At 34.9% G+C, this 72,089-nt stretch overlaps 6 protein-coding genes, 1 non-coding gene and 1 pseudogene across 7 annotated transcripts; 5 read left to right on the forward strand and 3 right to left on the reverse strand.

Moving 5' to 3' along the window:
- Window positions 1–7,230: 7,230 nt before the first annotated feature.
- On the reverse strand, window positions 7,231–9,390 carry LOC112766742 (universal stress protein A-like protein; annotated as a pseudogene).
- A 7,611-nt stretch (window positions 9,391–17,001) lies between these two features.
- LOC140180503 (uncharacterized) lies at window positions 17,002–18,335 on the forward strand. Its single transcript, XM_072221717.1, has 2 exons — window positions 17,002–17,769; window positions 17,934–18,335. Exons 1-2 carry the CDS (start codon window positions 17,002–17,004, stop codon window positions 18,333–18,335), a joined length of 1,170 nt encoding a protein of 389 aa, XP_072077818.1.
- Window positions 18,336–18,863: 528 nt separating this feature from the next.
- On the forward strand, window positions 18,864–19,394 carry LOC140180504 (uncharacterized). Its single transcript, XM_072221718.1, has one exon. It carries the CDS (start codon window positions 18,864–18,866, stop codon window positions 19,392–19,394), a length of 531 nt encoding a protein of 176 aa, XP_072077819.1.
- An 812-nt stretch (window positions 19,395–20,206) lies between these two features.
- Window positions 20,207–20,578, forward strand: LOC140180505 (uncharacterized). Its single transcript, XM_072221719.1, has one exon. It carries the CDS (start codon window positions 20,207–20,209, stop codon window positions 20,576–20,578), a length of 372 nt encoding a protein of 123 aa, XP_072077820.1.
- Window positions 20,579–26,254: 5,676 nt separating this feature from the next.
- Window positions 26,255–29,239, forward strand: LOC112766185 (protein SET DOMAIN GROUP 40). Its single transcript, XM_025812071.2, has 6 exons — window positions 26,255–26,539; window positions 26,613–26,760; window positions 27,180–27,311; window positions 27,443–27,583; window positions 28,002–28,295; window positions 28,555–29,239. Exons 1-6 carry the CDS (start codon window positions 26,394–26,396, stop codon window positions 29,176–29,178), a joined length of 1,485 nt encoding a protein of 494 aa, XP_025667856.1. The 5' UTR covers window positions 26,255–26,393; the 3' UTR covers window positions 29,179–29,239.
- Window positions 29,240–30,376: 1,137 nt separating this feature from the next.
- On the reverse strand, window positions 30,377–30,471 carry LOC112768422 (small nucleolar RNA Z103). Its single transcript, XR_003185854.1, has one exon. It is a non-coding gene; the product is annotated as a small nucleolar RNA Z103 (small nucleolar RNA).
- A 3,810-nt stretch (window positions 30,472–34,281) lies between these two features.
- LOC112762907 (uncharacterized) lies at window positions 34,282–35,709 on the reverse strand. The gene is made up of 2 exons (XM_025808717.1): window positions 35,245–35,709; window positions 34,282–35,151 (listed from the first exon to the last, which is right to left on the reverse strand). Exons 1-2 carry the CDS (start codon window positions 35,707–35,709, stop codon window positions 34,282–34,284), a joined length of 1,335 nt encoding a protein of 444 aa, XP_025664502.1.
- A 2,452-nt stretch (window positions 35,710–38,161) lies between these two features.
- LOC112762908 (uncharacterized) lies at window positions 38,162–40,594 on the forward strand. The gene is made up of 5 exons (XM_025808718.1): window positions 38,162–38,285; window positions 38,369–39,408; window positions 39,621–39,966; window positions 40,150–40,424; window positions 40,529–40,594. The coding sequence occupies exons 1-5, from the start codon at window positions 38,162–38,164 to the stop codon at window positions 40,592–40,594; spliced, it is 1,851 nt and encodes a 616-aa protein (XP_025664503.1).
- The last annotated feature ends 31,495 nt before the right edge of the window (window positions 40,595–72,089 follow it).

The raw sequence follows: 72,089 nt of genomic DNA on the forward strand, positions 1-72,089 counted from the left end.
GTGATTGAAAAAAAAAATTGGATTAATGAGGATTTGTACAACCTATTTGTGATTTATGAAAGTTGAATAGAATAAATTGTGCAAAATCCTACAAAATTCTGAAAAATGAGAACATTACCAATTGATTGAGTAGATGGATATTCCATTACCAATCGATTGAAATTGGCAAAACATTCAACTTCATCACCTTCCAATCGATTGGATTACATTACCAATCGATTGAATTTGGCTAAAACTTCAATGTCATCACTTTCCAATCGATTGTATTTGGCAAATCCATGTTGTTTTCGTGAATTCAATCAATTGAGTAACAACAACAATCGATTGTTTTAAGGCATTCATTCGATTGGAAAGTATAAACAATCGATTGGTTTAAGCTTTTTACCATTCTACCTTACAACTTTCAATCGATTGTTTTGTGATATAGTGTAAACCAATCGATCGAATTTCAAGGAAACACGATTTGGAAGCCATGGACGAACGTAACGAGATCAAAGTTAATTTTTTAATCAATTGGAATTATTAGGATGAATGGAGGATATAATTGGTTGTTATTTTTGTATTTGATTGTTAATAAATATAATAGATAATTGATAAAATAATAATTTATAAATAAAAAACTATTTTTATAATTAAATAAAATATATGGAATTGATTTGTAATTAAAATTAGTTCAAGGACTACGTAGCAATTGATAAAAAAACTCCAAAAACATGTTTTCTACTTGCACCACTAAGTGGTCCAAAGGTTCTTCGACCACCGAATCCTGAGCCAGTTTTCATAAGCTACTCTTAAAAAGTAAAAGTTTTATCAAACCAAGCCTTATTCAAATTATACGGTGAGCAATTCGAATTTTATACAATACTCTTCTGCCCATTCTTGATAGCTCATGAATATTTTTTAATAAATTTATTTAAATTATACCACAAAAAAATATTTTATTATATGCAAAATAATTTAAAAAATATTTTTAAGCCATTTTTTAAAAATTATTTTGCATAGAATAAAATATTTTTTGTAGTATAATTTAAATAAATTCATTAAAAAATATTTATTAGAATTTGTTACGAAAAGGAAGTAATTCGAATCAATACTTCCCCTTGTCACGTGATGCATGTGATTCGAATTGACTAAATTTGAATTATGATTGTCTAATTCGACCCTACTTGATTCGAACTACTTGTACACTTGGGTTGGTCATAATTCGATCTAGGTTGATTCGAATTATGAAGAAATATAATTCGAATTTAGTTGATTCGAATTACATTATAGTGTATTCTGGTTGATTGATGAATGAGATTTTTGTTTATCATCATCAACATTAACATGTATTTGAAAATCATTTAGAATTCAATTTTTATGAGAAATAAATTTAATTCTATTATTTGAAACAAAGATAATTAAATTAGTTTAGATGGAATTCAATTTAATTTTATTTTTTTAAATTAATTTCAATCCAAATAGGTTCGATTTGGAATTTCATTCTATTAGAATTTCACTTAAAATATAAAATATCTAAAATGTCCTTATAATCTAATTACTTTTTCTTTAACTTTTCTCATCCGCTTTTTCTGACGTCTCTCATCTTTCAACACACACTCTCTTCTCTCTCACCACCTCTATTCTCTTTCCTTCCCATTCTTCAAGTCCCTTACTATAATATATACTAATTTTTTTTAAAGGTCTACTATATAAATCTAAAAAAAGGGCAAGTTACTTAAATAAATAGAATAGAGAAAATGTTTACCCAAATGTGCAAAACTGGTTCTTGTTACCTACATGTGCAAAAAGTCATTTCTATGTAATCCGTGGCAACCCACCACGGTTTCAAAACGTGCATAAACCGTGGCAGGTCCCACCGGATTATGGCCAAAAGATATAGAGTGTAAACCGTGGTAGGTCACCACGGTTTACTAAGAAGAGATGGCGTGCATAAACCGTGGAGAGTCACCACGGTTTATGAAGAAACTTGTTTGCACATAAAACCTTGTGGGTCACCACTGTTTATGTGTGGTAAATAATGGCCAGAAAACCTTGTTAATTTTATGTCCAATAGAAAATGAATTTATTAGCACAATAAATTTATGAGTAGAATCTTAAATTATGTCTTATCAACAACAGCTTTTTATAATAGAAAGAATACAATAGAAAAAAAATCAGATAATACTAAGAAAATGATTTTTATAGTGCTTAAAAAATTGATGTCTATTTACTAAAAAATAAAAAATTAATATTTAATTTAAAATGATGAAATTTAATAAATTTAAAATATTTAAAATTTGTTATGTAAAATAAATTAGAAAAAAATTAGACTCCAATAATAAACACCATAAAATTTTTGGATTTTTTTCTATTATAAAATAAAAAATATTTTTAAAAATAAATTACACTAACATTAATGTTTGGAATCTGTGTTTTTATTTTTTATTTTGAGTTTTTATGAAGTTTTCAAAATCTTAGGCGAACTTATAAAAACTACTCAAAAGTTCGTTTAAGCTTAAGGTGACCTCTCTCATTATATTCATCTTTATTTTTTCATTTATAAAATAAAGATTCATTACACTATAACATATTAATGAGTACAATAAAATAATTACTTGTTAATAAATCTTTTATATAGATTTAATAAATTCACATATAAGTGTATATTAATACATTAGTATTTGTTAAATTTAAAATAAAAAATATTTATTATATTATAAGAATATTAATGAGTATTCTAAAAAATATTAATAAGTAATTATTTTATTATGTTCATTAATATTTTTTATAGTATAATAAATATTTAAATATAGTGTAAAATGAAAAATAGTGATAAACATAATGAAAAAATAATTGATAATACATGTAAAAATTTTATAGTATATATTAGTCAATAATACATAAAGAGAACATAAAAATTTTATAGTATATATTAGTCAATAATACATAAAATTAACAAGGTTTTTTGGCCATTATTTACCACACATAAACCGTGGTGACCCACAAGGTTTTATGTGCAAACAAGTTTCTTCATAAACCGTGGTGACTCTCCACGGTTTATGCACGCCATCTCTCCTTAGTAAACCGTGGTGACCTACCACGGTTTACACTCTATATCTTTTGGCCATAATCCGCTGGGACCTGCCACGGTTTATGCACGTTTTGAAACCGTGGTGGGTTGCCATGGATTACATAGAAATGACTTTTTGCACATGCAGGTAACAAAAACCAGTTTTGCACATTTAGGTAAACGTTTTCTCTATTCTATTTATTTAAGTAAATTGCCCCTAAAAAAATATCCACACGTATATATTTTATATGTTTAACTTAAATTAATAATGTCAAACGTTTGTCAATACCTCTGAACATTTTAAATAAAGTTGTGTCAATCATCACACTAATAAAAAGTGACATAATTTTATTCTATTTTAATAACATGAATTAATTGTTATAATTTATGGTTAATAACTAATATTTTTTTTACTGATTATATCATTATACCATTCAACAAGTTGATTATTAATAATTTATGTTTGTATTTGTGATTGGTTTGTTGTTAGAATCAACCATAAAAAACTATTTAATTTTTTAATTAATAATAATATTTTTTAAATTTAATATTTTTAGATTAACCTAATTTTTATTTTTTTAAAAGAGGTGAATAAATTTTAATTCAAAAAAATTTAGCTAAAAAATATAATTTTTTAATTATTTCATGTAATTTAATAAATATATATTTATTATTTAAATATAATATTATATTAATAAAAAATAAAATTATCTATTATAAAATTTTAATTTATTTTATAAATATTTTAAACAACAACAACAAAGTCTTGTCCCACTAAGTGGGGTCGGCTACATGAATCAAACGACGTCATTGTGCTCTGTCATGTATCATGTCTACAGAGAGACCGTTTACATGTAGATCTCGTTTGACCACCTCATGGATGGTCTTCTTAGGTCTTCCTCTGTCTTTCGCCATTTGTCCATCTTTCATCTCATCCACCCTCCTGACTGGATGTTCTATCGGTCTTCTTTTCACATGTCCAAACCACCTGAGACGCGATTCAACAATCTTTTCTACAATGGGTGCTACTCCAACTCTCTCTCTTATATCTTCATTCCTTATTTTATCCAATCGCGTACCACTCATCCATCTCAACATCTTCATCTCTGCCACACTCAGCTTATGTTCGTGCTCCCCTTTAGCCGCCCAACACTCCGTACCATACAACATAGCCGGTCTTATAGCGGTGCGATAGAATTTACCTTTAAGTTTTAAAGGCACTTTTTTGTCGCATATAAAACCAGATGCACTCCGCCATTTTGACCAACCTGCTTGGATCCTATGATTTACATCCTATTCAATCTCCCCATTATCCTGTATGATGCACTCAAGATACTTAAAACTTTTAACTTTTCGTAGGATGTTTTCTCCAATCTTCACCTCTATATTGGGGTTTTTCCTTCTTAGACTGAACTTACATTCCATATATTCCGTCTTGTTACGGCTTATGCGCAGACCATACACTTCTAGAGTTTCTCTCCATAACTCCAACTTCTTATTTAGGTCTTCCTTTAACTCTCCCATAAGGACGATATCATCGGCAAAAAGCATGCACCATGGCACAGGCTTTTGGATGTGTTCTGTGAGTACTTCTAAGACTAATGTGAAAAGATATGGACTTAAGGATGATCCCTGGTGTAATCCTATACCAATAGAAAATTCCTCTATCGCACCGCCTTAAATCTTCACACTAGTTATGGCCCCATCATACATGTCTTTAATTTTATAATTTTATTAATTTATTTTAAACATTAAAATTTAATTTAATTTAGACTAAAATTTAATTTTTAATAAAATTTAATTCAATTCTACACCATTAAAAATTTTTAATCAGGGTGTAAAATGTTATTAATTAGCTTGTGAAATACAATCGCTTCTTCAGGGGTTCGTAAGCAGTGTTTGATATTTTATATTTGACTAACAAGTTGTGATTAAATGATAAATTATTAAAGATCATCAGACTCATAGACACCGAGTCTCATGCATGTCCACACATACTAAGTTACTAATCCTAATAATTAATATCCACCAACAATAATCGCTCCAACCACTTTTGGTTAATTAATCTAAAAAAAAAAGTGTTATCAAGATGACGAGATCTCACCCAACCATAAATGAAATAATAAAGCCAAATTAGCTATCCTCATAAAAGTTATATAATATTGCTTTCACTTTTCTTTCTTTGGTTCTCAGCTGAACTTGAACTAGTTGCGTTTGTTGTATGTTCCGGTCAATGTACACCAAACACATTAAAAATGAACCAGGTAGTCCATAATGAATGACCAAAAACATTGATAATAATACTTTTTTTCAAAATCATTTTCATCATAAGATCTTAAACAAATTATATAGTATTTGAATATAATAAGGGTAGGCCCAATGAGATATTGATTTATTAATGAATATAAATTAATTTTATATTACTAATCTCTACTTTTTATAAATAATTGTTATTAATTCTATATTTGGATTTGAACTAATCCACTTTTACCAACATCTGAAGTGCTGATTAGATTATAAATTATATAGAAAGGCTGTTCTAAACGGAGAGGAAAGAGACAGTTTAATATTACTAATTCTATTCTTGATTAAATAATAACCATCATATTAAATCAATGTTAGTAATTTCATGGACTGCACTGTGAATTTAATTAAATTTAACTATACAACCAAGCATTGGGAGAGTTTGCAAATCTGCTCAAAAATGAATCTAGGTAGTCAGGATCATGCAATTGGAAGAGAATTGTAAGTTAGAGGTAGATAATTTTTTTGGTATAGTTAGAGATTGTGACCAATTGTTCATATAGAATGCATGTTAGAATACAAAATATATAATTACTGATTTTTGGTATGCCAATAATATTTGTATTGTGTTTTAAATAATTTCTTTCAATACCAAAATCTTTAAACTCAAAAAGGTATCTCCTAAAAATAAATATCCAAACACACATATAAAAAGAAACATAATTATCCTTTGAAATATGAACAACTTCACCCTAAAATCCTAATTTTTATCTCTCTAATTTTCTGATTTAGGTATTAGAGTGTTATTGCAGATACTATTCTGTCATTTCAAAAGTTTGCACGATCCAATCGCTAGTCCAAGCGGTTTCCCAATCCTCTCCTTCGTTAGGTACAGATAACACCTTGTACATGTTGTTGATATTACTCTTACCTTTTTTTTTTTTACATGATTGGTGTTACTCTTGTGCACCTTTTTATTCATGAAATTCAACTCTTTCAAGTTTTTGTAAAAAAAGAAAATGGCGGAACTAAACTTAGGAGGAGCTGCTTAGTGACAAACCCTCAATGAAGATGAAGACTCTGCCTCTTGGCCGCATAAGTTGATAGCCAACTAGTAACTAGATATTTATTTTGGACATGAGTAATTTGGGCATTTGTTATTTTTTTTGTCGGGTTTATTTGTTAATTATTTATATTTTTTTATGTTCTTTTGGGCCTGGGCCCTTTATTTCAACAAGGAAAAGCTTGTCTATCAAGAATTGAGCTTGCTTTCAAATTTCGGCCAGACATATTTAATTTCTGCCTTCCAAAGAGTCTGTAGATCAGCATGCACCAAACCATCAAAATAGTGGAACAAAAAATCAATTTTGGTTGATCAAATAGTTAATTTATTCGTCCGCTTAAATAAATATTAGTGATTTAAATCTTATTTTATATATGCAGCAATTTATTCGCTTGCAGCATATTTTAAATAGAACTAAGACCTGCAGCAAATTAGTCTTTGACTTATTGAATTGGATATCCATAAAAAAAATATAGTGAAACAACATAGGTATTTACTCTAACAATAATTTTGTGTCTATGACTTACGAAAAAAGATTACATGATTGATTGAAAATAGATTGTACCGAATTCTCAATGGCAATAACAAAAAGGAGAGATGATGATTACTGATTATGTGTGAAATATCAATGATAAAACAAGAAATAAGTTCGGAAAAAATTAGAATTGAGGAATTATATATACTTCTGATGAAAACATAATAAATTATTAGAATTTATCATTTTAATATTTTATATTTTTCTATAATTCTCATACCCTGGTAGTTGTGACATTGCAATACAAGCTTATGATTCTACCTTTCTTTGATTGCAAATTTTTGTGAACTTTTATATTATATAAAGAAAATGATTGATTAAAATGACAAATGAATCTACCTCTTATGAATCTAGTTTATTTGAATGTAAAATGACACACAACTGATAACTACGTACTTAAAATTACAAGAGAGGCGTATAAGGATACAGTAATGAAAGCTAAAGTACAGAAAATTCTACTTTAAGTACAAAAAACCAAAATAGCAATGATTATTCAAAGGGTGCATCACACTTAATTATGATTCAATTATGAGGCTGAACACGTGCACCTTTTATTAATCAAACTTGTGGATTTTCTTCAGAAACACGCAAACTATGTTAATCACAGTTTGATTAATGCCTAGAATTTGAAGATTGGTTGCCCTTAACCACCGTGACAGGGCAAGAAGCATTTGTCACCACATACTTGCTTACACTGCCCATCAACACCCTGAAACATAACAATTTAGCACTTTAATTGAATCTCCAATTGATTGTATAGTAATTCAATTTCTAGATATATGGTATTTAACAACAAAAATAGGATTAGATGCACAACGGACACAATTCAATAAGAAAATACAAGAGCTTAAGTTATATTTCAGAATATTAAAAATAGTGGAAAAAAGCAAAAATATAAAAGACAGATTTAGTGAAAAATATATTTTCTAAAATTCTTTTTTAATCTTTAAAAATAAAAAATTTAATAAACTAATGATAAAGTAAAATATGAATTATTATTAATTTTTTTATATTTAAATTTTATTATTTTAATTTAAGAGTGATTAGACAATTTTTTTTTATCAAAACTTGATTTATTTGTAAGTTTCAAAATTTAGTATTAGAATATAAAAATACTATTCGTATACCAAAATTAGCTACTAATATATTTGTGTATAAATATATATGTGGTTTAATTTATTTTTAATATATATTTATATTCTAGTATATATTTTATATTGATAGCTGACTTTGGTAGCTAATTTTGATATACACAGATCATAGTCGATTAGAATATATATCTCACAAAAATTTAAGAATGATATAGTCCAAGTATTGATATAAAGTACCAAAAAATAATGATCCAATTTTTCTTCTTTTGAGAAAAGACAAAGTTTGGGGAGAATTTAGGGATGCTTATGTTACTATACCTCTTAATGGGACCTAAACCCCTGCTTCCAATAACCAAAGAATTGAGCTGAAGATCTTCCACAGCATTGCACAACTTCTCCCTTGGATCTCCCCAGTACACCTTAAACATTGCCTTTGCCTGTTTCAGCAAAACCAAAATTAATAAACTAGTGATTTAATTACCATACTATATAAAGTGTTGCTAGATAAATATATATACCCCTTTGGTCCTTGAGAGAGTGTCAAGGATATCTATGACTTCAGGATCCCTAGCAATCCCATACTGCTTTGTGAAATTCATCTCCCTGAATTCCTCCAGAGGCACCAAAGCTAAAAGTAAAAAACAACAAAATCACACAAAAATGTGACCCTAAATTATGTAATATATTATATATAGAGTAAAATAACAAATAAACTCTTAAAAATTTATCTTTCGAATATATTAGTCTCTAAAAAAAATATTAATAAAATTTTTTAAAATAATAAATATAGATAAATTAGTTCAAATTAAGATTTTTTATCTTAATTATAAGGAATTAATTTGAAAATAATATACCCATATCTATTATTTTAAAAAATTTTATTGATATTTTTTTTAAAGACTAATTTATCTAAACTCTGAAGAGTAAATTTTTAAGAATGTATTTATCACTTTACTCTTATATATATTATCAAATATTCAAATATGGACAATTATAACCACGAAAATTATAAACTAATTTGATATTTATAAAAGATTGGATTAATTCGACATAACTATCTAACGAACTATCTATTTTAGATAGTTTGGTCGAATTAACTTAATCTTTTGGAAGCGAAAAAGGAGAAGTAATTAGTGATTACTACTTACGCGAACCAGTGTCCTGAAAGAGATCCTTTCTGGTGTGATCAGCTTGTGGAGGCTGAACATTGATCAAAATGATAGTGCTAACTTGCTTGTTGGAGAGAAATCCATAGCTATTCCAACGGTTCTTGATGATGCCTTTGCCATTATTATATACTCTCTAACTCAATTTACTTGCTGCTTCAAAGGTTGTGATCCTTCTTATGAATATATAGAGAGAGCAGGGTTGTGTTGTGTGTTAATTTGGCGGCTCAGCTAATGGTTTTGGAACAGAGAAGTTTTACATGCAAATTAAGATAAGAATCTTCTTGAAGGCGCTAGAGAAAGTATAGATTCTTCAAAATGAAATACAGGGTGGTGTGCTTTTCTTATTCCCATATCAAGATAATTCTACAGTTTGAGAAAACAAAATGTTATTTATATTCTTTTCTAGTTTTTTTTGGTGAAAATGTTAAAACTCTATTCAATAACAAATAAACTAATTTTATCAACTCAAAATATTAAACCTAATACAAATAACAAAAATACTATTTAACTATTTAGGTACTAAAATCAGCCACTGATATAAAATATATATTAAATTATAAAATATATATTTATACACAAATATATAATAATTGATTTTCATTTTTAATATATAACTAGTATGATTACAAAAATAAATAATAATTATTAAAATATTATTAGTGTTGTTAGTAATTGAGAGTTAAGTTAGTAATGACTAATAGTTAGTAGATGAAATATTTATGAGATTAGTTGGTAATATCCCTATAAATAGTGACTCTTGTATCGGTGAGAACAACCTCAACACATCAACTTCACATATAATATATCTTCATATTCTGCTCTTCTCCTAGAAATTTAACATGGTATCAGAGTCATAGTATCCTCCTTAGTTTTTCGGTAAAAAATCACAATGAACCTAAATAATCAATCCTCATTGTCTTCTTCCTTTCTAATGGCAAAATCATCTTCTAACGTAGCACAAGATCCCAATAGCCCTTTCTATATTCATCTTAGTGAAAATCCAACTCCTCTATCCTTATCACTTCTGTTTTTACTGGCAGTAACTATCACTTTTGGTGTCGATCTTTTTCTATGGCCATCATCTCCAAAAATAAATATGGCTTTTTTACTAACTCTATTCCTCTATCAAAAACTACCTCCACCTTTTCTCCCTCTTTTTATCTATCTATTCAATCCACAGCCGGTCGTCGCGGCGTCTCCGACATAAAGTTTGTTGTAACCATCTCCTCTTCTTCTTTTTCTCTTCTTCTTTTTCTCTTCTTCTTTATCCCTTTCTCCTTCTTCCTCTATTAAGAACCACCTCCTCTCTATACATTTTCTTCCTCTCTTTATCTATTTGTTCAATCCACTGCCGGTGTCGTCGCAGCGTCCCGACGTCTCCTTTCTTCTCTCTTCTTTTTCTTCCTGCTCCTCCCTGGTTGTTTCACTTTCAAACACAGAACTAGAGAAGTAGCCTTATTTCTCCTTTTCGTCATGACCAGAATGCCGGTTTGCCACACACGCGTCTTCCTTCTTTCTCTGCGCACTGCACAAAATTATTTTTTAGTTATTATTTTTATATGAAAAAGTCTATTTTTTATTAATAATTAATTTTAACATTTGTTATCTAAAATTTAAAACAATTAATATGTATACTTTTACATTTAATTAGGTGTTAAGTTTGTTGCACAAATAGAATAATTAATTTTTATACTTGCTATTTAAAAATAATATTTTTTCTCTATGTATATAAAAATATAATTAGATATTTGCATAAAAAAATTATATTGATAGTTATAAAATTAACTCAAAATTAATTTTTTTAAAACAATTGAATCTTGATTCTAACTTTTAATTATAACATTAGTATTCTCTCCAAATTATATGTAATAAATATTTAAAAGAAAAGAAATAAAAATATAGATTAGAAAAATAAGCGGTAAAAATTTAAAACTAATAAAAGAATTAAAAAATTTATGTATATAGTAATAATATTTTTTATTTGAATTATATTATTTTGTGAATTTTATTTTTTTGTAGAATAGAAAGATAGAAAAATAGAGAATGAGAGAAAAGAGAGAGAAAGATAAAGGTGAAGAATGAGAGTAAGAGTGAGAGTTTGTTAATTTTGGAAGAAAAATTTTTTTTTAATTGTAAAAAAATATCGAATGACATATTTTGATTTGTCAAATTGTTAATATAAAATATAAATTATATATAGAATAAAAATAGTAGAGAAATAGAAAAATGGAGAAAGGTAGATGAGAGAATTTATGAGGAAGTTTATTAATTTTGAAAAATAATATTTTCTCTTAATTTTAATAAGAGAGTTTCATGTGACACATTTGATTATTAAATTAGATAGTAATATATGATACATAATATAGGTATATTTCAATTTCAATTTAATATTTCAATTTTAATTTTAATGCAATTAAAGAATGTCATGTTGCACATTTTGATTGTCAAATTAGTAATTAGTCATTGATATTGATAATGATATATAAAATAGATAGAGTGGTTAAAGGAATGAGAGAAATAGAAAAAAAAAAGAGGGAAGAAATGAGAACTCTTTAATTTTGGAAAGAAATATTTTATTTCAAATTTTCAATTGCAACGAGGGAGTGATATGTGACACATTTTGATTGTAAAATTAATAAGAAAGGGAAATAATTCTTTAATTTTGAACGAAAATATTTAATTTCAATTGTAATAAAAAAATGACATATAATATATTTTAATTATAAAATTAAAGATATATAATAAATAATAGATATAATAAAATTTACAAGTGTATGTATGAGCGCGACCAAACATGGCGCACACCCTTTTTTGTAAGAAGTTTTTTATTTATAATGATTATCTACACAAATTAATTTTAAAATGGGATTGAATTTATTGTAATTTACCAAAATGAAATTTAAAAGTGAAAAAGTGGATATGGAATCTCTGTTTTTTGCAAATTTATATATTATTAATTTTTATTTCTATGTATGTTGCCATTGGAATTTTTAAAGTGCCTATGTGAGTCTAGAAGCTTTCTTAATTAATTGAAATTTGAAATTAATCTTGTTTATATAACCAAAAAAAAATCTAAGTTATTTTGTATAATTTTAAACCTCAATTAAAGTTGAACCTCAAGTAATTTTACATTTTAAATAAGATTGAACCTCAAGTAATTTTAAATAGATAATTATTTGGAGTTCAATTTTATTTAAAATTCAAAATAATTTAAGATTCAAAATTATTTATTTAAAATTATTTTTTAAATAGATAATTATTAAAAAATATATATTTAATATAATATTATTTTTTTTAAATATATTTAATTTTTTTGATATTTTTTTAGTATATTTTTATATAGTATTTTTTTTGTAGTACTTTATAGTACTCTTTTTAAATATGCTATAATTTATTATTATTATTATTATTAGTAATTTTTAGTATTCTTTTTCTAAGTTCACTTGGACCTTTGATTCAATGTTTTCGCCCAAATATCTATTGCCTGTAACCAATAACATTACCATGAGTATGGTTTGAATGGTGAAAATTCATCATCAATCCTACTACAAATTCACAAGAAGTCTTTTTGAATCCTACGTAATCTCTTTTCTCATTTTTATGTAAAGTGTGAATGTTCTTATCATAATTCTTGTAATAAAATATGCAAAATTATTTATCTAAAATTATTTTTTAGATAGATAATTACTATAAAAATATAACATTTCCTTATAATATTATCTTTTTAAATATGTTTAATTTTTTTGATATTTTTTAAGTATATTTTTATATAGTATTTTTTTTATAGTATTTTTTGGTATTTCATGGTACTCTTTTTAAATACGCTATAATTTTTTACCATTATTATTATTATTATTATTATTATTATTATTATTATTATTATTATTATTATTATTATTATTATTAGTACTCTTTAGTACTCTTTTTCTGAGTTCACTGGACCTTTGATGCAGTTACTTGTTACTGAATTGTAACTAGTAACATTACCATGAATATGGTTTGAATGATAAAGATTCACCAATCCTACTACAAATCCGTGAGAAGTCCTTTTGAGTCCTATGTAATCTCTTGTCTCATTCTCATATAAAGTGTGAATGCTCTTGCATTGTCATAATCTTTGTAACAGAAGTATGTCGAGTTTTCTTCTTTAAAGTGTTTGATAGTAGGAAGAATCCCTTCGTCCAATCTTTTCGACGACAATTTAAAATAATTTAAGGAATATTCAAAATTATTTATCTAAAATTATTTTTTAAATAGATAATTAATAAAAAAATATAACATTTACTTATAATATTATCTTTTTAAATATGTTTAATTTTTTTAATTTTTTTAGTATATTTTTATACAATATTTTATATAGTACTCTTTAGTACTCCATAGTACTCTTTTTAAATATGCTATCATTTTTTACCATCATCATTATTTATAGTTAATTTTTTATTTAATTTATTTTATATAACGGGATTAAATAATTGTGGAAATTATATTATTCAAAAACTCATTATGGACATGTTATTTGGTACAATTTACTAACAAAGGACGGCAATCGTTCTCGAGGTAAGATCGATTCTTTGATCCAAGAAACTAGGAACTATAGTCTCCGGTCGTTCAGAACCAAAGACCCTAGACTAAAGGGAACGTGCCGTCCTCAAATTGCGTCCAAAAAGATAGAACACTGTTTCTAAAGATATTGAAGTCGGTGTAACAGGATAAACAAATTCAGTCACTGTATTCTATCACTGTACGCCTCTTTCTCAACCATTTCATCAAAATTTATTTAAATTGGAGATTATCCAAAATTTTAATAAGAGTCTCTTACTAAAATATTACTAGTGTTGTTAGTAGTTGAGAGTTAAGTTAGTAATGACTAGTAGTTAATAGATAAAATATTTATGAGGTTAGTTAGTAATATCCCTGTAAACAGCCAATGAATTATAGCTCAAATGGCATAGTCTCCCCATACTCATTTAAGAGGTTGCGGGTTCGAGTCTCCTATCTTTGATTAAAAAAAAAATATCCCTGTAAACAGAGTAACTCTTGTATCTGTGACAACAACTTCAACACATCAACTTCACATATAATATATCTTCATATTCTACTATTCTCCTAGAAATTTAACAATAATTAATTTGATTATTGATATTGTTATCCTATAATCAATTTGTTTTAATTGACTCTTGTATTGATATAGGCTATTAAGTATTACATCACATGTTAATATAAGGAATAATATTTAATTTGATTGCTAAACTTACATATAAGTCACAATTTAATCTTAAATTTTTAATTATCTTTATTTAAATGTCAAACTTTATAAATGTGATTCATGTTAGACTTTAAAATAATTTTTGGTGCACAAATATTTAGTGACGAAGTGATATAATAGAAAAGGGAGCAATGACCTCTCTAGTTTTAATTTTTTATATATAAATTTATTATATATAAATTTTAATTTAGCCCCGACTAATACTTTTAGTCCCGCTAATATTTTATGTGCTATCCCTACAAACATTAATAGAGTACTGACATGAACAATTAAATATTATGATGGAACTTATAAAATAATACCGTTTTAGTTTTGACACTCAAATAGTCCAAAATCGATGCCATATTACTTGTTTTGGAAAAAAATTTTGTTACGGCCCAACCTAGCTGGTGTTCAGTATAACCCGACCCGGGCGGCCGGATCAATGGGCGTCGAACCTGGGCCGGGAAACCGACCCTGACACCTATCCCCCAGCTCACCACACAACAGTTGTGCAGGAAAACTTCGAGGAAGGTGGGTCTGTCCTTGCGGGGCCCACCTCTGACAGGGTATATATGGGAGGGTCCTACCCCTTCCCCCGAGGTACGTCATTACCACCTCACTCCCGCGGCCATCTATATCCTCTTCTGACTTGAGCATCGGAGTATCATTGTAGGTGGCGCCCCCTCCTCTCATCGCAGCAGCTCGGGAGATCGTGAAACCTCAACACCGCTTTTTTGGACCCGTACCAAGGCTGGTTCCTATCACTCCACTTTCAGAGCTCCATCGACCCGTTCGGAACCGAAAGAACCGAACATTGGCGCCATCTGTGGGGACCAGCCAAGATGGACTTTCTGTTGGGTCTTGTGGAGACAGACGACGAAGGCGAACCTCCAGGGGAGGAAATGGTTCCCCGAACCGGCAGGGTAGCCTCTGTGGCTTCCTCTCGCGAACGCACAAGATCCCCCCTGCGGAAACCCGAGCCCCCTTCGTGCTCCCACGAGAGGCATCCCTTTGGAGGAACAGGTAGCGACAGCGTCAGAATAATACAAGAGTTGCGCCACAGGGTGAAAAACCTGGAGCGGGAGGTAGCTAGCAGAGAGCGCGACCAACCAGCTCCGAGGCAAGAGCGTTCCCAGTCTCCTCAAAGGAGACGGAGAAGCCTCCGAAGGAGCCGCTCCAGACGCACCCCGAGCCCCCGATCGAAGTCAGAGAGCCAAGGAGAAAGCAGGGAAGTGCCGAGAAGACGGTGAGATCCCGTAATATACACCCGACCTCCGACGAGAAATACCGTGGTGGAAAACCGAGAAGACAGCAGAGAAAGACCCAGGAGAAGGCGACCACCCGTAATCATGGGGGCAACCCCTTTCCATCATTTGATCCTCGAGGTCTGGCTAACGAAGCATTTCGATAAGCCAACGGACATGAGGTACGATGGGACCCAAGACCCCCAAGAACATCTAACAGCTTTCGAGGCCAGGATGAACCTGGAAGGGGTAGGTGATGAAGTAAGGTGTTGCGCCTTCCCCGTGACCTTAGCAGGACCGGTAATTCGCTGGTTCAATGCTCTTCCGCAAGGCTCTGTAACCACCTTTGCGGACATCAGTCGCGCCTTCTTGGCACAGTTCACCATGTGCATTGCCAAAGTAAAGCACCTAATCAACTTGCTGGGGTGACACAGAGAAACAGGAAACCGACCAGAAAGTACCTGGATAGGTTCAATGATGAATGTTTGGAAATTGACGCCCTCACGGACTCGGTGGCCAGTTTATACTTGACGAACGGGTTGCTGAACGAGGATTTCAGGAAGCACCTCACCACCAAACCCGTGTGGACGATGCAAGAGATCCAAAATGTGGTCAGGGAGTATATCAATGACGAAGAGGTTAGCCAAGTCGTGCCAGCCAACAAGCGGTAGCCTGCGTATAACTCTGCTAGTCATCCTGGTAACGGTGACAGGGCTAAGGAGCACTCCAAGGACGGAGGGCCAGCTAAAGCTTTCAAGCCGTTTCCCCGGGTAGGAAAGTTTACAAACTACACCCCTCTGACAACCCCGATCGTCGAGGTCTACCAGCAAATAGCCGACAAGGGCATCCTGTCGAAGTCCCAACAACTCAAGGACAGAACTGAAGGGAACAAAAACCTCTATTGCGACTACCACAAGGGCTTCGGCCACAAGACCCAAGATTGTTTGATATAAAAGACGCTCTGGAGCAGGTGATCCGGGAAGGTAAGTTGGCTGAATTTTCCCACCTCATAAGGGAGCGATCGTGACCGCGCCGGGGATGACAAAAGCCGCGTTGTGAGGCAGAGACAGGAACCCGAGGAGGACAATGAGTGCGGTTTCACTATGGTAAATGTTGTAGTCGGAAGAGATGTTCCCCCCAGATCGAAGTCGGCAAGCAGAAAAGACGCCAAGGTGTTAGCCGTGTCATCATCTAACTCCGTGCCTCCTTCCAGGAGGGTACCGTCAATATCATTCAGGCACGAGGACCAATGGTTCAACGATTTTCTGGAGAACCCTCCCATGGTGATCATAGCTAGAGTTGGAACCGGCCTCGTAAAGTGAATTCTGGTAGACACTGGAGCTGATTCGAATATCATGTTCCGCAACGTGTTTGACGCTTTAGGCCTCCGAGACGCCGACCTGGGGACCCACCAGCACGGTGTGGTTGGCTTGGGTGACAACTTTATCAAGCCCGATGGGATAGTCTCCCTACCGATCTCAATAGGAGGAGGCCGAGAGAAAAGGTCGGTAATGGCAGAGTTCGTTGTTTTAAGGGATTCCACGGCCTACAACATCATCTTGGGTAGGAAAACCATTAATGAGTTTGGAGCAGTAATTTGTACCAAGCTACTGGTGATGAAGTTTGTTTCTGATAATGGTTCTATTGGTTCTGTCAGGGGAGATTTGGAAACGGCGGTCGCTTGCAACAACGCCAGTCTCTCCCTAAGGAAGAAGTCCAAAGAAGCATCCGGGGTCTTCTTGGCCGACCTAGATGCACGGGTCGACGACAAACCCAGGCCAGAACCTGAAGGAAACCTCGAGAAATTTAGGGTTGGAAACTCGGAAGAAAAGTTCACATCTGTGAATAGGAACCTTCCTCATTACCTAAAAGAACCATTGGTGGAGATGATCCGAGCAAACGGCGACCTGTTCGCCTGGACACCAGCTGACATGCTGGGGATTGACCCCCAGATCATGTCGCATCACCTGGCTGTGAAGGCAGAGGCTAAGCCAGTGGCACAAAGGAGGAGGAAAATGTCCCAGGAAAGAGCTGGCGAGGTGGCCATGCAAACGGCCAGCCTGCTAGAGGCGGGGTTCATCCGGGAACTGGACTACTCGGCTTGGCTGTCGAATGTAGTCCTAGTAAGAAGCCCAATGGGACATGGAGAATGTGCGTGGACTATTCCGACCTCAACAAGGCATGCCCCAAGGATTCTTTCCCCCTCCTCAATATTGATGCTCTTGTTGACGCGGCTGCGGGATACCGATATCTAAGTTTCATGGACGCATACTCTGGCTACAACTAGATCCCGATGCACCGGCCAGATGAAGAGAAGACAGCGTTCATAACGCCAGAAGGAACATACTTCTATAAGGTGATGCCGTTTGGATTGAAGAACGCCGGAGCTACGTACCAAAGGCTAATGAACAAGATATTCAACGATCTCATCAGCAAGACAGTGGAAGTGTACGTAGATGACATTCTCGTAAAGACCACCAAGGCCGAGGACCTCATTGGGGATCTAGAGGGCGTGTTTGTGTCTCTTCGGCGGCACGACATGAAGCTTGGCCCGCTAAAGTGCGCATTCGCCATGGAAGCAGGGAAATTCTTGGGGTTTATGATAACCCAAAGAGGAGTGGAGGCCAAACCAGAGAAATGCGAAGCGATCTTACAAATGAAGAGCCCGGGATGTGTAAAAGACGTCTAGAGATTGGCAGGAAGACTCACCGCACTATCCCGCTTCCTCGGCCCATCGGCCGCCAAAGCTCTGCCATTCTTCAACTTGATGAAAAAGGGGATAGTGTTCGAATGGACCCCAGCGTGTGAAGAAGCCTTCAAGTAATTCAAGGATATAATCTCGGCACCGCCTGTCCTAGGGAAACCTAAGAATGGAGAGGCATTGTACCTGGACTTAGCAATAACTAATGAGGCTTTGGCAACAGTCCTGGTACGAGAAGAAGGGAAGCTCCCACAACCGATCTATTTTGTAAGTAAAGAGTTGCAAGTGGCGGAGCTGAGGTACAGTAAGCTGGAGAAGCTAGCATATGCACTCTTAACCTCCTCCCGTAGACTACGACAGTACTTCCAAGGGCACTAGATAATCGTCAGGACGGACCAGGTAATCCGTCAAGTACTCCAAAAACCTGATCTGGCGAGCAGGATGATGACCTGGGCAGTCGAACTGTCTCAGTTTGACTTGCAATACGAACCCAAACATGCGATCAAGGCCCAAGCCATGGCTGATTTTCTGGTAGAAGTAACGGGAAGCCCTCCCGAGACACCGAGCACACGGTGGAAGCTCCATGTAGATGGAGCTTCCAACCAAACGTTCGGGGGAGCGGGGATCATCCTAGAAAGCCCAACCGGAGTCGTATATGAGCAATCGGTCAAGTTTGAATTCCCGCTGTCCAACAATCAAGCGGAATACGAGGCCCTTCTTGGCGGCCTAGTCCTAGCAAGAGAGGTTGGGGCCATGAGAATAGAAGGGTGTAGCGACTCTCAGGTCGTGACTTCCCAGATTAATGGAACGTACCAAGCCAGAGATTCCTTACTGCAGAAATATTTGGAGAGGGTCAAAAAGCTGAGCGAAGAGTTTGACGAGGTCACGGTGCAGCACGTCCCGAGAGAGAGGAACACCCGGGCGAACCTCCTATCAAAACTGGCGAGCACAAAGCCAGGAACAAGCAACCAGTCTCTGATTCAAGGTTTAGTGAAAGAACCAACGGTGACCTTACATGTAACACGGGCAACCGACTCTCCCTCTTAGGCAGACCCAATCATTGATTTCTTGGAAATGGGTAAGCTCTCGGATGACGACAAGGCGGCAAAGGCGCTAAGAAGAGAAGCGGCCAAGTATACGATAATACAATGCCAATTGTTTAAGAAAGGGCTCAGCCAACCCCTATTGAAGTGCCTACGGCCCGACCAAATGGACTACGTGCTAAGGGAGGTCCATGAAGGATGTTGTGGCCACCACATCAGTGGGAAGGCCTTAGCTCAGAAGCTCGTCAAAGTCGGGTATTACTGGCCCTCAATGATGGCGGATTCCAAAGAGTTCGTGAAGAAGTATAGAAGATGCTAGGAGAACGCCAACTTTCACAAAGCGCCAGCAGTCGACCTAAGCCTATTGATGGCCTCTCGACCATTCTCACAATGGGAGTCGATCTGTTAGGGCCTTTCCCAGTCAGACTAGGACAGGTCAAGTACCTAATCGTCGGTATCGACTATTACACCAAGTGGGTAGAGGCCGAACCGCTGGCCAGCATATCCTCGGCTAATTGCCGGAAGTTCATGTGGAGACAAGTAATAGCCAGATTTGGGATACCGGAGGTCGTCATTTTGGACAATGGGACACAGTTCGCCGATAAAAAATTCGGGGAGTTTCTCGTCGACCTGGGCATAAGGCAGAAATTCTCGTCTGTTGAGCACCCCCAAACCAACGGCCAAGTTAAAGCTCCGAATAAGGTCATCTTACAAGGCCTCAAGAAGCGACTTGACCAAAATAAGGGAGCATGGGTAGACGAGTTAGCCTCGGTTTTCTGGTCCTATCACACAACATAGCAGTCATCTACCGGGGAGATGCCCTTCCGGCTCACCTATGGGGTGGATGCGATAATACCCATGGAGATTGGGAAACCGAGTCCGCGACTACTTTTGGGTGGAGTAGAAGAGGCCGTAGAAAAGGACCTCGTGGATGAAGCCAGAAAGATGACCCACTTGTCGAAGACAGCATTGAAACAAAGGATAGCCCTGCGTTACAACACCAAAGTACTCAAGAGAGAGTTTGAGCAAAGCGACCTGGTCCTACGACGCAACGATGTCGGACTCCCAACTCCAGGGGAAGAAAAGTTGGCGGTAAATTGGGAAGGCCCGTACAGGATAAAGGAAGTGCTCGGCAGCGGTGCTTACAAACTGGAACGATTGGACGAGAGAGAAGTGCCGAGAACATGAAACGCGAGCAACCTAAGAAGATTCTATTCCTAATGCCGGCCTAAACGGTTTAGTAAGACCCATTTTACTTTATGTTTGGACTATTTGTCATTAATTGTTTAAGATGGAATTCATCGTCTCCTTTTTTATCGCTAAGTAATTATTTCATACTTATCAATCGAGCCACTTTGCCAAGTGAAAGTAACCGACGTCTTAACGACACGGTATCCCGGAACTGATCACCCCGAGAACCACTGGAGTTGCAAGTGCTACAATAGACGGCCACTAGAATGGTAAAAGCCACGAACTGGCTTCATTAATTACCAACGGAACATTAAACAAGTATAAACAAATAGTTAATTACAAGTAAAGCGGTAAGTAAACATCAAACAAGTTAATTACCGACAAAGCAGCGAATGAACAGTTTGTTGCATACCGACAAAACGGCGAACAAGTTTGCCAAAACTACTAAAGTATTCAAAGATGTACAGGTTACAAGGTCCAAACAAAAGTACAAGTGAGATCACATCATTTCTTCGGAATATCAACTAACTTGCCATCCTTAATGGTCTTGAAAACGCTAATGGCAGAGGTGTCGAAGTCGGGAGCTAATAGCTTAACCTGAGCCTTGATAGCCTCCTCGGTCATCAGGATGGCATTCTTACCTTGCTTCACGGTCTCTTTGTACTTCTTCTTTAGATCAGCTGCTTCGGTCTTGGCCGCGGTCGCCGAGGAAAGAGCCTCATCACGCTCCTTCTCAAGCTCCTTCACCCGACCTTGAGCGACGTTGAGTTGACCCTCCAAGGAAAGCTCTTGCTCGGTAAGACGCGGTACGGCAGCATCGGAGGTCTTAACCTTCTCCTTGGCTGTAGCTAGCTGCGTCTGGAGTGGCTTGACCTCGACCTTATACTTGTTATTTGCTTGGACAGATGACTCCAGCTTGTTCTCCAGCGATCGTACCCCAGCCAAAGTGGTTTCCGCTTTTCTCGCTATGGCGGCTCCCCGGAAGAAGAGATCTCCACCGTGGAAGAAGTCCTCCGTGCCAAGGAGCAGCTGGAAATCAATGAAGTTTTCGGCATCGAAGTTCTTCTCCATCACCATGAGGACTCCCTCGGGGCTAGAAGACGGTTTTTTCTTCTTCGGGTTGTGAATAATAATCAACTCTTCATCCTCCACCTCAACATCTGGTTGGAGACCCGGACCAGCACTGGTCCTGATCACCTCACCTTGGGTGGGTTGGGACTGAACCTCGGCCTCGACGGCGTCATTGGGAGGCACCTCGTGGTTAGGGGTAGCAGAGGCATAATCACTATCATCAGCAAGGAACGTATTAAACAAAGTGTCAAGTCCAACTTGCTCGCAAGCCATCGATACTGAAACAAAACATGGAAGCTAGTTAGTCGTTAAACCGGAAAAAAAAAAACGGGTGCACCACTAGACGACTACTCACATATATAACTCCTAGCCATATCCTGATCGCCCATGAGGAGATGGGGATTAACATGATTCTTCCCGAAAACGGCTAACAACACGTCGGCAACCCTCTTATTTTCGGGAGACACCCTTTATACGTCACCTTGGTAAAGGCGTTAGCTCCCGCCCCGAAACTCCAGTAGGTCGGGATGCGACGTTTTTCCTCCAATGTCAACCAAAAGGGATGCCGACCTTCAGCCGGATGAACCTTAAAATATTTATCCTTGAAACCATGGTACGAATCCTCAAAAACGCAAAAGGTCCTCCGACCTTGTGGTGACCGGAAGGAGATGAAGCCTTTCTTGGCCTTCCCCTCTTTAGAAGGGTTCGTCAGGGTAAAAAGGAATAAAAATACTTTGACAGAGACCGGCAGCTCTAAGTACTCGCAGACCATCTCGAAGATAGAAGCCCAGCTGTTCGGATGCAATTGGGACGGCGCCACATCACAGCGATTAAGCAACGCCATTTGAAAGGGGGAGAACAGGATGCGAACCCCCAAGTGGGTGAACATCGCCTTATACATCTAGATCCAATCGGGGACCCAGGGAGAGTGTAAGTTTAGTTGGAATATCCGTTCGTTAGCGGCAGGGACGAAAACCTGGTAATTGGCTTCCTCTTCACCCCCTCCGCAGAGATAGTCGGCTTGTCGGAACTCGTTAAGTTCCTCTACGGTCATTTGGTTGGGGGATTCCTTCACATCCGAAGTTACCCAGGCATACCGGTTGTACGGCTGCACTCTCGCGGCAGGAACCCTCATGACACTCAAAGTCAGTCTAGGAGGTCGGGAGACCGGCACTAATACCAGAAAACTACAGTTTGCCTACCAGAGGTTTACAGTTAAGCTAAGCCTAAATCTATGTTAAAAAACGAAGCCTAAGCAACAAAAGCCTAAGCCTAGAATGGTTACCCCCTAATGCCTATATTCAAGCACTCAGCAAAATGTATAACACACATGCAAAATCGAAACGGAAGAACAAGTGGCATAACAATAAGCTTAGGCTAGCCAAAGTAAGAGAAAGGAAAAAGGAACTTACCAGGATAACAATAATGATCGAAGGAGGCTGAATAACTGGGGAAGATCTGGACGAAGCAGGGATTCGCTGCGAGGAATTTGGAAGAGATGAGAAGAAATGAAAGGGATGTGATGATAGAGAAGAAGTGGAAGTGAAACTGAAAGAAAACTGACGCGTAAAGAAGCGCGAAATACAAGGGTATAATAGACCTTTCACGCGGGGTTTAAATCAATCATCAAGGGCATTAAATGCTCGGCGCAGAAATCGAGGCGGCGTGGGTTAACCCCCAAGGCGACGAGCCTCACTCGCGCGTAGGGGGCACACCCTCACCACAACTAACGTCAGCCCGACCAAGCGACGACATATGAAGGAGAGCATAAACACGCCAACAACGGCGCTCACGGCCGCAGTAAACGCATTGGGGGCACTGTTACGGCCCAGCCCAGCTGGTGTTCAGTCTAACCCGACCCGGGCGGCCGGATCAATGGGCGTCGAACCCGGGCCGGGAAATCGACCCTGACACCTATCCCCCAGCTCACCACACAACAGCTGTGCAGGAAAACTTCGAGGAAGGTGGGTCTGTCCTTGCGGGGCCCACCTCTGACAGGGTATATATGGGGAGGGCCCTACCCCTTCCCCTGAGGTATGTCATTACCACCCTCACTCCCGCGGCCATCTGTATCCTCTTCTGACTTGAGCGTCGAAGTATCATTGCAGGTGGCGCCCCCCTCCTCTCATCGCAGCAGCTCGGGAGATCGTGAAACCTCAACACCCCCTTTTTTGGACCCGTACCAAGGCTGGTTCCTATCACTTCACTTTCAGAGCTCCACCGACCCGTTTGGAACCCGAAGAACCGAACAAATTTCAATAAACATCACTCACGATATTATTTTTTGACCATTTAAGTGCCAAAACTAAAACAATGTTAGTTTACAAAATTTAGCATGCTGTTAATATTTAACATTAAAAATTATTTTAAAGACTAACATAAATCACATTAATAAGATTTAAAAACTAAATAAAAATAATTAAAATTTTAAAAAATAAACTAAAATTTATGTGCAAATCGAGAGATTAAATTGTATATTATCTCTAATATAATCTAATAATGTCACATATTATAACAAGTAACATTTTTGGCGTTTTATTAAAGACATAAAATCAAAACGACTTACGAATATAAAACTCGATAACAAAGTTAATTATCATCTCAAAACATTTATATAAGAAAGCCGTGTGATTGGGAATATGGCATAATGATGACAAAGATAGAGAGACAGTGTAACCTTCGAGCTACTATCAGAAAAACACACAAGTGTATGCCAAGTCATCACCTTTCTTTCAAATTTAATTTGTGATCATGGAACAGGTTCTAATCGCTTTCCCTTGTTAATGTAATTTATTAATTAGCTTACAAAGAAGTTGTTATTGTTCTATTTTAAGACGACAGATTCTGAGAAATGAGAATAAGGAGAGCAGTAGAAACTAGAAAGTTATAACAAAGCCAGAAAAGAATAAACACCTTTTGCAACTTGCCTTTCACTTATGCTTTTTATTAATTGGTTCAATATCTCCTTTACGTTTGATAATAACTCAAATTATATGGTAAAAAGAATAGTTTTGAGATGAACTGTAATTTTAATAATATATCATCATCTTTAATATAATTTCTTGAATAAAAAAATTTCTCTACAAGTGGAAGTGGATTACAGCTTGAGAGGAATTTTGCTTATAATGTACACATATCTCTGTACTTTCTAGAACCGAGGTGGCAATCCTGCTAAGGCCCGTACTGCTAATAAAATGGGTTCAAAATGAAAGTTTCGTCTTATTTTATAGTAGGTTGATGAATTAACCTGCTTAACTCTGTTTTAAAAAAATTAAATAAAATTAATAAAAATAATTAAAAAAGTAAATATAAATAAAAAATAATTAAAATTATAATCTTTTTTATTATTTTTAAAAATTTTTAATTTAAAAAATTATTTAAAATAATATTCGTCACTAAAATTATTTATTTTAAAAAATAAAATAAATTACATATTTTAAACATATATATTAAAATGTAAAATAAAATAAATAAAATTAATAATTAAAAAAATAAAAAATAAAAAATATTTTTAAAAATTATATAATTATTAATTTTTATAACTATTATTACTTTTTTTATTAATAATTAAAAATAATTAAAAAATTTGCGAATATTTGGGCCGTTTTCCCAATCCCAGGAACACGGTAAAATAAGCCAAGATACTTTTAATTAAAAAAAAAAAAAAGGAAAGAACACAGCTGAAAATAAGCGTGTTCACCGTACGGTTTGAATCAGTTTTGAATTAAAAATTCATTCTATTTGAATACTAATTTTATTTGGAGTACGATTAGATTAGATGATTTAAAAAAATTTTAATTCGATCCGATTCAATTTTAAGTGGTTTGGATTGAATTAGATTTACGGTTTTATAAATTAGAAAAATTAAATACATATAATAAGTCTTAACATCAAATTTTAAATAATCAATAATGATATAACAAGTCTTAACAATATTTTAAAAAGTCAATAATATTACAATAATAGAAATAAAATTATAGGTTAGTTAAAATAAATAAATAAATAATATTTAAAGATAAATAATAATAATAATAATAATAATAATAATAATAATAATATAAAAATATATAACAAATTAAAAATATTATAATAAGTATAATTGTAAATATAATAATAAAACAAGGATAAAGTATATTTTTTGTCTTTGAAATTTGACAAAAATTTTAAAAATACCCTAAGTTTTATTTTGTTTCAATTTTGTTCCAAATGTTTTCGATCTCGGCTAAATTTTCAAAAAATTTAAGACCAATATAATAATAATGCATAAAAATTATGTTTGATTTGCTTCTGTTAAAGATTGTTATTATAAAATTGTTCTTAAATCGATCTTAAATTTTTTAAAAAATTAGCCATCAAGAATATATTTGATGTAAATTAAAAATTTTTAGGACAAAATTCAAACAAAATAAAATTTAGATATATTTTTAAAACTTTGATCAAATTTTAAAAATAAAAAATATATTTTATTCATAAAATAATAATACTATAGTACATTGTACAGTTTAAATTGAATTAAATCTATTATAAAAAATATATCCAATCCCATTCAATAATTTGTAAAAAATAAAATCTAATTAGATTCTAATTAATGCTATTTTAATCAGTTTGGTTTGGATTGAATTAAATAAACAATTTAATTTGAATGGTTTGGTTTTGAGCACCCTGGCTGAGGGGGCGAGTTTTAAGTTTTTGAGTTGTAGCCTTGTAGGGTTGTGAAGGAAGCAGGTTTGAGATTTTTGTGATGGAGGAAGAGGATGAAGATGGAAGCATTGAAAGCTTATTAAGATGGGCATCACATATTGGAATCTCGGATGCATCAACAACCACCCACCATTCTCTCTCTCTGGGTTCTTCTCTCTTTGTCTCTCACTTTCCTCACTCTGGAGGGTACCACCTAATCTTCCCCCTTTTTCATTCTTCCTTTCATTCACAGCCTCTTCACATTCATTTAATACTGCAGTAGAGGTTTGGCTGCTGTAAGAGACCTTAGGATGGGGGAACTCATTCTCAGAGTTCCAAAATCTGCTTTGATGACAACTCATAGTGTTATGCAACATACAAATCTCTCTCAAGCTCTTAATAGGCACCCTTCTCTTTCTTCAACCCAGGTTTTCTTTCATAACTCTATTTCTACTCTATTTTGAATGTCTCCGGTGAGCTACGTTGGAATCTTTTTGTGCCCTCTAACTGTTTGTGAAAATGCGCTCAAGCCATTTGTTTTAAGTGCAGGGAAATGGTTATTGTCACTCCTAGTTTGATAATGCCACCTATGTTTTTATAAATTCATGCAAATATACAATGTAAAAAATCATGATTGACTGACATTATAAAAAATACGATTGACAACATCATTTCCCCCGAAGCAAATGTTTTTCGGTTTTACTTGAGCCAGGGTCTGATTCCGTGGAATATAATAGTATGGTGTGACTTCATCATTGTTGTATTATTACCTGTGCCGTTGCTTATAATTGAGTTTTTTATGCAAATGAATCATTTGGCCTTACTTCTCAGCTTGTGCACAATGCAGATACTGAATGTTTGCCTGTTGTATGAAGTTGGAAAAGGAAAGGCTTCGAGGTGGTATCCTTACCTCATGCATTTACCAAAGAGTTATGACATCCTAGCCATGTTTGGTGAATTCGAGAAAACTGCTCTGCAAGTTCAGTTTCTATTAGAAGTTTTAGTTTGTCTTGTTAGGTTAGACATAGCATCTGACCTAATACTATTTATCAGCATTTCATTTGCACTTCTCTTTTTGAAGTAATCTTTTATGTATGTTATGGTTTTTAGGTGGATGAGGCTATATGGGTAACTGAAAAAGCCGTGCTAAAAACCAAATCAGATTGGCAGCAAGCTCATGCTTTGATGGAAGATCTCAAATTTAAGCCCCGGCTTCTAACATTTAAGGCTTGGGTGTGGGCTTCTGCAACGGTTAGAAATTTAGCTTGTTATAAAGACTCATGCATGCTAATTTAGTTATTTACAAATATTCAATTTGGTTTTCGTATGACACATGGAATTCAAGCGCCTTTTGCATTTTCTTGGTTCTGATTTTGGTTATTAAGTGATAATATACTGAATAAACTTTTCCTCTGCTGAGCCTTCTCTTACATCCATGAAATCCTGACACACTTCTTGTGGTTAATTGTCTAAATTAAAATTATCTCAATGATTGAAAAAATAAACCTGTTTTTTATGGATTATTGACAAGTTACTGCTGGTTGATGCATCAAATGCATTTTTGCATTACAGGGCATATTTATATTTACTATTTAGTATTTCAGTTGTTAGAGTAAATGGCAGAATTCTACCTTTATGATTTTGTCTCATCTGATCTTTCAAAATCTAGATATCTTCCCGGACATTGCATATACCGTGGGATTCAGCTGGGTGTTTATGCCCTGTGGGTGACTTGTTTAATTATGATGCACCTGGAAAGGAGCCATCTGACATTGGGGATCTAGAGGATTTGCTATCTAGCTCTTCAATCCATGATGGTTCCTTATCAAATGAAGACAATACTACAGTCGCAGATGCAGAGCAGCTTGATTCCCAGTCTCAGAGATTAACAGATGGGGGGTTTGAAGAAGATGCTAATGCATATTGCTTTTATGCTAGGGCAAATTACAATAAAGGAGATCAGGTATTACACACACAAACTAATATATATATATATATATATATATAGTTTGACTGGGTAACCTTAGTAATTGAGTCATTCTTCTTATGTCTTTTTCTAAATTTGCTTCTTATGTCTTAGAGAACAAAGCATTTCTTGTTGCTTATGTTATGTTACGTTACTGGATGTCACTATGATATTTTGCATGTGCTTGACTGGCCTGAATTAATTAACTAGTTACTCGTCCCATTGGAATAATGTGATTTATTATTATTCTCATCAGGTTCTGCTATGTTATGGAACTTACACAAATTTAGAGCTTCTTGAACACTATGGTTTTATCCTACAAGAAAATCCAAATGATAAAGTGTTTATTCCTCTGGAACCTGCTGTGTATTCTTCCACTTCTTGGTCCAGGGAATCATTGTACATCCATTACAATGGGAAGCCTTCCTTTGCGCTACTAGCTGCATTGCGGCTGTGGGCGACTCCTCAAATCAAGAGGAGGTCTGTTGCACATCTTGTTTATTCCGGATCTAAAATCTCCGCAGACAATGAAAATTTCATCATGAAATGGCTATTGAAGACTTGCCATGGCGTCTTAAAGAATTTGCCAACATCTATTGAAGATGACACCTTGCTCCTGAATGCAATGGATAATAGTCAAGATTTTTGTACTTTTTTGGAGGTTACAAAACTCATGTCTTTACGGGATGAAGTTGATACCTTCTTAGAAGCTCATAATATGAAGGATAAATGTAGTGATAGCAGTATAGTTTTATCTAGAAAAACAAGGTGGTCTATGGATAAGTGGAAGTTGAGTATTCAATGGAGAATCAATTATAAGAAAGTCCTCCTTGATTGTATCTCTTATTGTAGTCAAATATTAGATTCTCTCGTGGAATAATACTGCTATTACTTCACTGCCTTCTTAATTATTTCAAGAATTTCTGAGATTTTATTATCAACATGGTCTCCTCTTCAAATTTCTGTTTTAATCTTGACAATCTTCTAACCAGATACTTTATATTGTTAATGTTGAATATAACAAGATAGATTTTTAGTATAACTAGTTATGATAATAATTATATAAATATTATTAAAATTAAAATCTCATATTCTTTTTATATTTTAGTAATATTTTAAGCAATACTTTTAAAAGTATTGTTTAATAATAATAAGAAAATATTTTAATTTTAACAATATTTTTTTAAATATTATAGTCATTGTAGTCTATGTATAACAAAAGGACTTTATTGGCAATTCAAATTACTTTAAAAGATCTTCCTAGGTATAAATTTCAAACATGGTGAATAAACTAAGCTAAAGTTGGTTTTCCCCTTTCTGTCATTAGATTCAACAAAATCCCATTAGATTCAACAAAATCCAAACCTCTACGTAGATGGTGTTTATGTTAGGTATTAAGATGTTTTTTTTTTTTTTTTTTTTTTTGTAAATTGAATGTTTTAAGCAGAAACTAATTGAATCCTCACGTTGCAATGATACTAAATGTTATCTCCTCCTAATTTAAATTATAAACTAATCTATTCTTTGGCTTAATTAGAATTGATTCATATACTTTTCCATAAAGTTTTATCAAAACATATTCATATTCACAACTTACACAGCCTATTAAATAGATTAGTCTAAACATTATCTCTCGACTCATCAGTGTTAGTGCAATTTATAAAAAAATATATATAAAAATCAATTTTTTTTAATTGAATAACATTTAGAAATTTTTTATTCTAAAATTATGTTTTCATCTTAAATTTTTTAAAAGACTTAGATTTTCAGATTTAATTTTCGGAATTTAAGATTTAAATATTTAAAATAAAAAATATTTCAAACATTTAACAAATATACATTGAAAAAAATTAACTCCCTATTTTAATTCATTTATAAAATTTGGATTTAATCAATTCATTTGTTTTTTTTCTCAAATCAACCCATGCATTCGTTGCTCAAAATAGGTACATTCTGTATATACGGGTTATACACAAATGTGAAATACCAGATGTAAAACAAAATTTAGATATATATTCAATAATTAAAAACTAACGGAAACCAAATAACTGTTATTGTTAATGTTATTATGGGAAGAGATGGATCAGAAGTAATTGGCTTGGTTTCTCAAAAGAGAAAAAATCGCACAGTATGTTCAGTTTCGATCATCTGGGGAAAAGATCATCACTTCCATCTCTATCACTTTCAACAATCAACCCCAATCAGAAACTAAAGTCATTCCAAAATTGTGGAAAAGAGATAGTACAAAAGATCAGAGTATTGGCTTGAAATTTCAAATAGAATAAAAACCATTACCAAACTCGCAAAGCAATTTCATTTGTTTACAAGAATTAAATAAAATAACAAAAGAGGCATAAATCAGATACCAGAAAGATTTGCATCGTCGTAAAGAACGAGTTTAACGAGAGAAATTGTGATTGCAAAGAGGGATGACTGAAGCTACTTATAAGGTGACTATACCCTAATTTGAGTTGAATCTGAAGAAGTTTCTCGATATAAGTGAGGGCCATGAAAGAGTTTAGCCCAATTATTTATTATTTGGGCCCGCACGAAATCAGATTTTTTTCAGCCCGTACAGGATACAGTAGAATGATGTAGTTTAATAAAACCATTAAATGGTTTTATTAAAAAAAAAAAAACCATTAAATGAAATTTCGATTCAGAAGATGTTAGTCTTTCACCTGTTGGATTAAAAAATACGATAAGAAACAAAAAAATCAGCAGCTAGATTCGTTATTTAATTATAACAAACTTACAAAAGTATGGGTGCAGGCAAAAAGAATAATAACAGATATTGGAAATTGTAAACTGGATTTTTTATTTATTTTTCATTTGGGCTAAAATCACCCAGTACCCACAAATTGAAACAGTATTATGTTATCATCATGTTCACGCATATACATATACATATACATATACATATATATGCATCATCTCTTGTGTTCTTGTCTTTTTAATGATGATTCGGATGTGGATTTATTTGGAGTAGTTGCTAATGTGATTAGGCATGGTTTGTCTCAATCTTGAAACAGTATTTGTGTAATGCATTCAGTATTGGGATAATATAGTAGTATCCAACTTCAACTAGTTTAAATAAATAAATCAGTTTAGATACACATTTAAGTGTTTTTGACAATCAAATTTATTTAAGTGGTCTAAATTTAACAAAAACAGTTTTCATCACATCAGTGTGTATCACACGCACGTTTTAATAACGCAACTTCTTCGTTTTTGTTTTCTTCCTTCTTCTTCTCTTCCTCTTTCGTTATCGTCATCACCAACAACACCAACATATCACTAATAATTTTATTGGTTCTGTTTTTCTCTAATGTCATTATTAAATAATTTTAGTTCATTGTTTAGTTTATTTTGGTTCATCTGTGTAATTGAGGTTCACCTATACTGCTAATAAGTATTGATCAAATTTTTTATTCTTTAAGTAATTTCAGTTCATTTCTTAGTTTATTTGAGGTTCATTTGGATTTAGAAATGAATTCGATGTATTTGTGTTAATTGAAATTCACTTGATACTGTTGATAAATATTGACCAAATTTTTTAGCAAAAAAGAATTAAATTATTCATTATCACTTTATTCAATTGCATTAGATTCCACTCTATTCCATTCAATTAATTCAGATTTGATTAAGCAATAAAAAAACCCAATCATTAACACGTCAAATTTATTTCTGGATCCAAATGAATCACAATTAAACTACGAAATAAACCGACATTACTTAAAGAATAAAAAATTTGGTCAATACTTATCAGTATCAGCAGCATCAAGTAAACCTCATTTAGCACACAAATGAATCAAAATTAGTTCAGATTTGAACAAACAGTAAAAAAGACTCAATCATTAACAAAAACACATCGAATTCATTTCTGGATCCAAATGAACCTCAATTAAACTAAGAAATAAACCAAAATTACTTAAGGAATAAAAAATTTAGTAAATAATTATTAGCAGCATCAAGTGAATCTCAATTAACACACAAATAAACTGAAATAAATTAAGAAATGAATCGAAATTATTTAATAATGGCAGCAGAAAAAATCAGAACTAATAAAGATGTTTGTAAAATGTTGGTGTTATTGGTGATGACGATAACGAAGAAGAAGAAGAAAGAGGATGAGAAGAAGAAGGAAAGAAGAAAAATTTGCGTGCGCAAATTTAGAAGGAAGAGAAGGAGGAGGAAGAGGAGGAGGAGGAAACAAAGAAAAAGAAGGAGAAGAAAACGGAAAAAGAGAAGGAGAAGAAGAAATAGGCGTGTAATTTAAAAAGTTGTTATATAACAACTTGATTATACTTGGAAGACCCATCTACATAGAGTTCCCAGGTCGTGGAGGTCTCAATCTGATCGCCTGTATATTCTGCGACAAAGTCGGTGAGGCATTGAACTTTGATGGCTGTCTGAGTTTCGTATCTCAGGTCGAACTCAGATAGCTCTATGGCCCATTGCACCATTCGACTTGCTATGTCGGTCTTTTGGAGTATCTACTTCATGGGTTGATTTGTCCGGACCCTTATGGCGTGTGCTTGGAAATAGGATCGGAGTCTCCTAGATGCCACGATTAAGGCATATGCAAATTTTTCTATTTTTTGATACCTTAACTCTGGCCCTTGTAAGACTTTGCTAGTGAAATAGATGGGGTGCTGTCCAACCTCATCTTCTCGTAATAGTGCTGATGCTACTGCCTTTTCAGCAATAGTTAGGTACAACACCAACTCCTCTCCCGCTTGTGGCCGGGTAAGGATGGATGGTTTATTTAAGAATTTCTTGAATTCTTGAAAGGCCTCTTCGCATTCGGAGGTCCACTCAAATTGACATCCTTTTCTAAGTAGCAAAAAAAGTGGTAAGGATCTCAAGGCTGATTCTGCCAAAAATCTGGACAAGGCTGCAAGTTGGCCGTTCAGCTGTTGGACTTCTTTTAAACAAGTCAGACTCCTCATCTCTAAAATTGCTCTACACTTGTCAAGGTTAGCCTCAATTCCGCTTTGTGTGAGCATAAAACCCAAGAATTTTCTTGCCTCTGCTGCAAAGGTGCATTTGGTGGGATTTAGTCGCATCCTATGCCTCCTTATGGTGTCGAAGACTTGCGAGAGGTCGGACAAAAGACTAACCTTATCCTTGGTCTTTACTAACATGTTGTCCACGTATACCTCCATTAGGTTTCTAAGGCGAGGTGCAAACATCTTGTTCATCAACCTTTTGATATGTGCCCCCCGCGTTTTTTAATCCAAAAGGCATGACCACGTAGCAGTAGTTTGCTCTGGGCGCGATGAACAACATCTTCTCCTGGTCCGACTTATACATCGGGATTTAATTGTATCCCGAGTAGGCATCCATGAATGATAAGTACTGGTATCCTGAAGAAGAATCCACCAAAGCATCAATGTTAGACAGGGGATATGGATCCTTTGGACAAGCTTTGTTTTGGTCAGTGTAGTCAACGCACATCCTCCATTTCCCATTCTGCTTCTTTACCAGTACCACATTTACTAACCATGTCAGATATTTGACTTCTCTGATGAATCCGTCTTCGAGTAGGGCTTGAACTTGTTCTTCGACCACTTGAGCTCACTCTGGTCTGAGCTTACGACGCATTTGTTGGACAGGTCGAGATCCGGGATAGACAAGGGCTTATGCGTCATGAGCTCAGGGTGTATTCCGGGCATATCAGAGGCCTTCCCAAGCGAAAAGGTCAAAATTTTCTTGTAGGAGTTTTACGAGATTCTTCTTTAGATTCGCTCTCATGTTGACTCCTATGTTGGTGTTTTTTCTGACTTCTTCCCCGATTTGAACTTCTTCTGTCTTTCTCTTGGATTGTGGTCATAGCTCTTCTCTTTCTTGGACTCCTCCGAGCTCAATGGCATTGACTTCTTTACCTTTACCTCGCAGGTTCAAGCTTTCGTTATAACATTTCTGGCCAGTTTTCGATCTCCTTTGATGGTAGCAATTCCTTCCTGTGTGAGGAATTTCATCAAAGGTGAGGGGTAGAAACAACAGCTCTCAGTCGATTCAGCGTTGTCCTGCCAATTAGGGCATTGTAGGCTGATGCCACATCTGCAACAATATAATCAATAATTAGGGTTTTTGATTTCAATCCCTTTCCAAAAGTAGTATGTAGGGAGATGAACCCTAGTGGCTTAATTGGGGTATCTCCCAACCCGAAAAGAGTATTCGGGTAATACTTTAGCTCTTTTTCGTCCAGCCTTAATTTATCGAATGTAGGCTTAAATAGTATGTCGGCCGAGCTTCTTTGGTCCACTAAAGTTCTGTGTAGATTTACATTGGTGAGTATCATGGTGATTACAACGGGGTCATCATGCCCTGATGTGATTTCCTGCGCATCTTCTTTTGTAAAGGAGATTGTAAGGAGGTTGGGAGTCTCTTCTTCGTGGTAAACTTCTTTCAGGTATCTCTTTCGAGATGACTTGGTCACTCCTCCCCCAGCAAAGCCTCCTGCTATTATGTGAACGTGTTGCTCTGGGGTTTGTGGGGGCTGACCTCTTCGGCCGACTTCTTCATCGTCTCTTTTCCTCTTTCCTTGATTATCTGACCTTTCCATGAGATATCTATCCGACCGACCTTCCCTGGCCAACTTTTCTATCACATTTTTTAAGTCGTAACCATTATTTGTAGAATATCCATACAATTTATGATACACATAGTACTCATTGTGGCTTCCCTCCTTCTTGTTTTTGATTGGTCGCGGAGGGAAAAGTTTATCGGTGTGACAGATTTTCCTGTAGACATCCACGAGAAAAACTCGTAGCGAGGTGTAATTGTGATACCTCCTAGGTTTCTCCGAGATGTACTCTTCCTTTTTCTTGGACTCTTTTTCCTTTTCCTGTGCTTGGTGATGATTCCCCGGTCGCCAGATTAGTTCTCATAATCTGACATTCTCTTCCATATTGATGTACTTTTCATCTCGTTCTTGTACATCACTCAAGAAAGTGCAGTGTCTCTTTGAAATAGATTGGGAAAATGGGCCTTCTCGGAGACCGTTGACTAATCCCATTATTATTGCCTCAGTGGGTAAGTCTTGGATCTCTAGGCATGCCTTGTTGAATCTCTCCATGTAGTCTCTTAGGGATTCGCCGAACTCCTGTTTGACCCCAAGTAGGCTAGGTGCATGCTTGACCTTGTCCTTCTGAATTGAAAATCGCGTAAGAAATTTACGCGCGAGGTCGTCGAAACTAGTAACCGACCTAGGGGGTAGGCTGTCAAACCATTTCATGGCCGACTTTGTTAAAGTCGTCGGGAAGGCTTTGTAGCGAGTAGCATCTGAGGTGTCGGCTAAATACATCTGACTTTTAAAATTACTGAGGTGGTGCCTCGAGTTGGTCATCTTGTCGTACAAATGCATGTCAAGACTTTTGAAGTTTCTAGGAACTCTGGCCCTCATGATATCTTCGGTGAAAGGATCTTCACCTCCCAAGGGGATATCCTCTCGAGTTGTGCGTGAATTCCCTCCCTAAATGTCGGATTCCAGCTTCGAGAGCTTGTCCTCCAGCTCTCTTCATCGCTTGATTTCTCTCCATATTTCTCTCTGCCTCCCACCGTCGTTCCAATTGTTGCTCTAGTTGTTCAAGTCGGACATGGTGTCTGTGCATTCTCCACGTGGCTACTCCGTTGCTAGGGGAGGTACCACGAGAGCTTGGTCAATGGTCATTATTGACAGTGTCTTGGTACTCGGGATCTGATTCCGATGCGGTACATCTGTCTTCGAACTGATCGTCCGCCATTGGCTGTCAACTTCCAGGTCCCCGGCAACGGCGCCAATGTTCCGAGGGTTACCTGAAACTGGGTTGCCTTTGGGCTCGTAAGCGAGACCCAAATCCTCAATGGAGCGGATTCTGACTTAGTCCACGTCTGGTGGCCGTCGTCCGAGTTGTTAATGAGAAGGTGGGGGCGGTACCTGCAAAACACTTTGATGCTTAAGTCAGCAGGGGTTTTAGCATGTTTTAAGTGTATTGGAACTTAAGTATACCTAAAGAGTATCAGTGTATTTATAGGGGATGAGCTAATAACCACCGATGGAGTAGTTCCACTTCTGGTGGTGGATAACTATCCCTTTATCTTAGGGTTGTTGAGATCTCTCTTCTAGAAGTGGGCAAGAGATATTTTGGGAAGTTATAATTCCTTCAGGGGGAGTTGTCATCTATAACGTTCTTGCCCGACCTCTTAAGAGGTCAATTATACAATGGATGTCTTTTGGGCTTTTTGTACACTCTTTGGGCCTGGCTTATGTTTTTGGGCCAGGTATGAACAAAAACTATCCTTAAACGTTTTCAATTTTGTCCCTAATATTTTAGATTGAATTAACATCCAAGGGTAATTTTGATACAAACTAAAAATGTTAGGGACAAAATTAAATACAATTAAACATTAAAGATATTTTTGAAGAAAATCACAAACGTTAGAGACAAAAAAACGTACTTTATCTTAAATATAAGAGGTAATGACCAAATCAATACCCGAAAGATTGAAATGCTGACATTGCGGTACCTGACTATTGTAATCGACAAAATGGTACCTGGTTAATTTTAAAAACTGACGAACGTATCCATAAGCTTGCCGGACCAAAGCTCCGGTGAGGACAATGCTTACCTGGACACCAGATTTTGTTGACAAATCATGTTTTATTTGAGTTGTAATTTCTAATTAAGTAATTTGTTAGCCTAGGTGGAAATTAGATCAATTGGATTTCATTTTGCCCCAAATCAGAACTCTTTGCCCTAATCCTAAATTAACAAGTGTTGTTACTGCTTGGTGACTTACTGTGACTCAGTGTTTCACTAAGAGTAAAACTGAAAGGTCATGTAAAGAGGGAGAGACGTTGCTCTAGTTACTTGGCGCGAAGAAGAACGAAGACGAGTTGAGAGACATTGTCGAAGTCGTAGCGTCAACAGTGAGGGGTTGCTAGTGGCATCATCGCGACCTCAGTCTTCGCTAAGAAGAAACCTACGAAGAGGTAAGTTCGCCTTCACTCCATCCTCTCATTTACATGGCTTTTTTCGACAGCATTATGATCATTTTGATTGTTTTATTCATTGTATATTCCCTCTACGATTTTTTAGATGAATTGTCTAGTTACGTTTGTTTATCAACACATGGGTGCCTTGAAAAAGGGTGTTGACGGTAATGTGATATACGACGGGGGTTTAGTAACTGAGATACACAGGGTGAATGTGGACACATGTAATTTATTCTTTGTTGAGGGGTTATTTTTAGGCTTAGGTTACCCTGGATACAATGAGGTGTACTGGCTAGAACCTGGTTTAGACTTAGGTAAGGGTCTTAGAGTGCTTGGGACAGATGCTGAAGTCATGAGAATGTGTGAGAGTGCGATGAAGAATGACAACACTGTCCACCTATAGTTTGATCACCCCATTGATGCAAACCCTGAAATCATTGATGAAGAAGTCGTGTCTGATGGTAGCAGTGATAGTGTGGTTGAAGTCAATCCACGTGGTGATAATGTCAACGAGGTTGAAGTTACTAATAAGGTTGACGGTCAGGCTAATGAGAAGGAGAATGAAGGTGTGAATGAGACCAGTGGTGAGGTTAATGAATTGGATATGGTGTTGAGTGTGGTTGTGAAGGAGAATGTGAATGAGGTTGTAAATGAGGCCACTGTTGATGTTAACAAGTCGAACAAAGGTGAGAGTGGTGCAGGGGAAGAAGCTGCGAATGACGGGAATGAGGAGAAAGACACTGAAGGAGCATCAGCTCTGGAGAAAAGTGTTAAGAAGGTTAGAAAGAGACATCCAAGACCACCACCTAGTGGTTTACCCCGAGAAAGAAAAGCTACCGAGAATGAGGTTCCTGAGAGTAATCCTTGAGAAGCTGAAGCTATGAATGAACCCACAGAGGAGACCAATGCTGATGATGTTAATGATCTGAATGAAGGTTCTGATTTTGGAGAACCTTTTGTGGATGAGCAAAGGGCAGAGGAACCTGTTACAGAAAATCCAACAGGTAAATTTGATTTTTTTTTAGTTAGAGGCTATGTGAATAAAAATTGCATCAATTCTCATGTATCTCAAATGACTCTGTAACAGATAATGTAACACAAACAAGTGAGAGGAACAATGCAAAGAGAAATCTTCCAAGGCCTCAACCGTCTGGGCAAAGAATTGTACTTGGAAATGAGGATGAAGCACCAAGGGTAGAGGTGCCTAACCCGAATAGAGAAGATGTCGATAGTGAACCTGAGATGTACCAATATGAATCTGGAGAACTCTATAGCCCTCCTGCATCTGATGATGAAGAGGAACCTGTATTTCCTCGACATAATCCTAACACGCCATATGGAAAAATAACTCTGGAGTTGAATATGGAGTTCGAGACCATGGACCAGTTCAAAGCAGTAGTGCAGAAGTACAACATACAAATTGGGAGACAGGTATTCTACCTTAGGAATGAGAAGAAGAGGTGTAGGGTGATCTGCTATGATCCAGACTGCCCTTGGTTGTGCTACTGTGCCAGGACCAACTACCCAGCATCCTTTCAGATAAAGACATTTGAGGACGAGCATACGTGCCCCAGGAGCAACAAGAGTAAATCAATTTCATGTGCTTGGGTTGTTGAGGAACTGTTCCCAAAGCTCAGGATCCATCCCAACATGCTGCAGAGGGAGGCACATGAGTGGTTTAAAGAGGAGTATGACATTTCAGTCAACGAGAGGATGATGTATAGGGCTATGGACAAAGCCAAAGAAGTTATTGAGGGAACAGAGAAAGATCAATACCTAAGGCTCAGAGACTACCTTAACGAAATCATGAAGGCTAATCCTGGTTCAAGAGCCAACATAGGGACTACTCCACAGCCAGAGGGGTTGCCTAGGTTTAGGAACTTGTACATCTGTTTGGCTGCTTGCAAAAATGGCTTTAAAGCAGGCTGTAGACCATTTATAGTTTTGGATGTGACGTTTTTGAAAGGTTACTTTGGAGGGCAATTACTAACAACCGTTGGTCAGGATGCGAACAATCAGCTGTTTCCAATAGCATATGGGGTTGTTGATGCAGAAACAAGGGAAAATTGGCGATTCTTTCTGGAGGAGTTGCACACTGACATATGGGACTACAATAAGAATGGCTGGGTTTTTATGTCAGACCAACAAAATGTGATGTGCATTATGTTCATGTTTTTCGAGTTCTTTTATGTTTTTATAAATTACTTTTTAAATGTCTCCTAATTATTTGTGGTTACCATTCAATGCAAGGACTAATCCCAGCATTACAGGATGTGATGCCAGGGGTGAAGCACATATTCTGTTGTATGCATATGTGGAGAAATCTGAACAAGAGATAGAAGGATAAGGAACTTAAGGCAGCATTTTGGCAATGTGCAAAAGTAACTACTGATCAAGAATTTAATGATGCAATAGGAGTTGTGAAACGGATCAACAAACAAGCATGGGAGTATTTGTCAAAATTTGAACAAGAACAGTGGTCAAGATCAAGGTTTTCAGACTGGCCAAAGGTAGACAGTTTGACAAGCAACAACTGTGAGTCATTTAACTCAACAATTGTGGGTCTTCGGGGGAAGAGCATTTTGACAATGTTTGAGGAGCTTAGATTCTACATCATGAAGACAATGGCAATTCACAAGGACTCACTTATGGCTTATACTGGACAGATAGCCCCTGTACAAGTTAGTAGGTTAGAGAAAGAAAAAAGACAAGCCAATTACTGAGAAGCACAATGGTGTGGTGATGATGAGCACAACCAGTTTGAAGTAACAAAGTGGCAACATAGAGTGAGATTCAATACACGAGAGAGGACATGCTCAAGCAGAAAATGGCAACTCACTGGACTACCATGCTGTCATGGGATTGCAGCAATCCAAAGAAAGAATGAGAAGCCTGAAGACTATGTCCATCACAAGCTCACCATTGAGGCATATAATAGGACTTACATGTTTCACATTAGCAGCATACCGAGTCAGGAGTACTGGGAGCATCACAAAGGGCTGCAATGTCTGCCCCCTCTATACAAGAGGCCTATTGGCAGACCTACAAAGAAGAGGAGAAAGAATAGCACTGAGCAAAGTTCTGGCAGCCAATACAAGGCCAAGAGAAGATACGGACAGATAACATGCCAAACCTGCAAAAGGGTGAGCAAAACAAAAACCATTATTAATATGTATTTACTTACATTTTATTTCTTATCTGTAACTTTATTAATGTTGATTTTCCTTACTCATGTGCTTTTTGTAAGGCTGGACATAATAGCAGAACTTGTCCTGACAAAGGAACTGGAACAGTTGACAAACCCCATTTGTAGGGTTTATCTTGTATTGATTTTTGGGGATTTTATCACCTTTTACCCATATTTATTCAAGAAATAGCATGGTTTTGTATATTCTCCTTTAATTGTGCTTGAATGTGAAAACATGCTTTTTAGGACTCAAAATAGCTAAATTTAATTCACCTTGATTCTATTAGATGCCTTGATATGTTTGTTAAGTGATTTAAGGTTTAGGAGGCAAAGATTGGATCAAGGGAATGAAGAAAGAAAGCATGAAAAGTTGGAGAACTCATGAAGAAATGGAAGAACCGGAAAGCTGTCAAGCCGACCTCTTCGCACTTAATCGGCCATAACTTGAGCTACAGAGGTCCAAATGATGCGGTTCCAGTTGGGTTGGAAAGCTAACATCCGGGGCTTCGAAACGATATAAGATTTGCTATAGTTACCAATTAGTTTAGTTTAGCTTTGTAGTTAGAGTTAGAGAGAGAAGCTCTCCCTTCTCTCTAGAATTAGGATTAGGAATTAGGGTTAGATTAGGATCTCATAGTTCTAGGTTTAATTCAAGTCTCCTTCTACCTCTCAATTCTTTGTTGCTACATTCATCTTCTTCTATTCTTTTGTTGTAATTTCCTTTATGTTGTTCTTATATTTTGTTGTAGATCTAGTATTGTTCCTTCTACTTTCTTTCAATTCAATAAGAGGTAATTCATAATAATTGTTCTTCTTTGCTTTTCTATTGTTGATCTCTTGCCTTTGTAGTTGTAGATTCCTTTAATTCTTGCATTTAATAATGTTTACTTCTATTGCACTCTATGTGTTTGTTGAAATGTCTCTTTTAGTTTTAGTGTAGATTTTGTTCCTCTTAGCCTAGGTAGAGTAATTAGTGACACTTGAGTTATCTAATTCCTTTGTTGATTGATAATTGGAGAGATTGCAAATTGGTTTGGAGTGCACTAAAGCTAGTCTTTCCTTGGGAGTTGGCTAGGATTTGTGGCTCAAGTCAATTCATCCACTTGACTTTCCTTTAATTAGTAAGGGTTAACTAAGTGGTAGCAATGAACAATTCTCATCACAATTGAGAAGGATAACTAGGATAGGACTTCTAATTTTCATACCTTGCCAAGAGCCTTTTATAGTTGTTAGTTTATTTTCATTGCCATTTACTTTTCATGTCTCTTATCCCAAAACCCCAAAATAACTCATAACCAATAACAAGACACTTCATTACAATTCCTAGGGAGAACGACCCGAGGTTTAAATACTTCGGTTTATAGATTTTAGGGGTTTGTACTTGTGACAAACAAATTTTTGCATGAAAGGATTATTGTTGGTTTAGAGACTATACTTCAACGAGATTTCATTTGTGAAATTCTAAACCGTCAAAAATCCAATCGTCAAACAGCAGCTGAAGAACCAGATCTTGATGAGGAAGAAGCTAGGGAGCAAGAAGCTAACTGGGAGGAGACCATGGAGGCTGCACACGCTGCACATGTTGCAGAGGAGGAAGACCTCACTCAAAACTATCCACAAAGTCAGCTTGATCAGGTAAAGAATGTGATTTATGTTACCTTATTGTTCCAAACTGTCGGATATGTTTCCATAGAAGATTTGTTTTCATGAATGGACAAAATGATGCAGAATAACATCAATGATGGCAACACTACAACAAATGCTTCACCCTCTAATGTAGCCACCATACCAGCAGCAACCAACTTGGTTGGTCTAACAGCTACTTCAGAACTAGCACCAGCACCAAAGAGGAGAGGCAGACCATCTTTTGTAAGGGGCAACCCAGTTCTACCAAGAGGAAGAGGCAGCACCACTCGAAGAGGACTGGCAGCCACTACAACACCTCCAACTCCAGCACAAAATGCAGTAGCTGCACCATCACCCCCTGCTCAACCTAGGGTTGTCAGGCCTGATGTTGGGTCTAGATCCCAAATTCCTGCATCTCCATCCAATGTTAGGTCATTGCCTCAAGGTCCATTACTTAGGCCCACTCTTCAGGCCCAACCTACAGCACCATTTAGGCCACCAACTGTGACTAGGGAGACCATGGCAGCAGCAAGCCCAGCCACACAGAGCAGGTTCACAGGCTTTATGCCACCCCATCCTTGAAGAAGAAAAAGCCATCCGGACCACCACCATCAAAGCCATCCGGACCCCATCCTTGAGATTCTTGGGTTTTTTAGTTTGTTGTTATTTGCATTTTGGACAGCATTTAGTTAACATGCATCCAACTGCCATTATGGCATGTAAGTGCTAACCTAGTGTTTCTGTGTTTTGTTACTGTCATTTTGGGTCTGTAGCAGTTACTATGAACATGTGTCATTTTGGTAGTCTTATTTGGGGCCTGAACTTTGTTACTCTAAATAGTTAATGGTTATAATTTGATGTTATTTTGGTGTTTTATTCAGATTCCGTTCACAAAACTATTTTACATGGCTTACATATACTCTATATATCTTGCTCAAATCACAACAACAATAACTCAATCAAAGCACAAGAAGAACACATCATACATTAATTTATCTCAATTACAATGAGGACAAGATTACAAAATTCCAAAGTCTCACTGTTATACTATTATACTGTGCAATGTCTACCTACTTAGCCAAACTAAACATAATCAAAGCCACATTTAACCCAATCAAAATACACATAAAAATTAGGCACAACTCAACCCTCTTCAGATTCTCCTTCATGTCATTCACCACAGATAGTACCATCATCATCCTTTGAATTTCCTGGCCATCCCCACAGTCGACATTGATTCTGCCTTTCTTTTTGGGTTCTGATTTGCCCAGCATATTACTATTCTCTGAAGAAACTTCTCCTTCCACACATTCCGCTTGTATTTCATCCAACCATTGGAAATACCCACAACGCATTTGTGTGTTCTAGCACAACACAAAAATTTCAAAGATCAGAGAACAATCAAATACTAAAACTGAATAAGAACAGACGACAAACCAAGAAAGGATATTATTCTACATCTTCACATATTCATCACAATTTCAACCTTACCTTCCACATAGGGCAGTGTAGAAACCATCTATCAGGGTTGCTACTTGTCTTCGACTTCAACGGAACCACTGGAAGGGGACAAAAGCAATAACCATCGTAAGTTTTGCTCACAATACCCGAAGCACCATCCACGTTGAAGGCTTGCATCGATGACTGCCTTCTCAGCATTGCAGCTTTTCCACGAGCCCTTGCTGTATGCATCTTCCAATCTTGGATCCCCTCCTGCGAATGAACGAACAGAGAGCTTGTTAATTTGGGATTAGGACAAAGAGTTCTGATTTGGGGCAAAATAAAATTCAATTGATCTAATTTCCACCTAGGCTAACAAATTACTTAATTAGAAATTACAACTTAAATAAAACATGATTTGTCAGCAAAATCCGGTGTCTAGGTAAGCATTCTCCTCACCGGAGCTTTGGTCCGGCAAGCTTATGGACACGTTTGTCAGTTTTTAAAATTAACCAGGTACCGTTTTGTCAATTACAATATTCAGGTACCGAAATGTCAGCGTTTCAATCTTTCGGGTACTGATTTGGTCATTACCTCTAAATATAAATAAAATTATTTTTTAGTATTTTTACTTTTATTATTTAATTTTTGTCAAACACACTAAAAATAAAAAATATTTTTTATTATTTTTTTTAATAATTTAATGACACCCAAAAAAATTCTAAGCAAATAAATCCCAATTTAGATTACGAAAAAATTCAATTCTGGCAAAATAATTTCTAAAAAAAACTCATTTTATTGTTTAAATATAATCCGATAAAATGTCATTTTTTTAAATGAGTAAAATTGAATATATATTGCCAATGAGTAGGGGTGGCAACATGTACCCTACTCGCGGCTATCCAACCCGACCCCACCCGGTCGGGTAGAGTTGCCAACCTGATCCACAGTGGGTAGGGTAGGGTGCGGGTAGGGTTCTTGTGCGGGTCGGGTATGGTGCGGACTGAGCCTCAACCCTACCCGACTAACCCGCACTATATATGCATATGTTATATACTTATATAAAAATATGTTTTAAGTGGATGTTGAACCAAAGACCTCTCATTAAATGCAAAAAATCCTTAATCATTAAAAGAAGATCATTAATTGATAATTTAATAAACTTTTTTTTTACATAAAAGTCAGTTCTATTTTAAATTATCATCAAGTTATATAATAATGTTGTTTCTTTTTTTGTAATCCGCGGGTAAGGTCGGGTACCCGCGGGTTAAGAGCGGGTAGGGTTAGGGTTGAGATATTCTCAACCCGCGGGTAGGGTTAGGGTTGGCTCCAAACCCTACCCTACCCTACCCATTGTCACCCCTACCAATGAGCTATATCTCAAATGACATAATCTCTCCATTTTCATTTAGAGGTTTCGAGTTCAAGTCTTATTCCTAATTTTTTTTAAAAAAATTGAATATATATTATTCTTTGAAAATACAAAAAATTCAAAACTTTTTTAATTTAAAATAAAAAAAATAGTTGAAAAAATGAGTTCGAATATTAAAAAAAAAACTAAGGTAAAATTTTATATTTAAAATTTTTTAGTATTATTTTAATTTTTTGCCACTTGAGTAAAAGAAACTATGCCTGTGAAAAAAAAAATAGTTTCTAGAGGATTAATTTTTTTCTTTCTTATTTTAAATTAGGTTTGTATTGTTGGGAGAATTACTATTATCATCAATCTTGTAATGCATTGATCCTCTATCTTCCTCTCCTCTCTTGTCTCGTACTCTTTTTCCTCTCTTTCTCTCTTCTATCTCTATCAAAGTGTTTGGTTTAAAAGAAATTGAATAGAAAAAATATAGAGATAAAAAATAGATAGAAAATTAAATTTTTCGTTGTTTGGATCAGGATAGAAAATTAAGAAGAAAACAAAAAGGTGATTCGTGGCCATCCAAAACTTTTCTTTTCTGACATGAGATAAAAACTGACGAAAAAAATGTAAACAATGATAAAAATACAAATTTATCTTTCGTTTAACAGGGAAAGCAAAATTCTCAATTTTATTTTCTTTTCAATCTCAAAACACGTCTCTTGTCTTCTTTCCAGTTTCACTATTGTTGTCAACAGTGCCGCAGCTTCACCATTGTCGTCCGCAACACCACCGCACCATCATCATCGACAACCCCATCGCAACTTCATCTCTCATTCCTCAAGATGAAGCTGAGTCATGTTTCAATCATTTTCATATTGTCTCCCAAAACGAATTTGAAAAATCATCATTACACATAGTTTGCCATTTTCTTTCTTTTTCAACTGAAAAGTTGTTGTGAATTTATATTCTATAGATAATTCTTATCTTTGTAGTGGAAAATAACTGATTCTTTCTTTTTTGCTTTTAAATGAGCCTTTCATCGTAATCCAAAAATTAAATCATCTTTAAACTTATGTTTCATTGCACGAATTCATGTTTGATCCAAAAAAAATTTAATTGGATAGGTCTTTAATTAAGTGTTAGAAGTACTTGTTGAATATGCAAAGGAAAGTGGTGGGAAGAAAATTTGGGATAAACAATCCGGTGGTAGGACTATAAGACACAGAACATAGTGCCTTTAAAAATAAGGTTGATCCATAAGCAGTTTTATATACTCAGGAAAAGATTAAATATTTAGGAATTAAACCTTTTTAGTAGATGAATTAAATTGGTAGTAGATATTTCATAGTTGAATTAGCATGAAGTGAAAATCGATTGGATACGTGTATATTTGGATTATCATTTGTCAAACTGGAGTTTGAATGGAAGTGATTTTATAGAATTGATTTTGAGTAGAAGTAAGATTTTATGTTTGACAACTCTATACTAAAATTGATTTTGATAAAATAAATATTGTTTGGATAATATTAGTTAAAATCACTTTTAGATATATAATTACTAAAAAGAACATGACATTAAATTATAATGTTATTTTTTTATTATGTTAATTTTTTTATATTTTTTTATATGTTTTTTATATAGTATATTTTAAATACTTTTTGTACTTTTTTTAGTACGCTATAATATTTTATTATTACTATTATTTATGGTTAATTTTTTTGTTTAATTTACTTTATCTAATGGGATCTATAAAATCATATTATAAAAGATAATAATAAATATAATTCATAAAAATCACAATTATAAAAGTGTATAATATCAAATAAAAAGTTAATAAAAAATAAAAATAATAAATAATAGGACATAATGTTAAAACTAAAACCATGTCTTTCTTCTTCTACAGCTTCGGGAAGACAATTAGTCGTCACTTTCAGAATGTCCTACGTGCTATTCTATTCTTAGAGGGAAAGTTCTTTAAGCACCCATCTTGTGAGAATGTTCCTCAAAAAATACTTAATAATAGTCGATTCTATCCATTTTTTAAGGCACTAACTCTTTTAACTCAGTAACATTTATATAATTGTCAATGAAATAGTTATAAAAGTGTTATGTTAATATGTTAATTTATCTTCTAAAAAAGGAACTGATAGAGCTACTGAGAAAGGGGCGGCTACTTCACAAGAAATAATTCAACAACTTGATAGAGATTCCATTGATTTGAATGACTCGTTTAAAAACATTGAATTTTCTGACATAGATGTTAACATGAGACATGATACATCTATATTTTTTACCATGGCCGATGCTGTAAAAGAGGTAATTATCTTTCTAGCAGGCTACATGACGTGGCTTAGAGACAGGTTGACTCAGTTGAGAGACAAGCTTCTGTGGCTGAGGGGCAAGCTTCGGTTGTCGAAAAACAAGTCTCATTAATTAAAAGACAAGTTGCAATTGCAAAAAGGGTTAGCTATTATGCAATAAAGTAGGCTTCGCCTTTACAACGAATCAGATGTATGGGATATATTCATATGTTAACTAAATTGAGTTTGGTAGGTTCATATCGGATGCAATATTATCAGTTTTTATGTGAAAATGAGTAGAAAAAGTGCCAACTTTTTGGTATCCCACCTGAAATGCAACTGGATGCTCTTTTTTTATTTCATGACTGCTGTTGGTGTTCACTTAGAAGATATGGTACTTTCAGAAAATATTCACCATAATAGATATAGTTTTTATATGCACTTAATTTCTGATTAATTTGAGATTACTGTTTTTAACAATTGATTATGTGTTTTTTATTGTCATAAAGTATGAGTATATCTTCATGTATTTTAACAACATATAATTCTTTGTTTTATTTATGTTAACACATGATTGCAAGTAACTTTTTGTTGATAGTTTGAGATTGATTTGTTGTTTGAATAGAAAAATATCGACAAAATAGTTTATTATGATCAACTTTGCTCTTTGTGCTAATTTATATTTGGTGTATATGCTTGTACAGGAATCATAATACTTGAAAATATTTGGGAACAATAAGTATACTGCTTAGTATAAGTAGAAATGGATTATGTATTAATATCTTTAATTAGGAAAAACCTTCTTTTTTGAGGTAGATGTGTTTAGATAGCTCCAGCTATATAGAATTAATTTTTGGAAGTAGCGTATGCTGATAATTCTAACTATGAAGAATTACTCTTTTTGAAATTGGTGTGTGGTGATAAAATATTATTCTCTTGGAGTCCTAGTCATTGTTACTCTTTTAGTGTTTTGTTATATGTTTATAAAAATTGTATATAATTTTTTGTCGCATGTATCAAGAAAGAAATGCTAGCTACTTCTGATGTTAATAGTTTATTTTGTAAAGGCGATTTTTTTTTCAAAGATATAATTTTAATTGCATAAATAAAACTTTACACTTGGAGTACATTATGTTCCCTTGGAGTATATTATGTCAAGACAAAGGGATTTTTTCAACCGAGATGTTAAATGAACATTATCTTATGGGTAAAGGAGAGAAAAAAAAACAATTAAGAGAGAAAGAAGTTTCAAAGCGCTAGTTACTACTATTCATAGAGAGGGTGGTTTGAGGAGATGATGTTGTCGGTATTCCTCCTCCAACAATATCGCCTGGACAGAATTTTCCCAGGTTCCTGGCGTTTGTCCTCAAAGACTAAAGTATTCCGCGCCAACCAAATCTGCCATAGAAGGTAAGCCACCTGAGCACTTTTGATTCTGAAATTGGGTTTGGATTTCTCAACTTCCATGAATTGACTCCACCAATCCCAAGCTTTTAGGTTAGGATTGCGGGAAATAGTGCTTGCTACTGGGGAGCTGTTCCAAATTTGAAGAACTTCTGGGTAGAAGACAATGGCATGCATTGGTGTCTCCGGTGCCAATTGACAGCAGGGACAAAGGCGGCTAACTTGTGGTAATCTCTTGTTCAATTTTGCTTTAACTGCAATGCCTTCATGGGCTAATCTCCAAGCAAATAATCTGACATTTGGTGTTACTCTCATTTTCCATAAGGTTTTCTACATTTTCGAGTCTGCATATTGGGGATGGAGTGAATCCACTGGAGGGTGAAAGAATTGGTATGCTATACTATACCCAGATTTTACCGAGTATTCCCCTGAGTTGTTATTGTACCATATAATCGAGTCTTCCTCTTCTGTGATAGGAATTTGTTGAATTTACCGAGCTGTGTCTAGTGGGAAGGCTTCCATAAGGAGTTAGTGATTCCATTCTCCCTCGGCTGTGATTAGCTGTCTAACCCAGGTAAGCGATTCATCTTTGTATTCATTAACTGCAATGCGAAATGGTGGTTGGTCCCCAAACCATAGGTCTTCTCTGATTCTGACAGATCCCTGAATTGAAACTTTGCACTTAACTCCTTTCTCCAAAATTTTCCTTCCCTCCAAAAGACTCTGCTAAGCCCAGGATGGTTGATTTCCTGGTTTGGCTTCTAGATAGGAATTGTATCTGAAGTACTTATTTTTGAAGATTTTATAGAAAAGAGAATATGGTTTAGTCATCAGCCTCCATCCTTGTTTAGCTAACATGGCTAGATTGAATGCCTTTAGGTCCTTAAACTCCATACCTCCGAAATTATTTTCTCTAGTCATAGTGTCCCAGCTGATCCATTGCATCTTCTTTTCATTCTGTTTTTGTCCCCACCAAAATTGCATCATCATTCGGTGCAGTTCATCCAAGAGGGTATCTGGGAGTTTGAAACAGCCCAGAGTATAAATTGGTATAGCTGAATCCACTGCTTTGATCAACACCTCCCTTTCACTAGCATATAGAAATGATTTCTTCCAATGCGAGAAGCTTCTTCGCCACCTTCTCTTTTATAAAAGCAAATGTTTCTTTTTTGGATTTGTGTACTATGGAGGGTAGCCCCAAATATTTAACCTGCGTCCCAATATTTGGGACTTCTAAAGATGCCGCTAGTTCAGTTCTGATGGGTAAAGGGGTGTTTTTGCTGAAAAACACAGCAGACTTAGAGAAATTAATTTGTTGTCCACTTAATCTGCCATATAGTTGAAGGATTACCTTGTGTTCAAAACACGCAGCGGAAGAAAAGAAGGTAATCCTAAAGATCTATTTTGTGCTTAAACTTTATTCCAATAATATATAGATCAGATCTAAATACCTTTAGACGCTTTAGTAAAAACTTTATTCTTCGATTGTACAAAGACTCTATGCATATCCACACCGAGACCAAGCTTTGCTGTCAACTCCTTGACCAATGGACATCTGATCTAAATTGAGAAACCTCTTGCAACTCTTTGCACGCCATAAAAATCTTCTCCAAGAATTAGGTTCACATACGTTTATGTGTGTAGAGGTAAAGGAATAAAACTCTTATGTTTTATTCTCATCTCAGTCACCCTCCTCTACTCTTGGCAAACATATATATAGTATGAGATTTGTTATTGATTTTAAATTTGAATCTCAATTCAAATTTAAATCATATCTTAAAATTCAAAATCTGAATCCTTCAAATTTATGAATCATATCATAACTCAATTTGAAACAGAATCAACTAGGATCTCATCCAAATTGAGAATTCAAATTTAGAAATAGAATAACTAATTATTCTCAAATCTCATTTAATATTCTCAATTATCATACTATTATTATATTTTTGGTGCTAGCAAAAAATATAATAATATTCCATCTGAATTAATATAATTATTTATTTGATAAAATCAAAGTAATAATTAAATAATTCTACAGCAAAGATTAGAACACTCGTTAGTGTGTGACCCATAGGTTCAATACTACGCGGGTAGTAAATTAGTCATACTAAATTTACTAATCAAGGTTGGCGTCTAGTAATACTCCTTATCGATCCAATAGTATGAAGTAATATATTTTTATTAAGACCTCAGAAGAACAAAGTATAATTCCTTCCATCTTTTCAGCTCTTGGTTAACCCTTAGAGTATGGTTTAATTGTCAAACTCTAACTTGTTACCATTATTATAATGAATTGTGAATGACTTAAGAAACTCATTTCTTCATTCATTCGATTCCCTTGGCCAAGGTTTCATTCATCTCAGTCATTATAATCATAGAGCTCAAAGTCTTTATCGAGAGTTGACGGATTCCTTATTGACTAATCATTAATTTTACAAGTATTTAAATCATACCCAATATCTATTCAACTTAGGGATGGCAAAATTCCCCGAGACGCGGGGATCCCTGCGGGGACTGCCCCGAATGAGGATCCGATTGTGGGGAATTTTCCCCGCAGGGATGGAGATGGGGGACAAGATTCTCCCGAAGCAGGCGCGGGGACCCGAGCGAGGATCCCCGCCCCGTCCCCGCTATTCCCCGAAATTTATAAATTCCTTGAATTATCCTTAATAGTTTATTTCTCATACATGTTTTTTAGTCATTTCTCACACATACATATATATAGAAACACAAAACTCCTAATCTTTATTTGCATAACTCCTCTTCAATTCAGAGATCCTTAAGGCTGTCCATATTCCATCCAACCTCTCTACAGTCACCCCCTCGTCACCCTTCTCATCGCATCGTCACACCTCACCGTGCCATCAACCTTACCGTGTCGTAATTTCTATTTGCGGTGTTCCTTTTCGTAACTCTGCCGTCGTGTCTATTCTCCTCTCTGTTGCCGCGTCTCCTACCTCGTCCACTGCTTTTTTCTTTGACTCGTCGTTGCGTTCCTCCATTGCGTTATTTTGAAAGAAGTCACCATCGTGTCATTTAGACTTTTTGTATAAAATCTTGCCGTTTTTGTATAAGATAGATACTTGTAGCTCTATTCATATGGAAATTAATAATTAATTAGAACTATTATGTAGATGGGGAATGGGGTCCCCGCGGGGAATGGGCCCCGTGGGGAATAGGGATGGGGATCAATATTCTCCCACGGCGAGGAATGGGGCGGGAATGGGGAGCAAATCTGAGGGCGGGGATGGGGAGCAGGGAGGCATCCCCCGCCCCCGCCCTGCCCCATTAACATCCCTAATTCAACTAGCACCCTTGGGTATTAGGTGTCCGAAATCAAAGTATAATAAATACATTGTTAATTACTATGATAGTCGCAGGTCAAAGAAAACTCTATTACTATGTTCTTCTTGAGAATATCCTATTGACAAATATACGGTAATTATAACCATTAGGAATTCTCAAAGTGAGTCAGTTCAATGATCATATCTCTATATGCACCATCTATATATATAATTTAATAAATGATATCTATTAATCTTCATCCAATAAAGACCATTATATATATATTGATCTTTTCGGATTATTAATGTCCTTTTTAATAATCCTATGACCAAGAACAATTTAGATTAAATTATAAAAGATTCATCTCTCAATATTGTGATCACTATCACAATGATAAATCTCTAAATTTAATCAAGGATGTTATTATATTAATATTTTAATATAGTAACAATAACAAATTATTTGACACGTGATTGATTGGATTGTGGTCATACTACTTATTCCCAATAATCTCTCACTTGCACGAGAGTCAATCATGATAGATTGGATCTTGGGCATACTATTATCACAATAATCTCTCACTTTCACTAGAGCCAATCAATCATGTGTATAATTCTTTAATGCACATTTGTGTTTATCAAAACTCTTTTGACCTTAAACACCTTTGCTCTTGAGCATGTTTGCTTGACCTTTTATAAAATACACCTAGTGCATAATAAATATCACGTTTTCTCAAAACATGAAATCTCCCACTATAATAGTGCATAATTTTATTTTAAGGACAATCCTTATTGAACATGATTATAAAAAATCTAAATAACCATTAGATCTATCTTTATAGAATTGTATCATTATACAAATAGGCTAAATTTTTCGAAAAGTTAGTTTGACGATCAAACATTTTATACTTTCAGGAGAAAGTATATCCTCTATTGAGTGGTATACAATTCTAATAAAAATAATTGTACTCCCACTCTTTCTTTAAGATGGAATTCCTTTTCTAAAAAGGAATTTAACCTCTTATCATAGACACTTTATCATAAGAAGAGTGATAAAAATAATCTCATTATTTCTTTAGGGTAACCAATAAATCTCATTTATTGGACCTAATATCAATTCTATTATTGTGCAATCTCTTAATACATATAAGACATCTCCAAACTCTAATATTCTTGAGTTTCAGCTTATGCCTTTTCCATATCTCATATGGATAAAAAAATTGATTTAGTGAGAAATTTGTTAATTTAGCAATATTTCTAAAATGTAGTCCAAATATTTAACAAACAATGATACTCAACTAAATCAAATTTCATGTTTTTTAAACATGATAGGGTACATAGAGTATTAATATTTGTACATTGAGAGAATCTCATTCTCTATTCAATAGAATATCAATTAGATAATTAGAGATTTTACTTTAAACTCTTATAATAAAAATACTCCATATCTTTATTATTGGTCAAACCAACCCTTAAGAGCAATTTTGATTCGCATCCTCAATACTTATATTGAGTTTTTCCAAAAAGATCACAAACCTTAATCATATTAAGACCAATTATAAATTGTTTGTAACAAAATAAATCTCCAAAAATGCTTGCAAGAACAATTCTCGCAAAAGCCATTTGCCTAATGGCATTCCAACTTCTAAAGTTGTTTAATTTAAAATATATTGCTCAATACTCTCACTAGTTTAAATAAAATCTTTGATAGTCGTACTATCTTGCTTTGGGCATCATACATCTTCTCAAGATGTTTAATAATAAATAGTAAGTTGTCTTTAAAATTGGAACTCATGGTTGTCAAAACAACCCATATTACATATTACAGTAAAACAATATTTCAAATACTTCACAAGTATTGACTATTCCATTACCAATTTTATTGGAGGATATTATTTCATAGGATTATCATCACCCTTTAGAAATAAAATTCTCAAATTGTATTCAATATATTACTTTCAAGTATGCCACACAAAAGGTGGACATATTTAAAAACTTAAAATATGAAAGTAAATTAAAAAACATATATATTTTTGTCAAAATTATTTAGAATCATGAATAAGTACCTTGGTTGTCAAGTTGTTACTCATATCTATTCTAAATAAATATGATTAAATTGTATCACATATAATTATAATTCCAAATAATTATCTGATTGTCAGACAATTATTTAACTGAATTATATTTTATACCCCTAGGTTGTCTAGATTCAAGTATAAAATTAATTCTCCTTATACATCATCATATGAATAAATAAATTCTGTCTTTGAGTAAAAGTCTCCTAGTTGTCAGGTTGCTCCTTGTAAACAAGAGATAAATTTATTTTGGCAAACTCATAACTTTTAGGATTTATCTCAATTGTTAGAGAATTTTTACCAGTATTCATAGATTAAATTTTATACTCCCAGGTTGTTTAGGTAAAAATATAAAATAAAATCCTTAATACATCAAATGTATATACTGATTATTATCTTGAAAATAAAACTCTTGGTTGTCAGGCCGCTCTTTATAATCAAGAACATTAGAAAAACTATTTTCTAAAATTATAGTGTTCAAAACATATCAATCAAATCAAAATTTGATTTTTCATGTACTAATATTTATCCTTAAAAAATTATCAAATCAAATTTGACATTTATATATACACTTATATATATATATAAGAAACAAACAAAAGATATTTTGCATCTTATTCCTTTTATTGTGATCAAAATGATAATAAAATTTAATATATAAATAAAATCAAACAAAATATTTGATTATAAATATAACTTTTATATTAAAAGAATAATAATTTAATCACAATTAAATTATTAAAATAAATTAACTATTAATTTATTAGAAAATCATCTTAATGGAAATAAATACATCATGCTTAAAAACAATTGAATTAATCCTATTAATTCACAAACTTTAAGAAAATAGGAATAAAAATTTAAACACAAAAAAACCAAAGCTCTGATACCACTGAAGGATTACCATGTGTTCAAAACACGCAGCGGAAGAAAAGAAGGTAATCCTAAAGATCTATTTTGCGCTTAAACTTTATTCCAATAATATATAGATCAGATCTAAATACCTTTAGACGCTTTAGTAAAAACTTTATTCTTCGATCGTACGAAGACTCTATGCGTATCCACACCGAGACCAATCTTTGGTGTCAACTCCTTGACCAATGGACATCTGATCTAAATTGAGAAACCTCTTGCAACTCTTTGCACGCCATAAAATTCTTCAAGAATCAGGTTCACATACGTTTATGTATGTAGAGGTAAAGGAATAAAACTCTTATGTTTTATTCTCATCTCAGTCACCCTCCTCTACTCTTGGCATACATATATATATATATAGTATGTAATTTGTTATTGATTTTAAATTTGAATCTCAATTTAAATTTAAATCATATATTAAAATTCAAAATCTGAATCCTTCAAATTTATGAATCATATCATAACTCAATTTGAAATAGAATCAACTAGGATCTCATCCAAATTTAGAATTCAAATTTAGAAATAGAATAACTAATTATTCTCAAATCTCATTTAATATTCTCAATTATCATACTATTATTATATTTTTGGTGCTAGCAAAAAATATAATAATATTCCATCTGAATTAATATAATTATTTATTTGATAAAATCAAAGTAATAATTAAATAATTCTACAGCAAAGATTAGAACACTCGTTAGTGTGTGACCCCATAGGTTCAATACTAAGCGGGAAGTAAATTATTCATACTAAATTTACTAATCAAGGTTGGCATCTAGTAACACTCCTTAACGACCCGATAGTATGAAGTAATATATTTTTACTAAGAACCTCAGACGAACAAAGTATAGTTCCTTCCATCTTTCCAGCTCTTGGTTAACCCTTAGAGTATGGTTTAATTGTCAAACTCTAACCTGTTACCATTATTATAATGAATTGTGAATGACTTAAGAAACTCATTTCTTCATTCATTCGATCCCCTTGGCCAAGGTTTTATTCATCTCAGTCATTATAATCATAGAGCTCAAAGTCTTTACCGAGAGTTGACGGATTCCTTATTGACTAATCATTAATTCTACAAGTTTTTAAATCATACCCAATATCTATTCAACTAGCATTCTAGGGTATTAGGTGTCTGGAATCAAAGTATAATAAATACATTGTTAGTTACTATGACAGTCGCAGGTCAAAGGAAACTCTATTACTATGTTCTTCTTGAGAATATCCTATTGACAAATATACGGTAATTATAACCATTAGGAATTCTCAAAGTGATATATATATATATATATATATATATATATATATATATATATATATATATATATATATATATATATTGATCTTTCTGGATTATTAATGTCCTTTTTAATAATCCTATGACCAAGAACAATTTAGATTAAATTATAAAAAATTCATCTCTCAATATTGTGATCACTATCACAATGATAAATCTCTAAATTTAATCAAGGACGTTATTATATTAACATTTTAATATAATAACAATAACAAATTATTCGACACGTGATTGATTGGATTGTGGTCATACTACTTATTACCAACAATAGTTGGAGAATTTGGGATAGATTAGAACAGTTGTATTGGGTAGCTTTACAAAATAAGAGTGAATCATCGGCAAAGAAGAGATGATGAATAGGCAGACATCTACTGTTCAATCACAGTTCTTGAAAGAGGTTATTCTGTTCTCCTTTGTGGAGCAGATAGGAATTCAAGGTTCTGAAAATCGGACCGGACCGGCCGGTTCGACCGGTTTAACCGCGAACCGACGCTACAAACAGTTCGGTCCTCTCCTGAAAACCGTGCAGCAAAAAACCGCTGAAGAACCGGCGAACCGGTCAAAAACCGGCCGGTTGGACCGAACCGGTGACCGGCCGGTTATGCTAAACGACGCCGTTTTATGATTAAAATAAAAATAAAAAAAGAGCCCGACCCGACCCGCTCGAGGAGCACCCTACCTCCCTTTCTTCCCCCGACCCCATTCATTCATGGAGAACCCTAGCCGCGAAGAAGGAAGAATAATAGCCCCCTGTCGCCGTTTCGTCCCCTGGTGTCGCCATCCTCAGCCCCAGTAACCCTCCAATCTCCATCTTCGCCTGGTTCCTGCCCAGTAGCCCTCCATCTCCATCGACTTCATCTTCTCAACAGCAGCACGCAGTAGCCGTCTCATCGCGCGGTCGGCGGTCCTCAACAGTCAACACCGGTAGCCCTCCATCGACCCCAGGTGAGTGACTCGTCCTCTGCTCATCTTCTTTGTTCTTCGCCTCTGCTCATGTTCTTCCATCGACCCCGGTAGAAACATGCATGAAATCGAACTTCCTCTGTGAACTGAACTTAGAATTATGTTTAATTTTCTGTGAACTGAACTTAGAATTATGTTTTACTTTGTTGGTCAATTTGTGTTTGGTCAATTTGTTTCCTCGGCTCAATTTCTGTTTGCTGCTGAGCATAAGAAATAAAAAATCTGAACTGTGAACTGTGTGAAGTGTGAACTTGCTCTGTGAACTTGGCTCTGGGAACCGTTCAATTTCTGGAACTTCATCTGTGAACTGTGAACTTGCTCTGTTTGTTGCACAATTTATATTTTGTTGGTCAATTTGAACTGTGAACTTGCTCTGTAACTGAAGACATTCTATTTTCTGTTGCTCTCTATTTGTCAATTTTATACAAACACGGTTTGGTATGTAACTAAAGACATTCTGTTTTCTGTTGCTCTTTTTTCTTTGTTGCTCCATATCTTTTGTTCCCCCCTTCTCTTTTCCCAGTTAAGATTAAATGATTCTTCCATTATGAACTTTGGTTGCATTCGGCAAGTATTGTTTAATGTTTATACAATGCATATCGTCTTAAATACAGATTGATGTCTGAAGGATTTGTTTCATACCTGGAGTTGTGGAAAAAAATGGAGTTTCATTTAAAAGATTGTAACATCATTTGCAGTATCAACTACTTTGTTGATGTAAATATCAATATTATACTCTAATATGCTATCTTGTATTGCTTCCTTTTGTAAATATCAATTTCTGACTTTCTGTGAACTGTTCAATTTCTGACTTGGCTGTTTTTACTTTTTAAGTTCATATATGTTTTATTAATTTCAGTTATGGAAGATAATATTAATCAAGAAGTATCTGCTGATAACAATGCTTCTGTAAATAATAACATGCCTGCCGATACTCCTATTCCGAATGATGCTGCTAATCCTAATTCCCGTAGTGCTAACGATAGTCAGTCACAAGGTTCTTCTAACCTTAGGGGAAAAACAGAAGATCATGTGTATTTGGTGGATGATATTTTGTATAGTGTTTTAAATTTCAAAGATATTTTAAGATTTATATCAGACTATAATTATATTTTAGGATGTGTATTTATAATTTATTTATTATTCTATTCTAAAACAGTTTTTTCGGTTGAACCACCAGTTGAACCGGTTAGACCAGTGAACCAGTGAACCAGTAACTAGAGCGGTTTAATGACCGGTCCGGTTTTCTGAACCTTAGATAGGATAGACCTTCTGCACAGAAAAGAAATAGATATGGTGAGAAGGGGTCTCCTTGCCTGAGACCCCTACTTGGTTTGAAAAAACTAGTTGGTGTACCATCCACAATAACAGAATAGGATATAGTAGAGACACAGGCCTTCATCCATTCAACCCACTTTGAGCAAAAACCCAACTTCTTCATAATAAACCACACAAAACTCCATTCCACCCTATCATATGCCTTACTCATATCAACCTTTATCGTCATGTTGTTTTCCCCATGGGTTTTATTCTTTAGAAAATGTATGCATTCATGAGCCACAAGAATGTTGTCACTAATGAGTCTTCCCTGAATAAAAGCACTCTGATTGTCGCTTATTAACATACTCACAAAAGGTTGAAGTCGATGAACTAGAACCTTTGAGATAATTTTGTAGAAGACTGTGCTGAGACTGATTAGTCGAATTTGATTCATAGAAGTAGCTTAAGGCACTTTAGGTATCAAACAAATTTAAGTGTGGTTAAACCCCTTTAGAATGCTGCTGCCACTAAAAAAACTTCTCACAACCTTGCATACATCCCCTCTAATCCTGCCCCAATAAAACTGATAAAATTTTGCGGTGAACCCGTCGTCTCCTGGGGCAGCTTCTACATTAATGGAAAATGTATCCCTTTTAATTTCATCATCTAAGACTGGTTTAGTTAGACTCCTATTCATTTCAGAAGAAACTTTGACTCTAAGTTCGATGAAAAATTGAGAGGGGTCTTCTGGATTATTGCTTTCAAATAGATCAACAAAAAACCTATGTGCCCTGTCGCCAATTGCCTCGGGTGCGGTGCACCAATTCCCCTCTTCATCCTCTAATTTCCATATCTTGTTTCTTCTGTTTCTGGACTGGTTTTTTGCATGAAAAAACTTGGTATTTTGATCTCCCCATTTTAGCCAGCTCACTCTTGATTTTTCTTTCCAGTAGCGTTCCTTACTAATGTGGGCGGCAGCTAGTTCATCTTCTAATAATAGAATCTGTTCTTTGTCTATTGTTGTTGGGTCTGCCTTGGCCACTGATAATAGTGCTTTCAGCTCATCTATCTTCTTTTTAGAGTTACTTATTCCAGTTGATTGCCATTTAACCAGTTCATGTCTGCACTTCTTTAATTCCTGAAACAGTTGGTACATTGATGAACTTGGAAAAGAAGTCAGCCATGCCTCAAATACAATTTTATCAACCTCTCCCATTCCACACCATCTCTCTTGAAATCTGAAGCGCCTCTTGCCCTTATGTGTTATCTGGTTAGTGCACATTAGGAGCGATCTGTGGTCTGATCCTGTGTCTTCTAAGTTAGTCACATTGGCCCAAGGATACTCCTCTCTTAGTTTAGGAGATAGGAGTCCTCGGTCTAGTCTTTCTCGAATAGCACTATCTTAGCAACTTCGGTTCCACCAGCTAGACTTATCACCATTAAAACCCATATCTATCAATTGTCCTCTGTTGATAAAGTCTTGGAAAGATTCGATTGATTGTGCTGATTTCTCCCTTCCTCCCTATTTTTCTTGATTAGACAAAATTGCATTGAAATCACCAATTATTAAGTGCCGTTCTCCCCTATTCTCCATAAGATTTAGCAACACCTCATATTGGTTATTGCGAATGTGATCAGAGCAATATACTGCAAAGACTTCCGAAATCAGCTGTCTTTCTTGATCCTCAATGGAAAAAAGGATGAAAAACTCCTCAGCTTTTACCACTTCCGCCTTTACACTCTCTTTCCATGCAAGCGCTAGTCCACCAGTCGTTCCATTAGGATTCACAGTGAAGATTTCCTGATAACCACAATTTCTCAACTGCCTTTCAACATAAGATGGTTGTTGTTTAGTTTCACACAAAAATAACACCTCTAGGGAATGGGAATTCTTAATCCCTTTGATGTTATGAACTTTCAGGGGTTTCTCCAAACCCCGACAATTCCACATGAGCATCTTCATAGCCCTTGGAGTGCCGCTTTTGGGATGACACCCTGTAGCCTTTCAGAAAACTCAATTGCATAACCAGTTTCTTCATGGTCTGTCTCCTTTTCTCTTTGCTCAGAGCTCCGTTTTGCTCCAATGATTGGTTCAATAGATTCCCTCACCTCCGTCCTTCTTACTGGCTATTTGATTTTCTGTTTCTTCTTGCACCTTTTTGAATTTTCATCATTGGTTCCCATTTGAAAGCCTCCTATTCCTCCTATTTTCAGCTCTCCCTCAATTCCTCCTAGGATCTGGTTAGCTTCAGTACCAGATAGCAGTGGTAGGTTTTCTATGTTATGATTCTGCTTTGTGGTGTTATAGGAATTGTGTATGGGTGGTGGATTTGTGTGTTCTTTTGGGGCTATGTTGTTGTGAGAGAAAGGAGTATATTTTGGGTTGGATAGTGATAGTTGAAAAAAACTCTTCAATAGGCTCACTGGTGTAGGCTTACTATTTGGGTGAATTGACCTGACCTCCTTTCTTCTATGATTAGGGTAGGCATTCTCCTTAGTTTCATCAATTCTCCAACCAAGTTGATCTGCCCTTAACTTCTTATTCCATATTTCTTCCACTTTTGGTTTATTTCTGAAATCTCCAAATAATTAGCACAGTTTCTAGTTTCATGTCCAATGTGTCCACAGAAGCCACATTAAATCCCGATTTTCTCGTACTTCAGCATGATTTCAAACACAATTTTGTCAGGGCTTGATACCTTAATTGACTGTCGAAGAGTTCTGGTTACATCTAAGTTGACTCTCACTTTCATAATCCTATCCTCCTTCCCTCTCATCAAGAAGGAATCCACCTCCACTACCTCCCCTAATCTCTGCCCTATCCTCATCGCTGCTATTTTGGTTTTGCAAAATTCTGGCATTCCCCACATTTGAATCTATACTGAAATTCTTGTATAGTCCTCTTCTTCCACCTTCATATTAGGACTCCACCATTTTAAATGTATCATAAATTGTTTGAACAACCATGGAGACCCCCTTTCCACCCGGATAACATCAGCTTCTTTATTAAAGAAAAATTGAAAAATATTCTCTCCGTGTGATTTAACTCGCAATCCCTCTGGATAATTTCAAATTGCAATAAAAACACCCTCCATTGTACCACTACTAAATCCCTTATCCGCCATTAATCTCCCTATCAAACTTTTTGCACAAGTTTCAATCCCTTCTCTCACATCTTCCACTTCAAGGTTCACGATCTCTTCCACTTCTTCTCCTAGAGAATTAGGATTTTGAGTTGCACGTACCTCCCTTGTTGCCATGTAGTTGCCAAGGTTTTCGGTGATTGGAAAGTTTCTTACCAGACTCTGCCAGTATGGTTGAAAGCAATGATGGTTAAAATGCCAAGGTCTTGTATTCAAATCAAAATGCTCCCCGTTTACCGTGAGACTGAGGAGGTTTAAGGTGTAAGAGTTCTGCATCGCATTTTTTGGAGCTTCTATCCGTGTATTGTAGCATTTAGACACTGCAAGCCACTGGTGCAAGTTGATGGGATGTACCTGTATGGAAAATATAAAGATGCACTTCTGGTAGCGGTTGCACAAGATGGGAATCAAAACATTGTGCCTATTGCATTTGCCATAGTCGAGGGCGAGACGGCAGACGTGTGGGAGTTTTTCCTAACAAATTTGGCGGAGATATGTTGTTACCATTGATGGTGTGGGTATTATTTCTGACCGCCATACCTCCATCGACGTTGCAATAGCTTGCAGTAACGGTGCATGGTCACCACGAAGGGCGTGGCACATGTACTGCATCAGGCACATCGGCTCCAACTTCTTAAGGAGCTTCAGGGCTCCATATTTGCATAAACTCGTGGTGAACATAGGTATTTCAACTCGCTATTATGGTTCTATTCATAGTAAATCTGTGGCATCTGCTTATGACTAAATGGTTTGTTCAACAGGCTATTCTAGGATGGAGCAGGAGTACAACAAAAACTACCAAATGCTTAAAGAGCGGGGTGAGGCATATACTCAATGGTGCGATGACATCGGTGTTGAGAGATGGGTGTTGGCATTCGATGGTGGTCATCGTTGGGGACATATGATGACAAACTTGGTAGAGTGCATAAATTCTGTCCTGAAGGGTGCACGCAACCTTCCTGTGACTGCCCTGGTCCGGTCAACTTTCTATCGGCTGAATGAGTTGTTCACTCGGAAGAGTATCGAGGCTCATGAGCGTCTCTACAACGGATTCACGTATTCAGAGTTCACAACGAAGAGAGTTGAAGAAAGCTTCCGACGTGCAGGAAACATTGTGGTCATAATAATAATAATCATAATACTGGGAATTAATAGCGATACCTGTTCCTGTTGCTCATGAGGCGGGACTTCCTGGTGAGGGCCAGCTGGTTATTCCTGTTGCTGCTGTGGTTCATCGGCGCCAACCTGTTCGCCTGGAACTCTATCTGACAGTCAGAGGTGAATCCCATACTGCTGCGTGTACCAGTCGTAGTACACTGGGAGAGGATGGAAGTCAATAATCTCCTCACCTAGCTGCAATGTGTTATAGTGGTCAACTGTCCATCTGTTAACCCATTGAATGTAAATCTGTCCCCAGTCATGGTTTTATACTCCTGTCAACCGCTTGCAGTGATCACGACCAAGGTCGAACGCGGGGCCTGGTGGTAGCTGCTGCATCCTAAACTATCGTCTAACCCGGTCTGTCGGGTAGAGCACAGAACCAAATGGGGAGCGAGGACATCCGGAATCCCCACTCCCATATATGGTCGCCATATAAACTGCACAATAGTTACCAAGAGGCCGATTAGAAAAACTATTCTTCTGAATAAAAACTTTGGACATTAATGGTACAACTTACGTCGTCAACTCCCATGTCATCGAGTCCTCGCCTAAAATGCGTAGTAGACCGCCGTATATATCTCGTATGTCGGCGCCAATGATTCCACCTAACGAAAACAGAATAACAATATTAATAAGAAGAACAAAATAATAATAACAATAACAATAACAATAACAATAACAATAACGATAAAAGCCAATACTGTCGCGCTAGTGGAATACCAACATCGCCGAGTTGATCGCCGGGTATAGGTGCCAGGAACGGCATACGCTCGCACGCCCAAACAAAAAGTAGTATCAGTGGGCCATCCATTTCCTTGCAGTTGTATCGTGATGCACGACACAATGATCTGTATAGGTGTGCCAGACTTGTTGCCCTCCAACTATACCCTGAAATCCGGTGGAAATCCCAAAGTAGCGGTAGAAACTTTGAGTTCAATGAAACGGTCGACTTATTCGGAAACATAATTGTTCTGAACACGCAGAAAATGTGCACCCGGACGTACCGCTCGAGGGACTCCTGAGTATCACAAGGCTCGCTGTCTCTGCACTGTCGGACGCAAGCAATATGTACCTTCCCGAATACGTGATCGTCTGGACCTGGCTCCTGACCAAAACACGCAATGCAGTTCTCCACCAAAAATTCGTGGCTGCTATCTGATCTACCCGTAACGGCCTCCCCATTAATCGGGAGACCAAGAATATAGCTCACATCTTCCAGCGTCACCGTCACTTCACCGACCGGAAGATGAAATGTGTGAGTCTCCGGCCTCTAGCGTTCCACCAAAGCACTCAGTAGTGCAGAATGACCTCTCATTTCGCCTACTCGCGAAATGTGTTGAAACCCAGTCAATGCCAATGTCGCTGCAACTACCTCGTTAAAGGTATCTGGCGGATCCAGTTTTCTAGACAACAAATTTCTGATAGCCTGCAAAAAGAAAAATGATAATTATTAAATTCTAAATAATATCAGTTAATAATTTGTTCAAAAAAAATAATTAGCAACAACAACTAAACAGTATTATTATTATTATCTTAAAACATAATAATAAATTATTAAAAAATTATAAATATTAATCTATTATTTATTAAACAGTATTATTAATTATTAACAATTTGAAGCAAACTTATTCTCACTATTATAACCAGTATTATAAAATAATCATAATAACACTCTAATTATAATAATAATTACTCAAATATAATAATAATAACAATAATAATAACCAGTTATTATATTATCTATAACATACATGGTTTGTTATTAACATACAGTATTAATTATTATTACAAACCTTAATATAGTATTAAACATAATAATTTTTTTTAATTAAACATTATTAAACAAACCGTTTACTATTATTATTATTATTATTATTATTATTATTATTATTATTATAAAAAATAATAATAAATCACTAAAAAATAATAATAAATTATTACACATTATTGTTATTAAAAATTATTAATAAATTATTCTCATTAACATACCTATTATTACAACAACAACAACAAAAAACGTCACTAACAACACTGCCTATTAATAACAATAATAATATAATAACAGTATTATAAAAAAATTAAACCGTAATGAGAAATAAATAACAACATAATATTAGTTATAATAATATTAATAACTCCAATACTACTAATTACAACATAAACAAATAAATAAAATTCGAATAAATCTATATATTTATTGTTAAATATTAAAAAAAATTACTTACAAATTGAGGATGATCCAAATACTCAATAATATATTTTTCTGGTTTGGTATAGTCACGCACCTTTTTTTTCTATACCGTGCCCTTCTTCTTCAACAAGCTCCTTCACAGTTAACTCTTGCTTCCTCACTTTCTCTCAACTATTTTTCACTTTGCTTCAGTAACTAAGTTTTTACTTTACTTCCCTTCCATCTGCATTTTCCGCTTATAAGCACCAAGTTGAGACACCCTTCGAGTACACGTGGCGCGCATGCAACTAGGGAGCCTGCAAAACGCAACCTGCATTTGGCTCTGCTACGCTGACAAACGCATCCTGCGTTTGGCTCTGCTCCTGTCGGCATGCAGGGCACGTTTCGTTTGCTGGTTCTCTTCCCTCACCAATCGCAGCCTGCGTTTTGCAGGGCCTGCAGTTTTTTTATTCCAACGCCTGCAAAACGTTACCTGCGTTTTGCAGGTCTCTGATCAACACAGATCCACAATTGTGGACAACACACCATGCATCCATATACACGTTGATCACCAATTTTTTCTCCATAACCAAATTAATTTCTCCTGATACCATATACCCTTGTGGTATCAGAAAGTATCAGAGCTTATGTTTTCTTTATAATTCTTCGGATTTTGTCTCGAACACTAAATCAATTGTAATTTTTGTTAAAAAATTATTTCAGAATACCTTAAAAATGATGAAGTTTAATAATTCTTATTATTTTTCATATCATTCATCATATGTTTATACATCACTCAAATATATTATTTACATAAAATATCAATTTTGAACACTATCAAATTCATAATTAAAATTATTAAAATATTTTTTATATCTAATTGATAAGATTTATGTTATTTAAAAAAATTCTTATTTATCATTGTCTTGTAATTACTATCAAATTCACATACATATGTAAAAATTAATACCTAACTAATTATATTTATAGGTGAGGTCTATGGTGTAGAATATGTTTTTGTTGTCAAAAAGAGAGGCTTGGTTTGGTAAAATTTTTCAAAAATGTGCTTGTACTTTTTAAAAGTTCAAGCTCTTCATTTTGTATTTGGTAAATAAAAAAGATCATGTGCTTGTATTTGCAGCTTTTAAAAGATCGGGGTACTTTTAAAAGCAACTAAGATAGAGTTTTTTAAAGTTTACTTGTACTTTTCATAATTTAAAAGTCTAATATAACCTCATATGTTAACTAATTTTTAAATTTAATAATATTTATGTCTATTATAGTATTTTTAAATTTTAAAAGATATTTTATCAAACGTAATTAATATTTCTTGTGTTTATTAAAAGCTATTTTTTATTTGATTTACCAAACATAAATGCTACAATTTTTAAAAAATCATCTTTTAAAAGTTAACTTTTATAAGTTACTTTTAAAAAATAAAAGTTTTATCAAACTAAGCCTAAATATGTTGTTTGAATGTAGAGTTTTATTGTAAATAAATTACCCTTAAATCTTAGATGGTGTCTCTCAAATCTCATATAATAAATTTCAGGATTTATATAAAGAAAATAATATAAAGATTAATATAACTTATCCTTAAAAAAAGTAAATAAATAAAATATAATAAAATAGATATATTGAATTATAATTTTATTTTAATATTAACAATATAAAATAAACTATAAAGAAGATATTCAATCAAATTCATTCTTCTAAATGATTATGCATTATATTAATATAAAAATTTAATTAATTTTTTTTGACAAAATAAAATTAACAAACTACAAAAAAAAGTGAACTGAAAAATTACTTACCAGTAAAGTTAATTTGTGGTTAAAATTTATTAAATAATTATTTGACTCTTACCACGCATCATATATAGTTACAAATTTACGTGTCATTTTTTTATTATTTCATGTGGTGTTTAAATTTTAAAATCATCAAATTTGATTTTAATTTGAGTCGGTAATCAATCACTCAAAATAACAAACTCTTCTTTTTATTTTAATTAAAAAATAAACAAACAAATAAATTTTTTAAAATTTACACTTTGAATAAATTAATTTAAAAAAATACTAATAAAATTATACATGTATTTTAATAAAAAAAATATTTTATTATTTTTTTATATAAAATATTATATATTAATACTATGAATGAAAAGTCTAAGTCCATAAAAAAATAATAACATTTAAAATTTATCTCATTATTCATTAAATATTTGAAGGTATTAAGACATTAATAATATTTAAAATCAAATAGACTAAATGAGTATGGAAATAGAAAATATATTTTGTTGTAAGGATTCTACTCAAAAGTGAAGCATTAGATACAATATGTTTTTACTTTTAATTTTATGAAAATATATACTCATTTAGGACTATAATAATATATTGATATTAATGGTATATTAGATTTTTATAATAAATAGATATAAGAAATTGTTTTTCCATAATGATGTTAAATTGTTAATGAGATAATTGATATGATACATCAGAGAATTGTGTCATAACTCATAAGGCACAATAAATATATAGACTGCTACTTAAGACATTATATATACAACAACAACAACAACAACAAAGCCTTGTCCCACTAAGTGGGGTCGGCTACATGAATCAAACGACGCTATTGTGCTCTGTCATGTATCATGTCTACAGAGAGACCGTTTACATGTAGGTCTCGTTTGACCACCTCATGGATAGTCTTCTTAGGTCTTCCTCTGCCTTTCGCCCTTTGTCCATCTTCCATCTCATCCACCCTCCTGAGTAGATGTTCTATCGGTCTTCTTCTCACATGTCCAAACCACCTGAGACGCGATTCAACCATCTTTTCCACAATGGGTGCTACTCCAACTCTCTCCCTTATATCTTCATTCCTTATTTTATCCAATCGCGTATGACCACTCATCCATCTCAACATCTTCATCTCTGCCACACTCAACTTATGTTCGTGCTCCCCTTTAGCCGCCCAACACTCCGTACCGTACAGCATAGCCGGTCTTATAGCGGTGCGATAGAATTTACCTTTAAGTTTTAAAGGCACTTTTTTGTCGCATATAAAACCAGATGCACTCCGCCATTTTGACCAACCTACTTGGATCCTATGATTTACATCCTGTTCAATCTCTCCATTGTCCTGTATGATGCACCCAAGATACTTAAAACTTTTAACTTTTTGTAGGGTGTTTTCTCCAATCTTCACCTCTATATTGGGGTTTTCCCTTCTCAGACTGAACTTACATTCCATATATTCCGTCTTGCTACGGCTTATGCGCAGACCATACACGTCTAGAGCTTCTCTCCATAACTCCAACTTCTTATTTAGGTCTTCCCTTGACTCTCCCATAAGGACGATATCATCGGCAAAAAGCATGCACCATGGCACAGACTCTTGGATGTGCTCTGTGAGTACTTCCAAGACTAATGTGAAAAGGTATGGACTTAAGGATGATCCCTGGTGTAATCCTATACCAATAGGGAATTCCTCTGTCACACCACCTTGGGTCTTCACACTAGTTGTGGCCCCATCATACATGTCTTTAATTGTCCGAATATATGCGATCCTTACTCTCCTCTTTTCCAAATCAATAAACACCATATGTAGATCCCTTTTATTACTACGATACCTCTCCATCATCCTTCTTAATAGGTATATCGCTTCAGTGGTAGATCTTCCTGGCATAAATCCAAATTGGTTCTCTGTTACTTGTGTCTCTTTTCTCAACCTCCGTTCTATCACCCTTTCCCACAACTTTATAGTATGACTCATAAGCTTAATCCCTCTATAGTTTCCGCAACTTTGTATATCCCCCTTATTCTTGTAGATAGGTACTAAGGTGCTCTTTCTCCACTCATCAGGCATCTTCTTTGACCTTAAAATCTCATTAAAAAGCATGGTTAACCAGTTGATGCCTTTTTCTCCAAGACCCTTCCAAACCTCAATTGGGATATTATCAGGTCCTACTGCCCTGCCATTTTTCATCTGCTTTAGAGCCTCTTTTACCTCGAAGTCTCGAATCCTTCGATAGTAGTCAAAGTTTTGATCTTCTTCCCTTGTGCATAATCGACCAAGGCTCGGAAGAGTCTTTTGTCCCTCATTAAATAACTCGTAGAAGTAACTCTTCCACCTTTCATTAATCTTCTCCTCTTGAGCCAACACCTCTCCATCCTTATCCTTTATGCACTTAACCTGATCCAAATCTCTCGTTCTTATTTTCCGGCTCTTTTTCTCAACTTTTGCTCGACGCAAAAATCCATGACGAGCACCCTATGTTGTGTTGTCAAACTCTCTCCCGGGATAATTTTACAGTTAATGCAAAATTTCCGGTCGACTCTCCTCAACAAGAAGAAGTCAATTTGAGAGCTTGTCATGCCACTCTTATAGGTTATAAGATGCTCGTCTCTCTTTTTAAAACATGTATTTGCGATGAGAAGATCAAAGGTTGAGGAAAAGTCCAAAATAGTTTTACCCTCGGCATTGATCACCCCAAAACCATGGCCTCCGTGAATACTCCCATATCCAGTCACTTAAGATATTATATATAGACTTAATAAATTTTTTTTATTAGTATTTTATATTTTATTAAATTATTATCTCATATGACTCTTTGAGATAAATGTGGTTGATGATTGTATATTAGTTCCATGAGAATAAGTATATTTTCATTATTTTTATATGTCAATATAGCATGCGAAAGTATAATTAAAATTATATACTCAACTTTAAGGAAGACAAATATAGTCTTATTAGGTGTGTCAAAAAAATTATAAAATTCAAAATGTATAAAGTTTTTTATGCTTCAACAATAATCTTATGGATACTAAATTTGTACACTTATAGTTATTGTGTACATTGTTAATATCTTTAGCAGAAATTTGAGTAAATTAAGAATGTATCACTAAATAGTAATCAAAAGGATTTTGTTATAATAAAACATTACATGTTTATATATAAGGAGTCAGAAAATAAAATTAAAAATCATTTGGTATATATTTTGATTTCGACTTTGTTGAATGCAAAGACAATTTTGATCCATTGCATGTATCTTTATATACTCATTGGAAGAGTTCTTTTAAAAAGTGTTGAAAAGACACTTGTTATTCTTTTCATTAGAGCACTTGAATAACAAACACTTTTTGAAGATATTCAATTAAGTAACTACGAACACTTGTCACAAATTATGGATATATATCTAAAAGATCACTTGAGTTCTTTCGTGACAATGTGTTAATAGTCTAATATTTTAAATTATTGTTAAATAAGAGACTTTAAAGTATTTAAGTGTCTTGTGAATAAGTTAACACAAACTTCACAATTGCATAAACGTTTAAGGTCTTTTATTTGGATACTATTCATATGGGTGTTATATTATTTTATGATATATTATTTTAGTGAGAGTGTGCATTTAGATACTCATATGGTTTAGACAAATTTATGAATATAGATATTTTTGCAGAAATAAAATATTCAGTTTTATTTTCACTTTGACTCACGGTCTCATAAAGTTTGGCCAATTGAAAATAGGTATGTATGAGATCATTTTCGCATATAATTTCTGAATTTTCTCATCCAAATTTGATTTATATCATTGAGTATATTAGTATGGTGATCATTGTAGTTTCATTGCGACACTATGTGATAAAAGCTGTGGTAATTTCATAACTGATATATAAGATAGACTAGACTGTTAAAGTAATTAGAGAAATGACATTCAAATGGGTGCATAAAATTTGTAAAATATGATTATCTCAAGAGAATATACATATGTATAGCTCAAGTGAGAGATTGTTAGAAAATTATAATTTCATAATCTATTTATGGGCGATATATATATAATTGATTATAGTCACCTTAACTATTTCATATTATATGATCACTTATATATATAAGTGATCTCATTTATTGTTATAAATAGTAGATAGAATAAGTCATTATTAGAGTTAAGCCTCAAAATCGTCTCCAAAATTATACTTGAGCATCAAAGTGGTCTTTGGAATTAATAGTTAATTAAATTTGTCCTCGAAGTTACACTCCAGAATTCATAGTAGTCCCTAAAACACTTTTCGTCCATCAAAAAGTTGAGTTGGATTAACTCCTGCTATGCTGGCGCTGTAACAGCTAATGTGGCGAAAGAATTTTTTTTTTTTTACAATTTGGTCCTTTCTCCCTTTTAAAACCCTAATCCTATTACACCAACTCTCTCCGTCTCAATACTCTTCGAACCTAATTCTAGTGAAGATGGCCTCCAACACTAAACGAAAGAGGCTCAACCACCGGAGGACTTGAACATTGCTGCCATGGAATCGGTTGATAGAGGAGTCTGTGGTAAAAGTGAAGTTGCAGAGGCTAATCGGCGATGGACAAAACAACCGTAACTGCAAAGACCGGCCGGACTCTCAAGCAACCGTAGTCTCAGGCTATCCCCTTATGAGGGTGGCGGCAAGGGAAGATGACGTAGAAATGGTGAAGGTTTCTCCTCTATGATCCTTCCTCCTCTGTTACACGCACTACAAAACAGGTGGAGGACGACGCATGATTGTCGGGTTTGTTGCTACTGCTCCAACAGTACTTCCGCGGTCAGCTGTTGTCGCTGAAGACTGGGACGCGACTGCGGGGACGATAGAGGAGCACTGAATCGTATAGTTGCTTCTGCAACTTGGCTGGGTTGTACAAGATTGAAGAAGAGCTTGAACCAAAAATATAAGGCTTCAAGACACCAAGGAGACTCCCCTTCTGATTTTGTTTCTATGGATGTAATATGTTCTTGATTTGTCTTGTCTCTTCTTGTTTGTATAACATTTTGTTGATCTATGTGTCAGTAAAAAAATTGTTTTAATGAAACCTTGTCAAGATTAGGTCAGGCTTGGACTCTTGGGTCGTTAAAATTTATTGGTGTGAGTGTGAGATAATAATTAAAACTTTTACAATCATCTAAATTTGAAGAATTGAAGTCATGTTATATTATTATTCTAGGAGCAAAAGAAAAAATTCAAGGCAGAAGCTGCTGTCAGTTATTCTTTTTCCATTCCAAGTTATAAACTTATTTCGTATGATGACACTCCAACATTTTCTATGGATGACTTTGAAGTAATATGCTTTTTGGATGTTAGAATGAAGATCAAGTTAGTGGTACATGACTTTCGAGAAATGGATTTTTTCAATTTTTTTAATTGTCTGGTAAAATATGATCTTTCATCTTACATTCTTTAAGTGAGACAAAA

The sequence above is a fragment of the Arachis hypogaea genome, chromosome 17, assembly GCF_003086295.3.
Source record: "Arachis hypogaea cultivar Tifrunner chromosome 17, arahy.Tifrunner.gnm2.J5K5, whole genome shotgun sequence".
Classification (NCBI taxonomy): Eukaryota; Viridiplantae; Streptophyta; class Magnoliopsida; order Fabales; family Fabaceae; genus Arachis; species Arachis hypogaea.

Excerpts from the sequence above, each read along its gene's own strand:
- LOC112766185 (XM_025812071.2), top strand. The coding sequence starts at position 26,394 with ATGGAGGAAGAGGATGAAGATGGAAGCATTGAAAGCTTATTAAGATGG. Across the intron at positions 26,761-27,179 it reads CTTCTCTTTCTTCAACCCAG|ATACTGAATGTTTGCCTGTT; the intron begins GTTTTCTTTCAT and ends TGCACAATGCAG. Across the intron at positions 27,584-28,001 it reads GGGTGTGGGCTTCTGCAACG|ATATCTTCCCGGACATTGCA; the intron begins GTTAGAAATTTA and ends TTCAAAATCTAG.
- LOC140180505 (XM_072221719.1), top strand. The coding sequence starts at position 20,207 with ATGCCCTTCCGGCTCACCTATGGGGTGGATGCGATAATACCCATGGAG.
- LOC140180503 (XM_072221717.1), top strand. The coding sequence starts at position 17,002 with ATGTTCCGCAACGTGTTTGACGCTTTAGGCCTCCGAGACGCCGACCTG. Across the intron at positions 17,770-17,933 it reads GGCTGTCGAATGTAGTCCTA|ATCCCGATGCACCGGCCAGA; the intron begins GTAAGAAGCCCA and ends GGCTACAACTAG.
- LOC140180504 (XM_072221718.1), top strand. The coding sequence starts at position 18,864 with ATGGCTGATTTTCTGGTAGAAGTAACGGGAAGCCCTCCCGAGACACCG.
- LOC112762907 (XM_025808717.1), bottom strand. The coding sequence starts at position 35,709 with ATGAGGGCCAGAGTTCCTAGAAACTTCAAAAGTCTTGACATGCATTTG. Across the intron at positions 35,152-35,244 it reads ACTGCACTTTCTTGAGTGAT|GAAAAGGAAAAAGAGTCCAA; the intron begins GTACAAGAACGA and ends CACCAAGCACAG.
- LOC112762908 (XM_025808718.1), top strand. The coding sequence starts at position 38,162 with ATGAATGAACCCACAGAGGAGACCAATGCTGATGATGTTAATGATCTG. Across the intron at positions 39,409-39,620 it reads ACTACAATAAGAATGGCTGG|AAGGATAAGGAACTTAAGGC; the intron begins GTTTTTATGTCA and ends AACAAGAGATAG. Across the intron at positions 39,967-40,149 it reads GATAGCCCCTGTACAAGTTA|CAATCCAAAGAAAGAATGAG; the intron begins GTAGGTTAGAGA and ends ATGGGATTGCAG.